The 72089-nt window shown below is 41.6% G+C and overlaps 1 protein-coding gene across 1 annotated transcript; it reads left to right on the top strand.

The window, feature by feature from the left end:
• The first annotated feature begins 27546 nt into the window (after positions 1-27546).
• Positions 27547-53656, top strand: TBX18 (T-box transcription factor 18). The gene is made up of 8 exons (XM_045010964.1): positions 27547-27853; positions 29185-29368; positions 31513-31614; positions 35068-35239; positions 43623-43790; positions 45328-45392; positions 48789-48883; positions 52581-53656. Exons 1-8 carry the CDS (start codon positions 27547-27549, stop codon positions 53303-53305), a joined length of 1818 nt encoding a protein of 605 aa, XP_044866899.1. The 3' UTR covers positions 53306-53656.
• The last annotated feature ends 18433 nt before the right edge of the window (positions 53657-72089 follow it).

Raw genomic sequence — 72089 nt, 5'->3', positions numbered from 1 at the left:
GGAGTGGCATACAAGAAACAGATCTACATCTCTGCAGGATTGTCCTTGCACTGCAAGGATGTCCCCTGGAACAGATAAACTTTTACACCAGCAGTTTGGTGCAAAGTGGCAATACGGCATCCGAGGATCTATGCCTATGTTAATCTGTAATGGAAAGAGGAATTTAAAAAAATTTGCTTTTACTATTGTGCAGACCCATACTTACCTGACGACTCCCTGTTCTAAGAGATTATTCTAAGAAACCACTTTGTAGTATCCTCACAGGCTTTTCAGTAGTAACTTACTTGTATTCAGAGACCAGCTCTCTAACCAACCAGACGTCATGTGAAAGGAGTTCCCTAATATATTTATATTTTCATATCAAGTCAAGAGAAAACATATCCCTAAGTCTATTAAAAAAATCAAGGACCAGATTCTCAGCCAATGTAAACTGGTATAATTCCATTGACTCCAATAGAGCTATACCAGTTTACAGACACTGAGGATCTGGCACTAGGTATTCATCACTCATGCTTGCTTACCCCAACAGCATCTCCCCCATGGGTCTAAAAATTTAAAAAAAAAAAAAAACCTGCTAGACAGCAAGCTCTCTATGGCAGAAACAGTCTCGATATCTGTCTTCCATAGCAGGTAGATCATTGTTGGGGCTTTACAAATAAGTCCTTTTAATAGTGAAATGAATAAAAAGTCAATTTTTAGAAACAAATCAGCTAAAACTGTCTGACAGTTCTGGGAGAAATCTGACTATTTTTAAATATTGATGGGCCACTCAGCTGTAAGGTTGTATGGTTGTAAGTGAGATAAGAGTCTGGTCCAGTGGTCTTTCTATTGGTATATCATAAACTATTGCCTACAGTGAAATACATTTGAGCCACTCTTAGAAGTGAAGGTCTCACGCCTTCATTTTAATTGTTCCATGGAAGACAGCTGATCTTCCCTTTTAATTTTTGAATCCCATGCAAATCAATGGATACACTCTTCCCAACTTTAGGAAGCAGAAGCATTTCTGAAAATGCAGCAGTAAATGTTGATCTTATAATGGAACATGAAGCACAGATATGATTATAGTTAATAAATTTAGATTTCATCTCAAGAGCAACCAATTACTATGGAATAAGAAAACAGTCTCAGCCTGATATATAGTTCTTAAACTAATATACTGTCACACGATACAAACCACATAAGGCCACAAGGTTTATTAACCATTAATTGTGGTTCCACAAGACAACCATCATTATTAAATGAGGGCAGCTTGCTAATAAATTGTAGTCCTACTGTACAAATAGAGTTATGCAAACTGTCAAGATATCATTGGAAGTTACATCAGCAATTTTCATGGCCCAGTCTAGTCAGCAAAGACATATGGTGACACCTGTTACTCTTGTATATCATGAGAAAGGACTAGCAGTCCTGTGATATCTCGCATTATACCTGTCCAATAGCTTCCAGTTACTCTAGATTGCCCCACCTTGGACTGACATGTATAAATTAAAACAGCACTGGGACAAACCCAGAACCTTGAATTTCACAGGGAGGTTCAGATTTGAATTTGCTCCTATTTTTGGTTTCAAATCTGATTAAGAACTTAAAGATGTGTATTTTCTGGAAATCTTGTAAAATGAACTCTCCTTGCAAGATTTCAGGGTGGCAGAAACCTCCTGAGGTCTGCTGCTATTTCAAGATTTCTGACACTTAGGGCCTAAATTCCATGTGATCAGCTTGGTATATTTTGTCATTATCAAATGTGAGCCTGAAGGCTGGCATTGTTTTGACCTCAAACCCTAACCATGGTCTAAACATAGGGCCTGATTCTCCACTGCCTCGCATCCTATGTAGCCTTTACTCCACGACAGAGTGGGTGTAAAAATGCTGCCATGTTAATTTGGTAGTATTTTACACCGACTTGGCACAGGTTTAAGTGACTACACAGCCATTCACCATTGACAGGTAGTAGGACAGATACGGTAATTGTACATTAAATAGATTTTGCAGAAAGCATTGAAAGAGAACCCTTAATAGCAGCGATTACTTTACATTCTTCCTCTTGCCCTCTCCCACAACAATAGTTGGGGGAGCAGGTTGAAATAAACATGGAAAACAGTGGAGACTCGTGTTCCTAATCTGAATCCAAACACTGCTACCTCTGCATGGCAAATGGGAAAATAATTTCTGTTCACTCTGTTTGTCATTGCTGGCTGGTGACCAAGATATGTGTTTTCGGCCTATTCCTGCAATCCACACTCAAGCAATGGGATACTTGTCAAAGTAAGGATCAGGTCTTATATCTGTTACTCTATAATCAGACTGCTCCTCTTGCATGATTTATTCAGTGAGGATAATATTTATGACCTTCACTGGAGTTGGGCAAAACAAATTATTTTTGCTTTGCAAGATTTCATCTTGTATTTAAGGAGAAGGAATAAGATAAGGATCTGGGGACTGGGTTGTCTTGGTTACTCATATCAATGACCTGAGACCATTTTTTAAAATGCTCATTAGAACAATTTCTGTGGCAATTATGAAAATGTAAAAATGATAAACATAAGCAAATAAAAGTAAAATGTGGTAATAACAAATACTGCTATTATGTGATTATTACAACAGAATAATCAGACTCTAGATATGAAATCGGGGGAAATAGTTTAGTGGGAAACTTCCTAAGCATAAAAGTAATTTCATCATTTAAATATCCAAAACAACAAAAAATTAAAACATCACCATTATGATCCACATGTTAATGTTTCATTCAGTTTTATTATATCTCTCAGCTTTGAGTATCAGAACAAAGTTTCTCATGAATGGTCTTTGTAAGAGGGAAATGATTACCTTTCTATTTATCTATCATGTACCTGTTAGTTCATTAGGATCTAGGAAGGTGTAAAGATGAAACCAAGAGGAAAGTAATGAATCAATGACTGATTAAGAGAAAAACAATTACCCATTTTATATTCCTGGTGGCAATCTCATTTTCTGTAGTATTCTAGGTAATGACTCTTCATTTGTTAAAAATGGGAACTAACATATTATAGTTCCTGGAAGCTATTAAAGCCAGATTATACCATTCCACATTCAAAGAGTGCCAGCAAAATTTTGAAAGGATTGCTGCCAAAGACTACATAATATTTAGGCTTTAAAGAACAGAATTTGTTTCCGAAAACCTTCTCCGTGAAAGGGGAGAATATTACTTCTCGTCTCTACTAGTTTTTGAAGACCTATTTAATCCATGATCTAATGGATTTATTTTGGCAGGGTAGCTGTTCTTTTTTTTCTTGGGGGAGAAGGGGGGAGAGAAAGCTAGTTATCGGAACAGTTTTTAAAATGTGAAGATCTATTTGAATACATTCCTTGGAATGTACTCAGGGACACAGATGTTTCTTATAATTGTTATAATTTAAGATAAAACAGTGCTGGCAAATTAGAAGTCTGAGTTTTATATTGGGTACCTATTAAACCTCTCTTCTGCTTGCCCTTTTATCAGCTTTATACAGCATATCTATTATTGGAACACACATAAAAATATAACACACACATATGTAGCTAGATAGTTGGATAACATATAAATAATGTAGATATTTCCACTCTTCCTCCACAGGGAAACTGTTTCTTTGAGAACACAGATCATTCATCTATGTAATATAGTGAAGTTCATCTGATGCAAGAAAGGATGTTCTTGTTGCATGTTAAACATTCCCTGTGGCTCTCCCATAATGCTTAACAGCACAGTTATGTCACTCATCCCTCTGAGGAAAGCTCCTCCCTTCCCCCACAATATGGTGACGAATTGAACTAGTCAGCGTTAGAGTTTGACTTTGGTCACTGATTGTCCCTTTTTCTCTCTTCAGGTAGTGCTTAGAGAGCACAGCTGGGAACCCCAGGGAACTTTACATGCATATAACAAAGACCATTCTTGCCCTGAAGCACTTACGATCTAAACAAAGCCTTTTCTCTTTGGCAAAGGTTATATGTTGCAGTCATGATCTTCTTGATGTTTCAGTCATGCATCAGTGTACAACAGTGAACAGGTGCAACCTCCTCACTGAAAGAAACAGGAAAATCGCATGGTACAAACAGAGTGATAGATTGGGTTACAATAATCTTAACTTCTGTCTGCAAACATGTCTTACTGTGGCCAGAATTGCTGCCTTGGGGCTCTGGCGCTTTTTCTTTTTTGTTCCCTTTCAAATCCGTCACTCCCCTCCCTCCACATGCATGTACACACACACACACACACACACACGACACACCCTTGCTTTGAGCTGTCAGGATTTTTAATATGGTTTCAACAGAGGTGGAAGGCTAAGGCTTGCTTCTGTTCCTACTTCCCCTGGTGTACCTTTGACTTCAGGGAACTTACTTCTCCTTTACACCAGTGTAAGTGGGAGCCAAATTGTGCCCAGTGAGTTTTCTGTACCCTCAAACTACTACCATTTTTAGCTTCCTGCTATCTTTGCCCAGCTTCTTAAAGAAAGCTGCTGTACTGAACATAATTCCGAACACTACATGGCAAAGAGGTCAACTTGGTCACTGTTTTTATGCATCTGGGACCAGATCATCAGCTAGTGTAAATCAGTGCAGCTCAACTGACTTCAGTACAGCTATGCTGATTTACAGTGTCTAAGGGTCTGACCACAATCATGGCAGCATCTACTGAAATCCTGCACAAGACTTCAGCCAGAAACTTCACTTTTCTTTCCACTAGTGGTTGCTTTTTCCAGTGCAGAGAAAAGAGCTCTCATAAAACACGCCCTACTATTATGATATGGTAATACTAATATTGTAGTAGCAGTCAGAGATCCTGATCACAGTCCCATTGAGACTGATACTTATAAACAGTAAACAATACTTAAACACAGTCTTTGTCCAAAGAGCTTGCGTGCTCGTCTCTACTCCCTTGCCACAGACTCTTATTGGTCAACAGATTCAATTGTACATAGAGAAGGCCACTGATAACTTTCAGTGCAAGTTAGGAGCCTAACTGCCATTTGGGTCTCTGAAAATCTACCTTTATAATCTCCTGACAATTCATCCATTTTCATCACAATCTAGGGAAATCTGTTAGCAAAAATTCTATTATACAATCCCATGGCAGTGAGGTAGAACTGGGTAATAGTTTTGGACAAATAGTTTATTCACCAAAAAAATGCAGTTTTTTTGCAAAACTATTTGCGAATATGAGTCATATTTGGGAAATAGTTTAAGCCAAAACAAATGGAAAAACAAAACAACTTAAAAGTAGAAACATTTCATTCTGATGTTTGAAACAAAAATGTTGACTCTTTTATTCAAAATGTAGCTAGGTTTACTTTTAAAAGTTTGCTTGTTTTGTTTCAGTGCTTTTTTTAAAACCAACATTAAAAAAAAACATTTCAGGACAAATGAAACATTTCATTCGACCTGAAATGAAATGTGTTTGTTTGTTTGTTTGTTTCAGAAAGAAAAAACAAAATTATGTTTTGAGTCAATCCAAAACAAATATTCTTTTGGATTTTTCAGTTCAGTCACTGAACCAAAAATATCAATTATTTGTTCAGCTCTATTCTGAGGGCCACCATGAAACTGTCAACGCAGGAGAGAATATTTTATCTATATATTGTCATGGCAGGCCTGGCACCGCACCGCCCCTTCATGGCAGGGATGGGATGGGGTGTCAGAACCTTGCCACTCTCAAGTTCATGTGCCTGTCTCTCTGTGGGTGGCCAGTTACAGCCTAATGGCCTCCTTCCACACAATCACCCCTTGGACAGGGTAGTGGGCCTAGCCGCTAGAGTCCAGGTAACTCAGCCTAAACATCTGGGTGGGGTGGCCCAATGGCCAGGGTCCATATAAATCACCTCCCGCATTGGAGTAGTTCAGCCTAATGGCTAGAGTCCATACAATCCCCATAGTGTGGGTGGGGGGGGGAGTGGTAGGGCGACCCAGGCCTGCCCTCTCCACTGGATCCCAACCCAAGGCCCTGGTAGTGGCATCTGTGCAGCTCTAACACCATTTGCCTCTAAAGTTCCCCTGGGTCACTTCCTACCATAAACGCCGGGTTCTCTGCTTCATGGGGTCCTCCAGTCTGTTCCCCTCCTGTGACATACTCCATCTGGGCATTAGGGTGTGTCTTGGCTTGGCTGGCCTCCAGATCCTGGTATGCAGGCTGTCCCTCCTCAGGAGCTGATGGCGTGTCTTCTTCCCCTCCAGTGGTCAACCCAGACTGAGCAGCTCTGCAGGTTTTTATACCTGTTCTCCAGTTGGAGCATGCCCAGCAGAGCTTCCGGGGCGTGGCTTCCTCTGCTAGGAAGGAAGGGTTAACCCCTGTGGTACCAGTGCGGGTACCAATTGTCAACAACTCTCAGCAGTTTGTTCTCTAAAGGGAATGCTCCCATTGTCATATGATGAACTGGATCCTTTAGAGAGGTTCTTCCTAGATATCCATCAGTATCTATCTCTAGAATAACTGGAAGTTTTGTAATCACTGCAGCCTTATCCTATCTGTGATCACCCAGAATAGATTTAGAAGAAATTATAATTATGCTCCTTCAGTTCTGATCAGTCTGTAGTTCTAGAGATTTTTTTTTAAGTTCCATTGTGCTTTGACTATCAGCACTGAAAGGATGATAACAGTAGAGAACTCGCTAAGCTCACAATATCATGGGGCCTTTTGAGTCTGCTAAAGATCACTTAAGTATATGTTTTATTGCATAATATCCTTTTTGTGCCATTGCACTCCATATGCTTTATGAAAATATGCTTATGAATATGACATAACTGAAATATGCTTTATGGTAAATACCCCTTGTATGGTATCATTAGAAATCTTGTAATCTTCTAAGTGTGCTCTTCCTATTTGTTTGCATGTATTATTTCTATATCTGGAGTTAGAAGAATAAGTTATAAACTTGTGTCACTGATGTAAACATATTAAGTGGAGGCCATTAAGGGTGATCCAGAAACAATCAGTTGTAAATGGCCTTAGTTACTTGAAAGCCTTCCTGTGTATGTGTAGGACAACCCATGGGAAATGGAGATTAGGGGTCTTATAGTGACATGTGACCATGTCACCTGATAATGAAATCCATCTTAAATCTGGTACTTTTCCATTTAGAAGGAGGGGTGGAGACCCAGAGAGACAAAAGATTCCCATCTTGTGCTAAAGCTATAAAAGGGGGTGGAGCAGGACAAAAGGGGCTTCCAGTCATGAGAAAACCTCTGCTTACCACCTCAGACATCTGCTGGAACTATCAAGGACTGTACCAGGGAAAAGGATTGGGCTCAAACTAGGAAGGAGTCTAGTTTGTGAAGGAAGCTTATTGGAATATCTCTGAGGGTGAGATATTACCTGTATTCAGTTTCTTAATGTATTAGGCTTAGATGTGCATGTTTTTGCTTTATTTTGCTTGGTTACTTGCTTTGTTTTGTCTGTTATTACTTGAAATCACTTAAATTGTACTTTTTATACTTAATAAAATCACTTTTGTTTATTAATAAACCCAGAGTAAGTGATTAATACCTGGGGGTGCAAACAGCTGTGCATATCTCTCTATCGGTGTTATAAAGGGGGGACAATTTATGAATTTACCCTGTATAAGCTTTATACAGAGTAAAACAGATTTATTTGGGGTTTGGATCCCATTGGGAACTGGGTGTCTGGGTGCTGGAGGGGTAACCTGCTGAGCTGTTTTTGGTTAAAGTCTGCAGCCTTGGGGGCGTGGTCCAGACCCTGAGTCTGTGTTGCAGCAGGCTAGCATGTCTGGCTCAACAATACAGGGTTCTGGAAGCCCCAAGCTAGCAGGAAAATGGGCTCAGAGGTAATTTCAGCACATCAGGTGACAGTCCCAAGGTAATCTCTGTGACCAAACCTGTCACACTTTTGAACATAGGAACCCCCATTTTTTATGTCAAGAATTAAAAGGAATATCTAACTTCTTTTGTTTAATTTGCTTCCCAGAGCTTTTAATATGTGAACTTTGATAGATTGCTCTTAATCTAGGTCCTGTATGATTTGGCTTCTCAGAGGACTAATTACATGTGAGTGCATTTTCCTTCTTGGTTCTCTGAACAATCCTAAATTCACTAATCTCAATTGATACACCAATTGATGTAACATTTAGTGAGCAAAATCTCAGGATTATACTATTACTATTTATGGTTTATATTGTGGAAGTGCCTAGAGAGCTCAGCTAGGCTCCATCATTGCTAGTCCAAAGAGTTTATAATCTACAAGAAAGCTTATTGTCACTGGACCAGATCCTCAGCTGGTTTAGATCAGCAGAGTTGCATTGACTTCAGTGGAAGTCTGATGATTTATATCAACCGAGGATCTGGATCTATATTTCTTCCTTTTTTATTTTTGAGGATGGATTTTGTTTACCTTAAAACCTGGTTGCTGAGTAGAAATGTTGAAATAACTTTTTTGTTGTATACATATTTTAAAAACAGGATTTTCAAGAATTTTTCAGTGAATTACATACAGTTGGCAAAGCTCCCATACACTTCTTCCTGTGCAAACAGAATTATGTAAGGACGGGGCCTTGTTGAGCATTAAATGGTCAAGCTAAAAGAATATTTAACAACTCTCAGGGAGCTTGCTTCCCCTCCAAGTGGCTTTCCGCCATTGAGGGATTTTACCTAATTTATCCTGACCACCCTTGATTAGGTTCTTTTATCCTGTTGGCTGGATCAGCTGGCCAATTTATTGCTATCTTTTGCCATCATTACAGCAAATAATTAATCTCATGCTGTGGGTCTTGAGGTCTATAAGTCTACTCCAAATTCAGTTAAATTTCCAAGTGTAGGCACAAGGCCATCTGAAAGTTCCTTTTTCCTTCAGATTTAATAGGTTTTGGCTTAGAAGGCTAGTCTTTTTTATTCCTTAATTCACCATTACCTCGAGATCTTCTTAGTTATGTGCACTCACTTAAGGTTTTGATGTGATGAAACTACTGAGTATTTTTAACCAGGGACAAAAAAAAATACTTAAAACTGCAGTTCAAACAGTTACTCCATCCCTTTGAGTGTTTTGAAGTGAAGACACAATCCACAGTACAGTATTTGTAGCCAGTGAATGTCTTTGTTCCACAGCTCATTGCCAAAAAATCAAATTAAAAAAATGAAAATATCTTGAAAGGAGGACCAGGATTTGCCATCTGGTCCTCCCAGGAGAACTGCAAACCTGCTGCGCTTTCCTTTGCCACAAAGTTTTCTCTCCCTTTGAGTTCCTTCCTGCCAAGGTCTCTGCCTCAGTCTCTCACTCAAGTGCCAAGCTCACTCTCTGTCCCCCTTCTTCCACTGAGGCCTTCTCTTCTGATCATCAGCCTGTTGGGCAAGTAATTTCTCTCCCTGAAAAATCCACTCTCTCCCCAAGTTCTCCTCCTCTGCTGTACTATTTCCCCACCTCAGCTCTAACCGGCTCCAACCTCTGTCTCAAGTACTGCCACCTTCAGAAGTTCAGAAATCATGAATCAGGCCCCCCAAAATAATGAAATTGGCACAAAAATCATGATTTTAAATGAGGGTTTTGCTCTGCCTCCTGATTTTTGGACTCCCCCTGCCCACCCTCTGTGTGCATGTGTGTCATTGCCAACTCTCACCTCCATATAGTGAGGTGATATTGGATCCCCACCGCAGGGGCTCTTACTGGTTTCCTGATGGTGTGGTGATTCCAGCTTCTCCCCATCTCCCAGAATACTAATTAATTAATTGTGTTCTCGTCGTCCCACCCTGCAATTAATTATATTCCCACTTAGCCCCACCACAATTCTGTCTCCTTACCCTCCACATTAATTCTACCCCCACATCAGTTCTGCCTTCTGGCAGCTCCTCTGATCCTCCTGCAGTTTTAAGGAAGGTTCACCAGGGCACCCTCTCCCCCTTCCCAGGCCTGGCCTGGCCTGGTGTTGCAGGGAAGGGAGAGGAGCAGAGGGACCCACTGCTCAGGAGACAGGAGGAGGGAACAGAGCTGTCCTCAGCTTCTAGGCCCTTTTAGCACTTTCCTCCCAACTCCCCTCTCATGAGAACAGTGTCTACCCTCCCCTACCCAAAAGCTCTTAAGGGGAGGTAAGGGGAGGGGGCAGAGGAGCTCTGCCTGCCTTGCAGAAGCTCTAATTGGCAGTTCTTCTCCAGAAGGTGGGCAAATGAGACAGGCAGCCAACCAAAGGGGGTACCTCACCCTCCAGGGCTGAAATGTATGAGGGGGCTGGAGCTTCTCTCTGCACAAGGAGACTCTTTAGCTCTGAATGGCCTAGCAATCCCTACCCCTTGCTCTGCCTCTCAAGCCTATCCTGAGTACCACTCCTAACATGGCTGCCTGTAACTTCAGACAGAAGAGCTAAAGGAGCCATGCATCCCCCTCCTGGCTCCTCCTCCTCCATTGCTGTGCATTGTAGAATTGTTTAAACAGAATAAAATCATGAAAAGATGTTTGTTCCATGAGTTTGAAACAGCTCCAGTTTTTATTTTTTCAAAAATTTTGTGAAATGTTTAAAATCAAAAATATTTATCCAACAATATGGGACAACTACCGGATTTATTAGTTTACCTGACATCTTGAAATGAGCAATGTCTGTTTCAACTGAAAATGCTGACCAGTTTGTTTGGTTTATTTTTGCAAAATTTTTCACTTTCAAGATTGGGCTGCTTTTCGATTATAAATTTTATTGGCAAAACATTAAGCTCAACTACTGGTGCTGGCAATTGCATAGTATTTTAGTTGTAGGCACTGTCAGCATTGACCTTGATCAAATAGTGCTGCAGGCCCTTCCTCCTGTGTCTTAAACCCAGCCCCAATTTCGGGAAGCTTCTACAACACCACCTGATGGCGCTACCTGTAAGTGGAGAATTAGGAGCCATGAGGCTTTATAACAGAGTTGGCCAAACTTACTGATCCTCTGAGCCATATACGATAATCTTCAGAAGTTTGAGCGCTGAGCGCACCTGCTCAAGGGTTCTGCCCTGCAGCAGGGTAGTGGAGCTCAGGGCTTCAACCGCTCAGGAGGTGCCTACCAGTGCTTGGGGTTTCAGCAAGAGCGATGCTGAAGCCCCAAGCTCTGCAGGCACCTCCTGCAGGGCTGAAGCTCCTGCATTCCCTCCCCACTGGCCAGAAGCCCCTATCCCCACCACCACATGACAGGGCAGAAGCCCCGAGCTCCCCCCACTCCAGTCTGGTAGGTTGAGAATGGGAGGGTGTGGGACACTACATGAGCCACACTTTAACTGTAAAAGAGCTGCATGTGGCTCACAAGCCGCAGTTTGGCTACCCCTGCTTTGTAACCCACTAAAGGTCCTGTCCACAGGGACCTGATGGGGCTGGGAAGACTGCTTAAGTCAGGAGAAATAGGAAAGGAAAGAAGGTGGGTCCTGTCTTGCTGCAGCTGCTACAGACCTTGCTGACCTTGCTCAGGTCTCCAACTCCAGCTCCTACCCTTGCTTCAACTCCTGACTTCAGCTCTGACCCGTGGCTTGACTTCTGACCCCATAGGTGCTGGAACTAGGGATGCTGGGGATGCTGCCACACCTTCTGGCTTGAAATCATCATAACAACCCAAATACATGGTTTCCGCCTTCCTCACCCCCACTAGTTATTTGAAACTCTGCTTTTAGCTTTGAATGTCTCCTTTCCTCTTCATATACACGTCTGTTTACAACATTTGATGTTATACCCTTGGGGAAAAGCCACTGCATAAATTTTTCAAAGCAGCTAAGTGACTTGGTAGCTCTGGAAAATTAAGTCCCATTGGCTTTCAGTAGGACTTAGGCTCCTGAATCACTTGGGTGCTTTAAAACATTTTACTCTGTGTTTACTTACATAACTGGGAACCAAGAGGTCAGGAGTTCTAATCTTCCCTCTGTCATTAACTTGGGGTATAGCTTTGAGCAAATCACAACTCTACTGTTTCTGTTTTGCCATCTGTAAAATAGGGATAGAAATACTTAATACCCATGTGAAGTAGATGTTTATGAACTGATTAGCTATTTTTGTACAGATAATTATTGATTAGCTAATGTTTGTACAGTGCTTTGAAGATTTAAGGCACTGTGAAAGTTCTAAGTGTTGTTGCTAACTGGAAATAACCCTTTGTCAATTACTGAAAATAAGAATTTGTGATCTTACACAACTGAATATTACAATGAAAAGATTTAGCATCTCCCACAGCCAGTAAATAACTTTTAGTGGTATTTGTCTGAGGCAGAGATGCTGATCATTAATAGATTTCAAATTGGGGTAAAATGGACTGAGTACATAGTGTGGCAATACTGTTGTCTTAAATTTAAACCTTATAAATTATGTTGGGAGCCATGTTTGCTCTCAATAAGAGATTGAAAAATGATTTGTCATCAAGTAAATTGAATAATTGACATATAAACATTTGGACTAACTTTCCAGATTTGCCTTTCATTTGGAGCTAAATGGGCAGATGTCAATACATGAAGAAACCTTTCGTGAGGAGTTATCAAGGGACTTGTTTATCAACTTTCCAAAACAACCTGATGACGCTCTACCCACTACCAACTCTTTGATACTGAAAAGCAGAGAGTATTTGATTAATTGAAATTACCAATGATTTGATCATGATAATTCTTCAGCATCCTATATGATCTTCTTGGTAAAATATTAGATGGTTACCAAAAATGTCTGTAGTGTTTAACATGCATTATCTATCCATTTCTATTTCAAACTTTGTAAAAAGAACATTAAAAGAACTGTAGTTAAGACTTCAGACAACATCACCTCCTCCCCAAAAGCTAAGACATAGGGAAGCTCTACAAGGGAATCCTGTTTCTCCCATCTCATAGCATCATTTCCCAGGACCTATATTATGCCTGAACCATCCAATCTGGCTCTGTGTCTCCAGCATATCCATTACCTTCCACCCCCATCCTGGTTCCAATGGGGTCACACTACCAGGAACTCCCTCTATCTGATGCTTTTGCTGGGAAGCTTTGTTTTATTTAAAGGGAGGGTTTCCCACCATGGAGAAGGCACTACAGAAAAGGAAATCACAGCCTTTTGGCATGTGATCTTCTCAGGGCCAGTGGAGTGCTGATGTGGCCCAGAGCTCTTGCCACCACTCTCCATCCCTTCACCTGGCTAGATTCTAATCTCATAGAACTTCCTCTGAAGGGCCTGGGGAAAGGAGGCATAATGCCACAGATGCAATTCCCCCCCCCTTTCCATATGTGAGGCAGGGGCCCATCTACAAACAGATAATGGAGGCATAGGATGTCTCTTTATTTGCAGAATTCAATAGCTGAGTTACCTTTTACACCAGCACCATTAAGCCTCATAAAAATACCTGGAATTTCTTAATTAGCGGCTTTTTGTAACTGCAACAGCAAATCTTTGTAGATTATTTAAAGCAGATAATAAATCTTCATTCTAATGACAATTTGGGAATCCATAAGAGGGTAATTATGGCTGGTAGTGTGGATCCCAAAGTGTATGTATCATTAATGGAATCTTAACTTCAATGGAGTTAAACCAAGTATGAATTTCTCAACAGAGAGCTGAAAGGAGTTTGAATGTTGGTGTTTTCTGTATGTCTAAGAGACCAGTTATTTTGAAATCTACTACAGATGTATCCTATTAACTGTCAAGATACTTATTAAACCACACAAATTACTGTACACTCACTCAATAAAAAATGCTAGATATATAAAAGGGCAAGGAAGTCCTCATGGTTTTTCTGCTAGTTCCTAACCATGAAAAAAAAATAATGTTCCTTCTTAACAAGGAATACAGCCAGGGAAAGTATTAACAAAACAAATGGCACAAAACTGTGGCTTACGTGTCCAAAACTTGACCTACCACATGTGCATATAAAAATCAGCAAATGGATACAAATGTGAAGTTGCAACCAGAATGAAAGTATTATAAACACACCTAAAACAGGTGAAAGTGGTGTCACTCATAGATGCACGACTATTTTTTTACCAGGCAGAACTGAAGAAAGGGAAGATGGGGCTATGTAGTGCTAGGTCTTCTTTATATAATTTTCATTGGAAAGTATAAGCATGAACAGTTTCTATCATCCTCAGAATAATTTACATAAGCATCAGCCCCAGCTAAGTAATTTTAAGGTAGATTCTGGCTGCATCTATTAAAACAAGGTGGCCTCTCAGTCCAGTTTCAGCTGCTAAATTTCAAAAGCAAGAGAGGCACGTTGTCAAAATTAGAGCTGTAGAGCACATCACTTTTTCATCAAATGGCATTACAAAAATGATCATGCGGTGCCAGGACACGACATCACATTGTTAGGAAATTTCTAGCATGTTTCTTAATTGTCCAGCACAATGCTGTAATGCAAACAATATGTCCCTAACTGCCCCCCACAGACACACCCCTGCAAAAGCTACACTTGGAGATGATGTGGCTGTGTACAGATTCCCCTTCCTCCCCTCACCCACAGAATGGCATTCAGTACCCCTTGTAACATCATTCACTCTTCTACCCTGCAGACTGTATTCCATAGAGTCTGGAGCTACAGTGGAGGAGGCGGCAGAGACTGGGTGATCCCTACTCATCTGGTCCTGCATAGCTAAAGTTAAAAAGGCTGTATTATCTGTACTCCAGACCCCCATCTCCTTTTGCAGGGATCCCAGTGGCAGTTGTAGCCCATAAAGTCAAGGAGCTGAGGAAGAAGGGACTGGAGTTGGTGCAGAGGCAAATGGCCCTGGCCCGCTTTGAATCCTCTGGGATTTGAGAGTTGCTCTGTATACACAACCAGGAAGGTTTGTAACATCCTGTGTCCTTTATGCCAAAATCTCCTGTAAGTGTTCACAGCAAGGATCCAAATCAAAGACTCTACTGCCTTTACAGACTTTCTCCTGTTAGAAGCTTAGATTACACATTTGCCATGAATTGGAAAAGCCCACATATCCCACGGTTTAAAAGCAAAAATATAAAATTCTCTGGGTACAGAGAAACTCGCACTTCCAAAGAGACAAAGGTGAATGACTTCAGAGTCTGGAAGCCCTTCATCCAATGCTTGCCAAAGCTGGCCAAAGCCATGACATACCACCACTACCTAAGGGGAAAATAAGCAAGCCTTTCCTGCTTCTGAAGATGACATGCTTGCTTCTGTGCCCATTAAATGCTACAATAAGTGTCCTCTTCTGCCCAGTTAAAGGACAAATATTCCTTCACATTCTCTTGTACTGTCTTAGAGAGTATAAACAAAACCCATCTGGCCCTTCATTAACTCCAGTAGAGTCCCTTTGATCTCATGTAAACTATGAGAAAAAGATCTAAGGCTTTGTTCTCCTTTCTAGACATGTGCATAATTTGTATCAATGTCAAGGGGAGTTAAATATACCTATGGAGAGGGGGAGATATAGAAGCTGTAATGTATACTGCATTTTGGCATATATCTATGAAAAATGTAAATAAAGCAACCTTCATTTTATTTGTGTAGAATTCCCCATGTGGCTTCCTTCAAAAGACTCAGGCCTGCAGGCCCTTGGTAGATGAAAAGCCACCCCAAAATGGGGCACAGCGATGCAATTCACTCTGCAACTCTTGCTCTAATAATACCGTGGGGCAGGAGCATACAGGACACAGAGTATATGGGATCAGTAGGGAAGGGGACAGGAGCAGGGCACCGAGGAGAAACATTGAACTATTTATTGGGACTGTTTTTTAATCCTTTCATTCATGGAGCTAGGGGTCTAGGTTACCATGAGTGGAAGAATACAGAGCTCAAAGGGAGAGAGAAATAAAATTAAAACACCTGTTTCTCATGTTAAAATTACTTAAAATAGTCCTGTTGCATATAAATAATGGCATGGTGTAAAATCTGTTCCAGGGCCTTCCCAGGCCTGTATGCTCATAGCCTCTGGAAGCAGACACATCTTTACACAAAGTGGAGTATATTTGAAGCTAGGCAGAGGCTCAGCTTCTCTTGTCACTGGTCAAACTGGCAACTTCAAAATAAACCTTCTAGTGTTTTGCATTTGCAAAATGGGTCCAATTAGAGTGGAGGGAGGGCAGTGCACGCGTCCCAAAACTCAGAAATCAATGAAGGCAGGTGCATATCTCGCCGGCTCAAGCTGCGGAAACTGCTCCCCGTAGGCATGTGCGTCTTGGGGTGCACTGAGCATGCTCACAGGAGCAGAGCGTGCACTCCAGCTGGCTGTCGGGCGGGGCCCCCGGAGCGCCAAGTGTCCAGCTCTGAGCGCCTGCCCCGCTGCAGCCACAGCCTCGCAGGTCGCCTCTAGGGGGAGCCCGGCGCGTGGCAGCTTGAATCCCGTCCAACAAAGTGCCCTGGTGCGGTGCCCGCCTGGCCCGGCTCAGCTGGCGCCGGCTGCTGCCCGCTAGCTCGGCAGCTCTGGCTTTAGTTCATGCCGGAAGTCCACTGGGTTGAGCTGACCTGGCTTGAAACTGGGCGTTGACCCTCCCCTGTCGCTGCCCCGGGTGCCCGTGGGATAAGGTGCCCTGTCGCGGCCCGTCTGTTTGCTTCCCCAGAGACTGGGGCCCCTCGCTGTCAGTGCGGGGCTGAATCCCAGCAGCAAGGGGGGCGGGGGGTTGCACAATGAAGGAAACGCTCCGCGGAAGCCCACATTTCCCCCTCTGCCAGGGAGTCTGCTCTGCGATCCCCGCTTTAAAATACACGTATCCCAGTCCCCTGCGGTTATTGGACGCTTGGTTTTAGGGTCCGGACGAGAGCGGAATGTGTCTCCGCTCAGACCCGAGTCACGGAAGGCGGGGGTGTTGTGCTGCTGGGCCAGGCTTTGGTGCTGCCGCTGCCCTAGATGGGTCGCCAATAACAGACACGTGAAATGTCGAACGAAGGAGAGGAAACGATGTACCGCGGCAGAGACCCAGCTCCCGCTCCTTGCGCACCAGGGTCTGCCGCTGCTTCCCTCCCGAGCCGAGGGGAACAGACCGGCCAGAGAAAGCAACATCTGCCGCGGGCTGCCCTGCCTTCCGCTCCCAGCGGGTTCTCCGGCAGCGGCGCTGGGGCCAGCTGTAAACCAGGGGCTCTTTCTCCAGTGAGACGATATTAACAGCACTAAACCCCCTTACCTATAAAATCTCGGGTTATCCTGGATTTACCGCCCCTGCTTTGGCTGGGGTTTGCACTAATTTGTACTTTTTTAAGTCGGCTCCGTTAAAAGACAACAATTAGCTTTTCAGTAACCGACAAGCTCTTCTGTCCCCTCTGATTTTGGTGTGGCCAAATCCTGCTCTCCCTACTCTGGCAAAGTTCACAATGGGAGTTTTGCCTGACAAAAGGCAGCAGTATTTGATCCGAAATGAATATTTCTATGATCAAGAGGCTGAGACAAAATTCCCTAACACCCTTTTCATCATAAATAATATGGAAGCGAAAAGAGAGCTGTGCATAGTCCAGTTGTTTCAAGTTTAAAAGATACTCTGTTTTAATATTAGGTTCAAGCTGGCGTTGCTTGAATGTTTTATGCATAGCATATATTACATTTAAAGTGTGTGTGTGTGTGTGTGTAACATTATACAGTCAGACATTCAGTCTAATCTTCTTACTCCGATGTATTTTCTTTGTGTTAATTCCGTGGAATAAACTCTGAACATGGTATGAGCGCTCCAAAACCTTCCGTTTGTTTTCCTGGCTTTAATTTAGAGTTTGATCTAGTGTACGAATCAATAATCATCCTTCAGTCTTTGAACACCAGGGGGCTGATAGGACTTTTCAAGACAAATTCCTCGGGAGATGATGTATACTTCACACTTACTGTGCACTTTACATTGGGAAAAAGAAAAGTCCTGTGCATTTATCAACGGAAACAAATTAATGAAGGCGCCCTGCAAAATGAACCGAGAGAATGTAGTCGATTTACACATTTATTTATTTTTAAATTGATGAAGGCGCCGAGCGATTTTACACAAACCGTAAAGTGGCTCGATTTAAGGCCATCATTCACGACATGTAACTAGTTTATATCGAGTTATTTGATGCCTCATCCTACTTAATGCTCTCTGTATAAGCAGAATTCTAGCACCGTTTTCAATAACTGTCTGCCTTTCACCACATTGAAAGAGCAATATATTTAAAAGATGTATTATGCATGCAACACCTGATAGCTGGCTTCCACGGAAATGATCTCCTATAAATTTCTATGAAAGTATTTTGGGCCGGCTGATTGTAAAGGAATTTAATTTAGACGAGCCAAATGCCTTCTTTCAGGTGACATGAAAAATCATACTATTGTATGTCCTTGGACCTCAATAGCATTTCTAGACTCCTTTCAGTGGCGAGAGAAAGAGCTGCAGACTTTTATTTGTGTATGTTGAAAAAAAATCTGTTTGATGGGCTGCTTGCAAGATTGCTGACCAGATGGAATTGAGCTTCCGCCTAGATAAATGTGTTTTCCACTCTTAATTCTTACCCTGTTTAATCTTTCTCAGTTCACTCGGCTGAAAACAAACAAACAAACAAACCGAAGAAACAACCGGCGCTTTGACTCTTTGGCTCAATTATGGCAGCTCGGGGAACACACGTTTTAAGACGATTGCAAAAATGTTTCATTTGCGGGGCTTTGAAGAACTTTCCGAGATTCTAATACACGGATAGCTGAAAAACATATTTCTATCAACTTCTCTGCGAGAGATTTGGCAGTTGTATTATACAAATACTCTTTTTTTTCTTTTCAAAGACTAAACAATTGTTATTCCCTCTGTCAGTCTGAAATAATTTATATACAAGAGACTTTAAAAAAAATCACCCTGAACATTTTGAACTCAAGCAGCCATTCATTAAAAACAATTGTGCATCGAAGATAAAGCACTAAAATTTAGAGGCAAATATGGTGAAGTCATGCGAGCTTTTATTAAACAAAACTGTATTCTCAGCCATACTGTAAATTAGTTAGTCCTCGGCTGTGACAAACAGGCAAAGAGGGCTGATCTGAAAATCTCACAGTAAGAGTCCAAAGCGAAGGCAACCAGAGACGTTTGGCTCTAACGTGTGCTTTAAGTGCTAGATTAAAAATCAGTTAGTGAACCTGCGTTAGTCAATGATCGTTTGCAACTCTCCTATTCCTCTTGCATATAAATACCGGGATGGCCTTTCAAGAAATTCAGACAACTTTGTAAAACATCATCTAGTTACACGTTCACAGTGAGAACAGTGATAAAAGGGTCTGTCTGAGTGCACGGTCTGAATTTTATATTTTCCTCTCCTGGGGCGGGGGGAGGGTCTGGTTTTAGATAGAAGAGATTTCTTTCTTTCTTTTTTTTCTCTCTATGGGGAAGGACCAACCTTTCAAGCAAAGGAATACAGGTGCTCATAAGAATTCTTTCCACACGTTTTTCGTACATGGACAAGAAGCCCATTTATAGCCCCATTCTGCGGTACAATTTTTAACAATGTTGAAAAGCAAAAACCAAAGAGATCTCGTATTTCCCACTGGTCTAGCTCTTACAGTGAAAAAGCCAAGTCCTTAGCAAGTCTGAGAAACAGGGAGAAAGCCAGATCAGGGCAGGCGAACGGACAACGGTGCAGCAATGACTTTCCTTCAAAAATTGATCTGCGTTTGTAACAGAAAGCTATACCTTTCCCTTTTCCATAAATACAATTATTCTGTCTTACTTATAGCTGATGTTGAAATATCACCTCTCCTTCTTGGACAAAAAGGAATATTATATATTTATATCTTTCTTTTGATTTATGAGATTCTTACTTTAAAAAATCCGAAGGAATAACAGTATGGTATTAGCTTAAGCCTGCGTTTTATGTAATGCAGCTCTTCTTCACTCCAGAGAAATTCAAATAATTCTCTGGCAACAAACCAAATGATGTGACCTCTGGCTTGCTAGGCTTATGGAATTGCATAGCCCCATCTTTGTCCTATCTGCACTGGAGACTATTATTTTATACAGCATTTCAGAGCAGACTCATGTTTCAGGCGAGCTAGCTGATGCTCACACTATGAACAGGAAAATAGGGGCCCGATCCTGCAGCAAAACCGCCTGCTAAAGTCAGAGGAAGTCTTGTCCGAGTAAAGATTGCAAGGCCGGTACGGGACCACAAATAATCTTCTGAGTTGTTTTGTGCCTTCTTATTCCATAAAGTCCATTTTTAGGTTCTTATCTAACCCTACGTTCATATTTAGGCTTCAGGGGAACAATCCCTTTTACATAGTTTACAATTAAAATGATCGAAAAACTAAACCTTTCCAGTTCAGACGCTCCAAGCAGAGAGTTTGCAACCAGCTGAAAAATTCCCCGGGGAGATAATGACCTAATTTGTTCTGTATAAATTCACAGACACTCTCTCTCCCTCTCTCCGTTAATCTAACTGGATATTGTTTGTAATGTACAAAAAGTATGATTGTACAGAAATCACACACACGGGGTGGGGGGCGGGCGGGAGAGAAAGAGGAAACTATTTTTTTCTGTACCTGTTGCTTTGTAAATAACTCCTTTGCCAATAGATGGCATAGTGTCCTTTCCATTGTAAGGGAGCCTGGACTAAAACCTTCGCCGCTTTATTTACCGTGTTTGTTTGTTTTTCTTGTAGCATTTCTAACGCATAAACGTCTCTTTGCATTTCCTCCCCTGAGGGACAGAAAACACAGGTATCTTAAAAAAGGTATATTGCAAAAATTAAACTTACAGATGTAATACATACTGTGAAACCTATAAAAATGCGTTTACAATGGTTACTTAAAAATAAATTTATAACTTTCATATGTACCTTCCTTATGCAATATGCAACTGCCATATGTTTCCTAGTTCCATAATTCAGTTTTTCCTGGACAGCTAGAGCAGGTAGTGCTTCTTAAAGTACATTGTATGTAATAGGAGAACTAGCCCCGACTAAAGACGGAGGGTCACCATAAAAACACAAGCCTTGCTTTAAAATTCTATTTAACTCCAAATTGTTGCTTACAATTGTACCATAGTGTTCTTGCGGGCCCACGTTAGGCTAAAACTGGGCTATATACACTGTATCTTTTTACTGCTGAAATCCCAAATCCCAAACATAAATACTTCCAATTAGTGTCTCTGCCCCAAATGATGGTGATTTAAGACCACCTAATTTAATTCCCTACATGTTTTGATATTTTTTTCCTGAGACAATAGTGAAAATATTACTTAAATTTATAGTAAAGCAATAAAAAAGTTAAGCCTCAGGTTTCCTCAGCCCTCATTTAATGTTTGCCGTCTCTTATTTTGTGACTAGAATCATGAAAAGGCTGGTTTTTAAATCATTTTTCTGAAATTAACAATAAACGTAAGTGACAAAGTCATATTAAAGACTAGAGATTTCCTTTAAAATGATTCATACTTGTGGCTGCATAATTCCCAATTGATGTCATATTTTTAAATGCTAGAAAATTCAATGAAGATAATATTTATAGTTTTAACACCGGTGGCTTTAAATTGTATCTTGAATTCTTTAATGCAGTTTCTCAGCATTTTCATCGGTCAGGAAAAACTGATTAAAAGGGTTCGCGTGTTTATTTCTGCCTTTATACTCTGCAACAGCCAAGCATGTATTTTCCTGACTTTTTAAACCGAAACTATGGATACGGAGAGAGTGATCATTTTACAGTTAATTAAAAATAGGTCAACTGGCGTGTTGAGATGGCAGGATGCTAAGCAAAACAACGGTCCAAATGCAACAGAAATAGAGAAGACAAGTCAATCTTATAATGTAGGCAAACCTTCCCTGGACCCGAAGCCGGATTCTACAGTCCTCTTTGAAATCAACGGGAGGTTTGCCTGTGTACTGAATAATCGCTGGACACCTGGTTATTTAATAAATCTGACAGGCTGGTTCCTCGCTCTCTTTCCCCAAAGGGATCTAATCTGCCCCTTCCTACCGGTCTCATTGTTTCAGGCTACACTGGAATCTTGGCGTTGAACATCTGAAGCAAGTGTGTTGGGTAGCTAACAATAATAGCTGCATGTTTCATTTATTGGGCTTCATCCTTCTCTTTCTTTCTAACAGTCTAAGATGAGACCTGCTGCTGAGTAGAACCGTGTTATAAATATAACGGTTTAAGTGCATTCACGGGATCCGGATCTCTTGGTAAAAGCATGACAAAATGGATGAGGCCAACCTGCTAAACTTTACACTCAACGTCTCTAGCTCCAGGGCCATTGCTGACTCTTACTGGATGCTAACAAATCGCATCGTATTCACCAGAGCCGTCGCAGATAATGTTGGTTCAAATCCTGAGGTCCTGAGTCAGGGCGAAAGTCTGATCTGTTGCATGGATGGGAATCTGTAGTGGATGGGAGTTACTCTAGGTTTACACGGGTGTAACTGACATCAGAACCCAGCCTTTACTCATGCGTGTAGACAAGTTTCGCCGCAGTGTAGACTCAGTAAGGACAGAAGGGTATGGCGGATTGTGTCAGCAATGGTATGCGCTCTGGTTTTCGGCCATTGGACTGGAAACAATTGACTACGTTTGGGGACAACAATTTGGGAAAATCTAAACGAGCCCTAATAATCTGAACGAAAGCCTTTCCGAAAGCGGGCTTGAGATGTTCCAGACTGAATAGGAGATTTAGCCACACAACTCCCATTCATGTCAGTGAGAGTCGTGCGCCTGACTCCTCGGTTTGGAAAATCAAGTTGGAGGAAGAGCCCCGCCCATTTCCGGGTGCGCGGGAAACAACACCCATTTACTTGGAGACTGTGGAAGCGATCCTGATCATCCTGAAGTCAACGGGGAGGGAGTGGGAATATTGTCCCGATTCACACCGTGTGAAACCCCATTGAACTAAGCGTGTGATTTGTCCCTGGAGGTTTTGCCATTGACTTGACTGGGAGAAGGACAGACCCTGGAACAAACAGGGCCCAGCTCAACCCTCCTTATTCAGCCCAAACTGACTGAGTTCAGTGGGAGGTTTTGGCTGAATAGAAGGTGAGCAACTGAGCCCCACCCCCCTTCAACTGTGCAGGTCCAAATGAGACATCCTGCCAGATTCTGTTTTCACTGAAATCCCTGACAAAATCCTCCTGATCGCCAGTGTGAACGGGATCAGGCCCATTATCAATTGATTGATTGATTGATTGATTGATCATCTAGTCAGTAACTCTCATTCACTAGAGACAGCCTTTGATTTGTTATGCTCACCTCTTTCTTTTTAAGCTAACATTAAACACAGAGAAGGACGCTTAACAAGAGAACTGGTGAAAACAACTTGGTTCTAAACAGCAAGAGCATTTAAACAGAACTGACGCTTGAAATCCAGTCCCTAATTTCCAGACTTGGGCCTAGAGAGCCCCATGTAGCTCACTGCTGAGAAACTGTAATACCCCCGCACAACCAGGAGGGCTAAGGAAGTTTTCCTGTCTGTTTTAAATTTAACTCGTACTTAACCCTATTTTAGCGAGTTTTTGTAGGTGATACAGATCTCTGGGAGATTCAGTCTAGATTTGTTTTGTTTCTGTCCCCCTCCCCCTCCCCACACACATACACACCCCCACCCCGGGCTGAATACTGTACTGGTGGAATAACTGAGGTGTTAACCTGCCTTCCAGCATTTGGCATATTTGCTCTGTATTGCTTAGTACTTTGCTTAGAACAAGCTAGAAACGTTATAACGATGGACACGCGTCTCGTGTACAGTAAGGTTATGGCGTATCATGAGAATTTCTGATCAACTCCTATAAATCCTCTTTAGCTGGTAATATTTAGTTTATTCTATTACAAAGAAGCTGAGCTAAAATAACTGCTGACTTTTTATATAAAACTTTTTTGGGGTGAGAGGGCCCACTTTATTGACAACTTTTGTAAAATGATATAAAAACTGTCTAAGGGCCCGATTCTGGATTCCCTGGCTGAGTAAAAGATATGCGGAATCGGGTCCTTAAAGAGAAAAGAAACTGCAGTTTTTGACATTCATAGGAAATAACTACAAAGTGACACAAAGTGGATGTATGTAGCCGTGGACTACCCTCTTTCATGATAAGCCGAGGTTTAATGTTCAAATATGTTTGCAGAAAGAAAAGGTTTGAATGACGTCAAACTGCGGTGAAACAAACTTCTGTATGCCCTTAAAGATATTCAGTGTAAGAAAATGTCGAGTAGTTTAAATATATGTTTTCAGGTCTAAATTTGTAATAGCCCTGAACACAGAAATACAGTACTCAAATGCTTAAACCCCATCTACATTTAAAATCCAGAAATATAAAGTTTATGCCGAAAGACACCATGAAGGTGTGTTTTTCATCATCCCTTCCAAAAAAAATTGTTTTTTTACAGCCATATGGATCACAGATCGTTCAACACATTTCAATAAATCCAGCTATTAAAAAAATGAAAACAGCAAGTCAAATCGCAGATATGCAACAGAAAACTGAAAAAGTAAACGCCCTGAAATACGGGATGATTTGTATAGACCTGATGTGAACGCACTCAGGGTGAGAGCAATAACCATTTCAGGAGTGTACGTACACTGCAGCCGTTCCGCATCTCTAAATGTTAGACTCCTCTCTGGTAAAGGACAATGATTTAGCCCCAGAAGAACGAAACGGGAATTGGGGTGATCAGGAACCTTTATGTTAATAACTCCCGGTTTTCTAAAATATGCGTATGGCATCTGTAACTGGTTGGTTTTGATTGGTTCGTTTTGAAATATGTCCCGCTTATTCTTCTAAACCCGGTCTCCGTGTAGTGCATACCATACCAGGCTCCTTGAACAGACGTAGTATTATTATTGGGAATACAGAACAGACGTTTTTATTGGGGATTGTTGTAGCCATTTAAACTGGCGACTGTTTGGATTATTTAGCACATTTCTGGAAAGTTATTGTCGTATTAAGCCCTAGCATTCCCCATAGCATGCCCCGTGGCACAGCTTTCTGCAGAAGTTACCTCGGCTCTCGCCTGTTTAAAAAAAAAATCCATAAACATTGAGACCAACAGACAAATTTTAAACCCAACCCCGGTGTTTGTGATGTTTATTGTGTATTGCCCTCGTCTGTCATTCTCACCAGACCCGATATGACATTCTGCAAAGATTGCCAGGAAAAGCCAGCGGGCAGGCTCCCGGTCTCCAAACGATAACGGTTGGTGGGTGGGAAACATGTATATGCGTTGGTAGGTCAGTACCTGATCCCTGAGATGGGGCCTGTCGATAAGGGAGATGATAATTTGGTAAGTACCTCCCGATCAGAGTCCGGTGGACGGCTCGCAGATTCCTCGGTGGATGCCCGGGTGAGTCCTGCCATTTCAGATCCCTGCGAATGGGCAGATACCCTGGTGAGATCTCTGCAGATGGGAAAGGGGCCTTGGTGATCCGCGGGCAGGGTCCTAAATACAGAGAGATCCCCGCAGCCGCCGCATGCACAGATCCATTTCCCTCCTCCGTATATATTGGCCTAATTTCCATCTTGATGGCGTTTAAACTCTTGAAAGATCCTTTAGCTTAGCGCTTTCATCCACTCTGCACATCTGATTTTCTTCAGATTCAATCACACTTGGAACAGGCAGAGCAAACAGATTTTAGACCACGGAACAGTTAATAGATCCCAGATTGAATGTAAAGATAAACTAACTCCACAGCACTGTTCAGTGACTGCCACTCGACGTTTTACATTATCCTATAGATTCAAAATGACATCAAGTGGAGGGGGATTTTCCCATTAATGACTTGCTTTAAGACAAGTTACTATCTTCTCCAAGGGGGGCTGGATAGTGCCTCTGCTTGTTCGATTCTTGGAATGTGTCTCAGACATCTACATTTTCATACCGTCAACGCATTTCTACAGTTTAAACATTGTTAAAATTACTCGAAAGGCTAATTTAGCACTAGGATATTTATTAGGCAGTCCTTCCCCTTTCCCCAAATTCCGGGGGTTCAGCCCTCTCGTTACTGAGGTTACAGATGGATTTACATTTTAGTGGTATGTAAAATCCTGTTATCTGGACCTTTAGAAGCTATGAGATTTGCTACTCAGTAGTTCAAACAATATATTGCTCTAAGAACATACATGACACAGAACGTTAATGTAGTCATACCATTACAGAACATGGATACAATTGTTTAAAACAGTGCCCTAAATACGTGATCGCTCTTATATAAAACCTTAACATTCATTACGTAAGATATGTGTTTTTTTCTATTTAATGATATGAATCACTTTGACATGACAGTGGAAACGCACTGTAACGCTGTGTTCTAAAGGAAAGCAAAGAGCATAATAAAACTGACTTCAGCTCTGTAGCGTTTGATATTTTGTTCATGGGAAAAAAGATAAAACGATCCCTTTCCTCGTCCGCACCTGAATATGATTATTATTAAAGTTACTGCGGCCGGATATGTCAGTGCTCAGACAAGGCTTCGCTGAATTTCCTTTTTTCTTTTTAGTTTCAGTTTACAATCGATTATTGTAACGGGGGCTTCGAGGGTTTGTGCTTAAATTCACGCTGGCCCCCGTTTTAATAACAATTCAGTGAATCTCTAAGTACCATCCTTCCTCGCTGTAGAATAAGACAATCAATTTTCAGAGCAGCAATAATTCATAATCGTTATTTATGTTATTTATTTATTTTTTAAACCCGATTGCTCCCCCGAAGAACTACAGTAGAAAGGGAATGCAACGGGCACTTAAATCCGCGGGACGGCTTTGTACATTTCAAATGAGATTCCTTGAGGGGAGTTTCAAGTCTAACTCAGGTACATCCCCAACCATAGACCTAAAAGCTCCTGACCGGAAAGGTAAAAGAAGAACAAAAAACTCTGCCACGCTAATAAACCTGGATGTAGTTCCATACTCTTATACTGCATGTATGCAAATCTGAGTCCCCTCTGAGGCTTGCCTGTGTTCCCAGGAGGAAACTTTACAAGCTTGGGAAAAGCAACGTTTCCCTGTTTCTAATGAATGCTCTTTACCTAGAGTTAATTTGATGGGAGTGTAACGGGGGAGGGGCACGAGCCTATTTTTATCTGTTGAATTCTGGTCTATGCTGCTGTCACGATCAAGTGAAGAAGCCTTGCACCTTTCACGCGGGAAGGCGGGGCGGGGCCGCGACTGACACGCCCGGAGGGGGAACGAAGGGGGTGAATTCTGGAGTCACAGAGCCACACGTTGGGTTCCCCACACCCTGCACTTTTATAACCTTGTAAGGAAGAAGGACCGGGCTCGAGATAATCCCCAATTTCTGATTGGCCCGCACATGGTTTGATTGACACGATCCCCGTGGCTCCGCCCAGCCCCAGTCACTTTATTGACACTAATGAGCGAGTTCTTTCCCACCGGTCTCCTGCTTGGAAGTGCTGACAGATCAAGGCAACAAATTTCAATTACAAGCCCTAATTTGTGTCCGCAGAGCGTTTGTGCCCCATGTCAGTCCTGCCTGGCCCGTCAGACGAGGCAGAGCTCGGAGGAGGAGGAGGGGGAGGAACAGCGCCTCTGCAAACGGGACTAGTTTAGACAAACTTGGCTGATCCCTGGCATTGCACAAGCAGGGCGAGGAGACCCCCGCGCCCCTCGCCTGGGGGATCGGGAGGGCGGCAGGGAGCAGGACGCCGCTCAGGCCGGGCGCTGCAGCGCGGCCCGGCTTTGGCCAGGGGCCCGTGGCGTGTCTATGAGCCGGGTCTAGGGCGGGGAGGTGTGCGCGCCGGGCATGGCCGAGAAGCGGCGACCCTCGCCCGGCACCGCGATGAGTCTCAAGGCTCACGCCTTCTCGGTGGAGGCGCTCATCGGAGCCGAGAAGCAGCAGCACAAGCAGCCGAAGCGGCGCAAGCTGGGCGGCGAGGAGGAGGTGGCGGCGGCGGCGGCGGCGGCGGCGGAAGAAGCGGGCAGCGGCTGCGAAAAGGGCTCCAGCGAGGGCGCCGAAAGCGCCCCGTTGCAGCCCCACGCTGGGGCAGCGTCGGCGCCTGGCAGGAGCTGCGGCGAGCTGGAGCTGAGCTGCGGCGTCCGGGGACCGGCCGGTGAGTCTCCTCTCCGCTCCTATCCCACCGCGCTGGGCGCTGCAGCGGGGCCGGGACAAACCTGCCCACCCCGCGCAAACTGTCAAAGCAGCCGCTGGCCCCCACGCCGGCCGGGGCCCGTGGAACTTCCCCGGGCACTCCGAGAAGGGGCGGGGGCCGATTCTGTCCCAGAGCCGAACCCCGGCGCGGCTCATCTTTGCTCGGTGTAAACCCTCCTGCGCCGGGTCACTCACTCCTGGCTTCGCCCTCTCACTCTTCTGACAGCTTTTCAACTTTCTTTCCTCTCTCCTCCTCCCCTTTGAACCCGGCTGGGCTCCGGATCCAACACTTTCCTCCCCTCCCCTGATTATTTTTTCTCTTTAACACCGTGGGGCAAAAATCCCTCCCGCCAATGAGCTGGTAGTCAAATATCTGTCAGAGCGGAGATGTGTTAATGAACCTTCTCCAGGCATTTGGGGAAACCAAGGGCCTGGTGCGGGGCGACCGTGTTCACTTAAAAGTTCCTTTCCCTGCTATTTTTGACAACTGCATTTCAGACAACCACCACCCTAGCCCTAATACTAGACGTGAAAGAGCCGAGCCGAGGAGCAACGGGGATTCGTGTCAGTTAAAAAAACCCCGGTGCATTAATATGGGAGAGAAGGGCAAACTCTGCCGAGCTGAAATCAAATGTCCAACGAAATCTGACGCTAATTCATTTCCCGCAAGCAGCAGCGCAGATGGCCTGGCTCGCTCTGCCCCAGCAGCACCAGGAAAACAATCAGCCCGATGTGTTCTCCTCGGTGCCAGGGGTTTGCTGCATGCCGGTGCTTAGGCCCGACGCTGTGCGCTGCCTGTCCGCGGAGAGCCCTGTCTGAGATGGGGGTACGTTGCTATTTAAAAGACCCCACTCCGGCGTCTGTTATCAGCTTTGAACTCCAGGGCCAAACTCCGCACGTGATCGCGGCTGATTTTCACCCCGCGCTGGGACAGCCGCGTTACACACTGGCCCAGGCCGCGTAGCTCTGCGCTGGGCCGGCCACGGGAGGGACAGCGAGCTATGGCCGCGCTGGGCCGGGAGAGTGCGGGCGCGCTGCGGAGGCCCGTGCGATGCTCCAGGCCTCTCGCTGCCTCGCCCCTCGCTGCGGTGGGTGGCGTGGGGAGACTTTTGACTTGCTCTTTCTCGGTTGTTTTGGGGGCAAGGACTGGGCCAGCAGCCCTTCCCCGGGCTCTTCTCCATCCATGGAAGAGCGAGGCGCTCCGAAGTCCCTGGGAGCTGCGGAGATCCCGGGCCCTGCTGCTCTCTGCCTGACACTCCCTTCTGCTTCCCTTCCTCCCGGCTCTCATTCCAGGCAGCTGCGAGGAGAGTTTCCTAGGAGGGTCCCCGCCAGTGTCGCCCGGCGGCTCCCCCAAGGGGTCTAGGGCCGGTTCCCCTTCGCCAACCCCGCAAGCGCCCCGGGTAGATCTGCAGGGAGCCGAGCTGTGGAAGCGCTTCCATGAGATCGGCACCGAGATGATCATCACCAAGGCAGGAAGGTAAAAAAGGCGCGGCGCGCACTTATCCAGTTCCCCCTTCTGGGGCAAATGCACGAGGGCAAAGGTACCCTTCTGCGACGGGCTGTTCTGCTGCACCGCTCAGGAGAGACGCAGAAAGCCAGCACCCAGGTTCCGCACCTCTGGGTGGACGCAGCAGTATCGCGGAGGGAGAAGTTGCTTAGGAGTAATCGAAATCAGACGGCACTACCACATCACAATCAAATCGCGATGGGAAAACTGAAGAGTTGAGGCCCATTTTCCCGCAGGCAGCGCTTTCGTGTAGGGGTCCCCGAAGAAAGCAGTAGTTTGTTAGTCATTTCCATCCCAAACTCATAAATACATCAAATGAATTGTATTAAACTGGCTTGTTAATTTATAGTTTCTGGTCCAATTTACAGTTGCAGGACAGGCACATTTTTCTTTTTCTTGGTACCCCTATTGTTTCTTGGAACTAGGGAAAGCCGGAGTTTACAATATGGCTAAAATTAATTCCGAAGTCTATTGATAAAGGAAGATCAGACTGAGTACAAATGAGACAGGATATCCTAACTGCCCTCTGATTTATGCTATGCTCTCCTTCAGGTGGATAAACATATTGTCTCATAATATCACTTTGTTCATTCATGTTAATCAAATACAAAATCTGATGCTGCAGAAGCCAGTTTTTTATGCTGTTTTGGACAGCTAATTTATAATAACTATACAGATGACATGCACAGTCTAAAATCTACAAATACATCAAAGTGGATAAAGCAAATTGATTTATGTGCTATGTAGATCACAATAATTTTAGATGGGCACAGGAGCATGTGGAGTTTTAGGTTTCCTGTTCATTAGGATGAAGTCTATGAATGTTGTATTCTTCTAAAATAAACTTTCCCCCCTTTCCAATGGATACACATGGCAAAAACCTGGCTAGTATAAAAATATCTGAACTTATTAGAAATTACAAAAACATATTTGATTGAATCCATATGCTACCTTCTCCATTTTCAGCGAGGCTTTATTAATGATTGAAATGCAGTCTTAACTAGCACAAAGCAACATTTGTCTTGAGGGTCCAGTCAGAGATTTTCCTTTTTTATCTTACAGGTGCACTGAAATAACAGTAAGAGCCAGTTAGCCAAGACAGTTTCACCCTGCTGTTTATTTAGAAATTATAGAAATAACATATATTTTTTCCTTCTACAATTTTAATTTCACTAATTGTTTAGAACAACAGAAAACATTTGGATGGCATTTGGATGTATGTAATAAGAAAAAAAATCTTTTATTAATATGCAATCAACTAGTCATTATAAAGTTTCTTATTTTTGCCCTTCAGAATGAACTTTTCATCTAAAAGGCAAATGTTAAACACACACTGAACTGAGACATGATTTTTTTTTATCTAAAATCCCCACATTGGTTAACTATTCCACTTTTGGACACCAAATGATCTAAATTATGAACATATTTATAAACATACATTGTACTTTGGTTTCTGCTTTCAATAAAGATGTTTTACGGTACCTTTCAAACATAGAACAACTCATGGATTTCACCTTTAATATGTGAAACGGTACATACCGTAAGTCCCTTCTGAATAAGGAACATATTGTTTGTTCTAGCATGGTACATTGAGTTTTATAACTGCATCCTTGTTTTATATTTATATCACCATGTCTTTAATGGTATAATTTGTTGATATATAAGTGACACACCCTTTGCTGCTGTCAGTACTCATCTGACAATTTAAATTTCTGCAGGTTGTGATCTTGCTTGATAAGAGCTGTTACTTGCACATCTCATGTAATATATGTCTAGTAACTGTCTAGCAGGTTGTAAATGCATATGTAGTGAAATAAAGTCTCAAAACAAAACGACTTACTATTTAACAATAAAGTTGAAATGAAATGGTGAGATTTGTACTCTCAAAAAGGATCACAAAACATATGAAGCATTGTTCAGCAAAAATGCACTTTAAAAATCTGTTGTGATCTATCAAATGGACCATTTTGTGGCTATGTGGCCATAATGATAAAAAAAGACTCTTACAGACTTCTCTGTATTAGGGAGGGGGGTACTCACAAACTGGTTACTTGCTGTACAACTGTTCCCAAGTCCGTTTCATATTAAAATGACCTCCCTTTTTCTATGTTCAGGCGGATGTTCCCTGCAATGAGAGTGAAGATCTCAGGTTTAGACCCACATCAGCAATATTACATTGCCATGGACATTGTGCCAGTGGATAACAAAAGATACAGGTACAGTAACTGTAAAACACAAAGCTTGTGATGCAAACCATACAGATACGGCTGTTGGCAGAGAATATTAATCAACTATATATTAACAGAAGGTAGAGTTTAATGCTCCTCCAAATTTCTATTTTCATCTCAGTGCATAAAAATAAGTTGTTGTGCCAAGTATGCAAGAACAACTGCAGTTTTTATTGAAGTGCTTTCTACATTGGGCTTATGTTCGATAGCTAAGCAGTCAGTTGTTTTGCTTTTACAGAATGCAATTTAGCCCCAGCAAAGAGCAATTTTTAATGTATTTTGTTCCTAGTCCACGGCTACATACATCCACTTTGTGTCACTTTGTAGTTATTTCCTATGAATGAATAAATATTAAAATTATATATTCTAGTGACACTACATTAAAATGTAAAGCATTTAAATATACTTGAATTATGGTTCAAATGGATTTATGATAAATGCTGCTCCTTGTGTTATGGATTCAGATTAAAAAGGGATAACAGGTAGGTATCTTTAGTGATTTTGATTTGAATGAATTAATGGCATTACTGTCTATGAAACTTCATATTTTAAAGAATATATTAATGAATGACCAGCTATGCTAATTATTTCTTTAATACTTTAAAGAAGGGTCACATTTATATGAACTCTTACCAGGGCAGTCCTGGGCTAAGCAAGTAGTCCTGTGCCTATTGGACTACTGGTCTGATGAAATGTTTGCGGGTTTAGGCCCACAATCGTCACTATTAGCACGTTTAGAAACCTTACGAATCGAGGGCCTGACCTTATTTGCCATTAAAGTCAAGAGAAGATTTTTACCAAGTGGTTCAGTGGGAGCAGGATTGGAGCCTTACATATTATCATTTTGGTTATTTCAACCTATTGTTAGAACAATTCAGTAAATCTATTTGCCATAGGTTTAATTGTAGAACTATGAAACTTTAACATAGGGAAAGAAGGTCAAGCTGAACAGACTTACTCTCAAGGAATACTTTTTTTCTCACCATACCAACACTGAGTCTGAACTACATTTCTTGTGTAACTAAAATCATTAACTGTAATTTCCTCCTTCCACAGGCACATTTATGAGAATTTTAGTTTTGTTTACAGAGAAATTTTCAGCAAGGTGACAATATAAACACTGAGAACAATTCAGATAGTGGTTGTCTGGTGGGTTTTTTTGTTTGTTTGTTTTTGGATTATGTCATAACAAACTGAAACAGGTTTTCTCTGAGCTAGAGCAGTTCAATTAAAATGGAAAATCTTTATGCTGATTTGGATCCAAATTAAGACTTTGTCAACTGGTCATAACAGAAATGTAAATTTACACAGTACTGTGAGCATGTAGTTTCTGATCTTTACAAACAGCGATCTTTATGTCAGGACTTGAATAGAGTTAAAAATTCTGATATTCAAATGAGGAAATTAATATTAAATATTAGTAGTTATAACAATGAATGTCTCTCTTTCATTTTAAATATATATGTATTAGTATACTCCTTGCTGTCTGCACTGCTGACTATTAATTTTCCAAAAAAACCAAAGTCAGCTCATGTTTTCATATATAAAATGCAATATTTTCATGGTTGGCACGCACATATTTTTGTTAAGAATTTAGAACTATGTTTATTTTATCTTCCTGGTAAATGGTGGTGTTACTTTTACCTGATTTCACTTTTCTATAAGCAAGGCTCTTATGCAGTGGATGTATTCTTTTATACTGATTATTATTTTAGTCACATTACTGTGCTTGATACTTTACAAACTGCCTGCCCTGACCATCTGAACAGCAAAGAGATACTATAACAGTTGTACACTGGGCCCAATCCTGCTCCCCTTGAAGTAAATGATTAAACCTTAACTGAAATGGTGTCAGCTGAGGATCATTTATATTTAAGCTTAGCAAAATTAAACCTTATCTGAAAAGTTAGGTATTGTTTTAAAATATTTTAAATAAATTTAATGAAGTACAATTTGTAATGTTCACACCTTAAAATAGGTAAAGAAAATATTAAATCTAATTTATTCACAAATTAAAAAGAATAATAAATCAGATAAAAATACTAAAACAAATAACAAACTGTATGATTTAGGTAGAGGATATTTCTCCACAAGAAGGAATCACAAGAAAGTACATATCATTTCATAATTGATGGCTTGCTATGATTTACATCCATACATATTTGTAATGAATAATTTTGTTTCCACCATTGATAATGTTGCATATTCTTTTTTCTCTTAAAGAGGAGAACCGTACAAAGAGACATACCTGGTGAAAGTGTTGAAAGACATTTCTTAAAATTAAATTGAACTGTTTATTTTTTTTGCTAAGGGCATTGTTCTTTTTTCTGAAGAGTGCATGCCTATCAGACATATTCATTTGCACAGTTTTCAATTAGTGTTTTTTAAAAAAAAAAATGTCCTGCAAAATAGCTGAATTCAGAATAAAATATTTTTACTGAAGGATAAGATACTTTTACTACAGAATGACTTTGTTTATTTTTTTTTAATAAAAAGAAACATAATAGGATGTGGGTTTTTTATTTAAATATTTCTGTGGTACTGTCAAGAAGATCAATATGGTTCTCACAGAAATCCTCTCATTTTAATTTCATTCTCTTTTTCATTGTCGCAAGATGTGTTGTATCTGGAATAGTTTTATTTGTGGACTGTTTCATGTTAGAAACAACATGCTAAGTGAGTCATGTAAAGAGTTGTTTATGTCATTGTATAAATTAAGGGCCAGATTTTGCTCTGTTACACTGGAGCCCATCCAGAGTGATGCCATTGAGATCAGTGGATCAATCACAGCGTAACTGGTGGTCAGTGGAAAGACAGCAATTGGCTCTAATGGGAGTTGGATCAGGCTCTAAATGAGAGCAGAATTTGGTCCTGTCTATTGTTGATACTTTTGCTAATATTTTGTAACTCAGCTGTTTGCAGCAACTGAAAATTGAAAGTTGAAATGAAAGTAAATTAAACATGGTTTCAGAATAGCAGCCGTGTTAGTCTGTATCACAAAAAGAACAGGAGCACTCTAAGATGCCACAAGTACTCCTGTTCTTTTTTTAAAATTAAATATGTTATTTGCAGCAAAGAAGACTACTGTGTTTGTTAGTGCAGCTATTAAGATAATCTTGACAGTGGTGAGAGAGAAGGCTTCCCAAAATGCTGTGACTTTGTTTATATTGATTACTTTCCCTTTATCTCTCAAATCTCAGTTGAATTTCCTAGCTATTTTTATAGATTTCTTTTAAGTGGTTTTTTTCCCTCTTTTTTTTTCTGTTGGAAAAATGATCACTTCTCTCTGGGATATTGTGACTAGATTCATTGTAATTATTGTCCCTCAACATTTGTAGATTGACAGGTGCTGTACATACAAAGTCCTGCTATATCAATATAAATCAGCCTGATGAATTATTTCCAATTTCATTCTGACAGATGTTGGGCTTCTTTTCATAGGTATGTTTACCATAGTTCGAAGTGGATGGTGGCCGGGAATGCTGATTCACCAGTACCTCCTCGTGTTTATATTCACCCTGATTCACCCGCCTCAGGGGAGACTTGGATGAGGCAAGTGATCAGCTTTGACAAGCTGAAACTTACAAACAATGAGCTGGACGATCAAGGGCATGTGAGTATCCCGTGTCTTACAATATGACAAACTAGCACATCGGTCATCACATAAAGATTTTTTGACATGTATCTTCCTGTTGACAAGAATGATCTCAGCCTTGCAAAGCTTCATAAAAATTGACCAGCACACATACAAAATCTGCTCATTCTTTTGCTTTAATAATTGATTGATGCTTTTTAAAAAATGGATGCTAGTTTATTTGCCCCTCAAAAGTATAAGACCCCTGGGTAAGTAGAATTGTGCAAGACTGAATTAACTAAAGTAAAAGTACAGAATTGCTCATATATTTTACCACCATATCTATCGATCTTGCAATTTCAGTTTTTATCAAAAAAGTGTGCTTAAACTCACAAGCAGTGAGAATAAATATTAGTAATATGTAATAAGTTTATGTGAATAAAAAATACATTTAACTGGTTTTTTTTAACTTAAACATTTATGTGAAATCCCATGAGGTGTTAATAATTGCACTCCAAAATGAACAACATGGGAGCTGGGTTCACTCTGATAATGATTTATTACATACCTTATGAAGCAAGACCCTTTCACAGCTGAGGCTCATTACTTCTGAAAAAGCTGGCAGACTGCTGCAGTATGAGTGTTCTGTTTGCAAGCTCTGAATTGTTTAGTTATGACATTATCTAATGTGACAAAATGTGTTTATATTCATATTTCCTTTTCTCTTGAAAACTGTTGAAACATGACAGATGTAAGCCAGCGTCTTTCCAACAATCCCTAAAATAGTTGTACTTGACACCTTAGGAAATAATTAAAAAACAAGAATTGTTTTTAGACAGGATGAAGTCTTTACTTTTGACAAATCCAGTAATAAATGGCAAATGTTGGCTTTCTTTCAAAGGGAACATTGAACTCAAAGTGTCTGGAGTTTTAAGAACTTGAGTGACAAGTCGGAGACCGGATGTGGGTTCCATTGACTCTAAAGTAGCCAGACTTATTAAATAGGATGATTCCTCAGTCACGAAAAGGAATAAAATGGAATACCCCTAGCACTATATGCAAAGATGCTATATATAGCTATCAGCACTTTTCTTGTATGCACATTTCCCATTGAAGTCAATGGGACCGCTGCTTGCAGAACAGTGCGAGAACCTGGTCCCAGTTGTAAATTCTACAAGCACCTCCATTTTCTCTAAAGAAAATATGTGTCTGTAGGGTATGTCTGTTCTGCAGTCGTAGGGTGTGACTGCATCTTGGGTGGGGTTACTGAGCTAGCTGTAATCCAGCCAGGTTGGGTACGGGAGCAGTGAAATCAGAGTTCCAGGTGGGCTAGTACAGCCCATGCTGAATGTCTCTACATGGGATGTGGTTGTAAAGTGATGGGGCCAATTCATAACTCATTAAATAATGGATTTGCGCTAGGGATAAATCTGGTCCAATAACTCTGCTGTGTTAAGCCCTGTTCTTTATCTCTGCACTCTTTTTTCAGTTCTTTGCCTATCCTTTGTTTATGTTACATAAGTATGAGCAACTATTTTTTCCCACTTGGCTGCAAGAAAGATTCATAGTATGTTATCGTCAGATGTGGCAGGAGTTAGATTGCTGTTTCACTGTAGATATGTCCACAAAAGGTTTTGAATAACAATATTTCTATTTAGGATTTAACACCTCCCCCCAATATTTACACTCTTAATCTGTGGAATTATGATTCAGGGGTCTGATTTTGCAATCCTGGCATGAATAAATGTTACTCAGCATGAGAAGTTCCATGGGTTTCAGTGGGATTACTTGTGTATCTGCAATTAATGTGAATGGGTAGCACCAACATTTTATTGAAGTGCTTAAAAAGCGAAGAGAGCTGTAATTCTGGAAGACTCCAATTCTACAACTGATAGGCTATGTCTACACTTGCAGTTAGTAGTGTGATTCCCAGCTCGTGTAGACATACTCGCACTGTGTGCTAAAAATAGTAGTATAGCGTTGGTAGCCTGGGCAGAAATGAGCGGCAGCCTGACCTAGCTGCCCCAAGTACGTACTCATGAGGTCCAGACCGGTTTGTACTCAAGGCAGTTAGCCAATGCCACCCCTCACCGCTGCCCCATGTTACCATTGCTACACTATAGTTTTTAGCATGCTAGTTCCATGAGAGCTATAGAGAGTAGGTGTAGGTGAGCTGGGAATCACACCCCTACCTCCAAGAGTAGACATAGGCAACCGTTAAGGCAGATTGTTGTAACCATTGACTTCAGTGAGGCTACACATGGACACAGCAGTCTGCCCATGTGCTATCAGTTGTACGACTGGGGCTCAAGATTTAATCTTGAAGATGGACAAAGAGCTAAATTACTGTATTGTATGCTATATACTATATTGGCCTTGCACAATATAGTGCAAGTATATACTATACTATATTGTGCAAGGCCACATTTCAGGCTTTCTTCTCCCTGAGCTGAAATTCACAGTGTTTTTAGTGCATTCTTATTCATGGTGCAGAGAAATTTAAAATTACTGGAGCACTCTTTATTTATTAAAGTTTCAGTTTGGAAGCTAGCCAAGTAGTATTCTTCTACAGAGATTCAGGACACATTGAACTGATTCAGAACTACAGCATCCCTCCACTCCCAAAATAAAACAAAAAAATGGAAATTTAATGTGTTTTTTTAAAAGACAATAGAAGGTTGGTTGCAAAATTCATATTTCTAAAATCTGGGAAATTGCAAACACTCACTGTTATCAGAAAAGGCAAAAACAGAAAACAGAGATGTGTCTATCTCAATGGGTCAATTTTTTCTTTTTGAGTAGCATGAAATGCAGAATTGAAATGGCTGTGCAGCCTCTGGGGGCCTCCAGCAATAATGGAAAAGGAATAATTGCACATTTTGTGATGAATATAAGCCACGTGGCTTCTACAGTTCTGGTCCCCACTCACCTCTTGAGGGTCATGTAAGGAGAGACAGAATTTAGCCCTCAGCCTTTGCCTCTGAACATATTTTATGTGTCCAGTTCTCCATTTTGACACCCTGTTGATTTTGCTCTTTTCAAACACCGAAGTATGGCCAGTTTACACACAATTTTTCTCCACTAGTGTTCTGGGGCTTGATTCTGATCCTTCAGCAATGTAACTCCATTGACCTTCATGGAATGACAGTAGTGTAGTACTAACTTACTGGCACTGACAGCAGGGCCAGTCACATTTCACAAGGCTGCTTGCTGTTGCAACTAATCAGTGACACTAAGTAAATAGGTAAAATACTCTAAAGTTAACATTACACATTTTTAAGGGGCATGTTAAAATACTAACCCAGGTGTCCTACTATCCTCACACTGTATGTGCAACTCACATTCATGTGAGTTGGGGCTACATATGTGAACTGAGGACGTTAGTATTATTAGTAAACATTTATGTTGTGGAAGTGAGTAATGGCCAGCGAGGTCAGGGCCCTGTACAGAATGACAGTAAGTGACAGTGCCTACCCCAATTTTAGCCCTTTGTTTAGAACTGAACATGGCTACATTTCTTAATATTTTAGGGCCACTCACTTTCCATTTGAACACTTCCTGTAAACACTCCAGTGTGCTAATGTTGTCATCAGCATTTTGATTGGGAGTTCTTGTCTTCCCATTTTTATAGTAATGTTGTATAAATGGACACATGGACCAGATCTTGAAGTGGTTTTGCACGTAGAATCCCAATATGAATTTTGCATGTGGAACAACTGGAGGGTCAGGTGAAATTTATAAAGATACATTTTCAATGTGATGCTTGCGGACTTAATGGGAGTCACCCAGTTAATTTGTTGCAGACTGCTTTGAAAAGGTAACACATCTTAAATTATACTAGGCACTAATCTCCACTGAGACACTGGGTTATAATGCCGTCCCTTGCAAACACATCAGTATCATCAATTAGAGATTTTATGATGATGAAAAGGAAATCTTCATTTTACGACTGACACAGATAGACAAACACGCTTCACTCATCACACATACATACTTCCTCTTTCTTATACTAGCCCCTCTCCCCTGCAGTCTCTGGAATAGAGGGTCCCAGGTAAGATCGATCCTCTTTGATTAGAACTGGTTGAAATTTTCACACCCTTTTTATCAAGATTTCAATGGAAAACAAATTCAATATTTTTGACATTCTTCCACTAACTACTTTTGAGTAACTTGTTTTAACCCTTAGTTTGAAATAGAGTCTCACCTGTGGTATTTAAATTGAATTAAACTTGTCTATTTTCTCCCCTCTGTAATGCAGGGGTCAGATTGCAGGTGGAGGCAGGCCATTGCTCTGCCCACCTTCACAAGTTCGGAGTAGCTGTAGATTTTTTGTTAAAATGACCTGCAGTGAAAAGTTGAAAAAGTTGACATTTAAATTTGCATTGCTAGGTTTTGTGAAGGTGATAGGGGGCAGTTCACAGGTCATAGCCCCAAATGTTTCTCCCCACCTCCAAAGCCTGAATAAATGAGCTTTGCACAAAGGGTCAAAAAGGATTTTTGCTTGGTTGGTTGGCTTGGTTTTTGAGATATGGGGAAAGGAACCTGGCAGCTAGGAGAAAAGTGTCTGTGTTCCTTGTGCTGCTAGGCTGCAGGGCAAGAGGGGGAGGACCCATGTTGTGCTGGTGTTATTGATTTGTTTTTTGGTTATGCATAAGGCTCCCGTCATTGGGCTCCATTGTGGCAGGCATTCCATAAACGTCTCAAAAAGAAAGTCCCTGCTACAAAAAATGTCATGTGTGGCTGTGCGTCCATCAGCCGTTGCTCGGCACTGTCACTTTGTATGGAAAAGTGGAGTTGCAGCAAGGGCCTTCTGCATGGCGTGCATGCCCATGAAGCAGTAACAGTGGCTTCTCTTGTGTTTAGGGCCTGCTGTAACTATTGATAGGGCCAAGGTTTGTTCTTCTGTGCTGTTGTTTTGTTCTTTGTGTCGTTCCACATTAAGAACAAGATCTTCACCACTACAGGGAAGACACTTAAGTAATTTAAAATGAAAACTTAAATGCTGCAAGAAATGATAGCACCCCCAGAGAAATGATGCCATGGTACACTGATCGCTACCTGCTGTCACAGGCTGCTGTGCCTCATCTCATAGTTCCATTGAAATATTTGTTTACGTAGGGTGGTCAGGAAGCTGAAGACCTTCATGGGTAATCAGTCCAAGAACAATGAGCCTAAGGGGGAACAAAAGGGAAGAGAGTATGAACAAAATATTAACATAGTCGTTATTTAAAAAATCCTAACAATGCAATATTAATATTTAAGATGAGCTATTCTGGAAGTACAATTAAAGTATGTGGAAGGCCAACTTGCTTTCTAAGTGCTGGACTGTCAGTTTGCAATTGCAGTTTGGGTTGTTGCACTGTCCCTGGAGCAGTCTGGGAGGGAGAATGGGACTCTTCAAGTCACAGAAATGGTTTGCCTGCCTTGGTCTTCCTTACTCCCATTCACAGAGTGCACCATGGCCTGGATCTAAAGGAAACCAAATACTGTACTGATCTGCTTGTCAATTTGAGTTTAATTATCTTAAATAAAGAATGGAATCGTCTGAGATGGGTGTCGTTGACTGGGTCATGCTGTGTAATGAATTTTTAAAGGTATGCAGCCAACTTAAAAAAATAAGTTCAAGGTAATGTCAATTCTGTGGCCATTTTTGTGGTTTGCATGTTTCCTGCTTTTTAAAAGACCCACACAAACAGGAGAAACTGACTGATTCTCCAGGGACAATGGCGTAGAGCCAGTCTGCTCAGTGCTATTAAATGCACAGAGGAAGCAAACTGAAAACATAGAGCTTTTTTTCTCTAATCAATCCGGGATGGCATTACTAACAACAATAGAGGGTAACACATTTTCAGGGAGAGGTGTGATTTAGTTGTTTGCTTATTAAATTGGCAATGTCTTAGGCCCACTTCACCATTGCCCTGCACCTTGTGTAGTCATTTAACCCAGTACAAAGGCGGTGTGTGTGTGTGTGTGTGTGTGTAAACTTCTGCCTAATCAGAATAGTAGAAAAGCAATTTATATTCAATTATATTGATGTAAATGACTAGGCACAGTGTAGGGCAATGGGCAACTGGGGCTTTAATACATAGTTTTAGCTTGATCCTGCATTCTTAATGCACCCATTACTCTCTTACATCATCAGGTATTTAGGGTGTGCAAGGAATGCAAGATCAGACTTTTGCTGTTAGTCACCTGCTAATTCTTCTTTTATAGACTTTTTTCCAACAGAAAAACTCTGGAAAGATTGTTGGAAGAGATATTTAAACACTCAGTTCAACAAAGCCAGTATATAGCCTTTTGCTCTGTGTGAGGCTATAGAAGCTGGGGAAGTCACCTTGAATTAGAATAACCATAGGTAGGGCCCTACCAAATTCATGGTCCATTTTGGTCAATTTCATGGTCATAGGATTTTTTAAATCGTAAATTTCATGATTTCAGCTGTTTAAATCTGAAATTTCGCAGTGTTGTAATGGTAGGGATCCTGACCCAAGAAGGAGTTGTGTGTGTGTGTGTGTGGGGGGGGGTGATCACAAAGTTATTGTAGAGTGGGTTGTGGTACAGCCACCCTTAGTTCTGCACTGCGTTTGGTGCCGGTACTGCCTTCAGAGCTGCTGGCCAGGAGCCCAGCTCTGAAAGCAGAGCCGCTGCCAGCCACAGCACAGAAGGAAGGATGGCATGGTATGGTATTGCCACCCTTACTTCTGCGCTGCTGGCTGCAGATCCGGGCCCTCAGACAGCAGCTGCCACTCTCTGACTCTTCAGCTCTGAAAGCAGCAACGCAGAAGTAAGGGTGGCATGGTATGATATTGCCACACTTATTTCTGCGCTGCTGATGGGGGGGCACTGCCTTCAGAGCTGGGTGCCCGGCCGACAGTCACCGCTCTTTAGCTGCCAAGCTCTGAAGGCAGCACAGAAGTAAGGGTGGCAATACTACAACCCTCCTAAAATAACCTTGTGACCCCCTGCAACTTCCTTTTGGGCAGGATTCCCAATTTGAGAAATACTGGTCTCCGCCTGTGAAATCTTTATAGTATAGGGTAAAAGCACATAAAAGACCAGATTTCACAGGGGGAGACCAGATTTCACGGTCTGTGACGCGTTTTTCATGGCCAAGAATTTGGTAGGGCCCTATCCATAGGGGACTGCCTGAAGTCATTTATTGGAACTCTTCTGATGTCATTGTCAAAAAGCCCAGTTGCAATATAAATGAAAACCTTGATTATCCAGAAACTTTGCTTATCCAAAACAGGATCATGTTCCCCAGCCAGGACTAAATGTATTAAAAAGTACTCTGCCTAGTCAACCCATGTTTATCCAAGCTAATGTAATGTCCCCCATTTCATTTGGATAAATGAGGTTTCATGGTATTTGGCATTATTCAGGCTGGGTGAAGTTAAAGGCTCCATGTTGTGATGCCTGATTGCATAAGCACTCTGTGGCTGCTAAAGAAGCAGGAAATTTAAAAAAGGTTGCTCTTGAATCTTGATTAAAGCTTCTGCAAGCCAGTAGCTATGGGACTGGTGATTTATTTATTGATTAGACCTTCCAAAAATTGCCAAGCTTCTGATTTTTTAAAAAAGAAATCTTTATTAAAAGGGTGTTTATCTTTAATGAAATGGAATAAAACATAAGGACAGATCTATGTTTTAAGCCTCCTTCGGAATGTAGAAATACCACTGCAATCCTACAGACGATTATGGATGTCTTTAATTTGAGGCACTGATATTCATAAGATTTTTATCGGATCAGGGCCTAAATCCTTAGTAAAGGGAATTGTTCTTTTTCCTAAATTGACACGTGTATATTGCGGTGGGTGTATTTATTATTCCCGCATAAGTAATGCTCCTTGTATCTGTTTACATACTGTAAATACACAGTTGCTAACGTTTGCAATTGTGACATTTGGTGGTTTTCTTAAAGCCACTGCTCTAGGAGTCATGAGAATCTCAGCTTTCATTTTAAATAAAATCCCAACAAATTATGTTTCTAGCCCTTATGGTCACAAAAACCTACCAACCAAATCCACCACCACCATACTTGAAGCATTTTCAATATTTTCTTAAAGTTTCAAAATCCAGAAAGAAAACTGATATTTTTTAAAAATCTCATATGGTGAAATCCACCCCCACTGAAGTCTATGGCAAAATTCCCATTGACTTCAGTGAGGCCAGCATTTCACCACTCATTATTTTTTAAGTTCCTCACTCATGAATTTTGAATGCTTAGGGATGTCAATGTTGTAAGTATATAGTGATTAGATTACTGTAATGAGACCTATTATAAGTTATAGAAAACTTAATTTCCAGGAGATTGCATGATAAGCAACACATGCCATAATCTTTTTCCAAAATGCTACCAGCATTGAAATAGTGGGTCATCCTTTCTAATAAATGTTACCTTTTCTTTGTTTTCATTTGTATAGATTATCCTTCATTCTATGCACAAATACCAGCCTCGCGTCCATGTCATTCGTAAAGACTGTGGTGATGATCTGTCTCCAGTCAAGCCCATTCCTTCAGGAGAAGGCGTCAAAGCATTCTCCTTTCCTGAAACTGTTTTCACTACTGTAACAGCATACCAGAATCAACAGGTAACTTTGGCTTTCTTGTTAATGTTTTACTAGCTTTATAGAATACATCAGACAAGTACAAGAGAAGAAAAAGATAAACTTTTATTTCACCACTTAGTAATAAGGCATTTGTCTAATACTCTAAATATTTAATAGCTTTTTATATTACTGTAGCATGTAGATGCCATAACTGAGACAGGAGTGCCGGTGTGCAAGGCACTGTACATAGTAAGGGATGGTTCTTGACCTGAAATTCTTGCAGTTTAAATAAACAGGACATAAGAAGTTCTATCCCTGTTTTACAGATAGGGATTGAGATACAGTTCCCATGGGAGTTGGGTGCCTAAATACCTATGAGGATCTGGGCCAAAGAGACTAAGGCCATGTCAACACGTACAGCGCTGCAGTGTAGTGGCGCCACTGCACCGCTGCAGCATGTCTGTTTAAGATGCTCTATGCCAGCAGGAGACACTCTCCCACCAACATAGCACTGTGCACACTAGCGCTTATGTTGGTGGAACTTATGTCAGTCGGGGAGGTGGAATATTCACATCCCTGAGCGACATACATTTTGCTGACATAGGCTGTAGTGTAGACATAGCCTGAATGCCAGTTTTTTAAAGATATTCTGCCTAAAAATGCAGATAGGTACATAGGCACTTCTGAAAATCCCATAGGTGCTTATCACTCACTGATTTCAAAACACTTTCCAATGTTAGTCAAGTATTAATGTCCCCAGGTTGTAAAAGGGGAAATTAGTTTTTAATTTAGTAATTAATAGCTTTCATTAACTTTTAAAGGAGCAGGATTGGCCCATAAACAACCTATTCAAATTCACACAGTGAGCTGCAGAGACAAAATTAAAACCCAGGTTGCCCGACTCCTAGTCTTCTGCACTAGTCACTTTGTCTAAGTATAACACACAATGACATCATATTTAATATAGTAACATTATATTCATTCTAAATAATTTAGCACAATTATGTTTTGGTTTGTATATATGTTTGTATATATAAATATAAAGTTTGTGCTTATTAATGGCCTTCTTTCTTCAGAAAGTAGATAGCAAAAGGATTTAATGATGCAATATAAAAGTATTTTATTTTCGTGTGTTTATAGTATGTACATGTGATCATAGCTGCTTAACAGAAATCTTTCTCATTCAACATCTCCTTCTCTACTTGTATATATCTTATGTAACTTTGTCACAGACAAAGAGGCTATGCACTGTCTTAGTTGAAGAAGCAATGTTTTCCAGACAACTTCTTTCAAGAATCCCAGCAAGCCTGGGTGTAAAATAAACACTCATTGACTTCCTTTGGGGGATGTATGCAGAGAACGATTGTGGGATTAGGTCTTAATTTATTGTGTTAAAAAGAAAAACACATTCAACCTGCAAATGGGAAGAAAGATCCACTTGATTTTTTATAATTCTTAAACAGAATGAAAATGGAAAATTCCAATGACAGCTCAGGTTTGGTGGGTATATTTGCTATGCATATCACTTAAACTGAATTGGTGGAAGTTTTGCTATCACTTTATTTTATTATCTTTACAGATCACTCGATTGAAGATTGATAGGAATCCATTTGCCAAAGGATTTAGAGATTCTGGACGTAACAGGTAAGCTTTGGAATAATGGTTTGTCTGCAGTGACAAAATCAATTTGTTAAAGGCTTTAAAGAATGGTTACCATGCACACAAAAAGGGGTTTCTGTTCTTACAGACCTTTCAAGCTTGTAAGAACTAGGTGTCCCAGTCCTAGCCCTAGAGTTATAGAATTAAACCTAAATTCTGTGCATGTAATGACTAGTATACAACCTTGAAGGTTCACTGTTTAACTTGATTCATGTACTAATATACACTGCAGCTTATCAACGTAGAACATGAAAAGAAAACTTGCACACTGTCTGAATGGTGATTCTTTTATGAATTGCATATTAAACCCTTCCACCTGAAAAAGAAAGCATTTAATTGTATTGCATATGGTGCAGTAATTTCAGTGACCACTTTGCATTTTGTTTCCTACAAGTGCTGTATTTATGACCTGACCTTCCAGAGAAGAGAACAAACTGTGTCAGTAAAAATGTTCAGTGTGTGCCTACCAGTTTATTGAGCTTCTATTTTAGTAGAAGGGTGAAGCATTGGAGATCATTTTGGGCTCACAGCAAATCGCAGAAGAGCTCAGATTTACTTTTGGAGAGCAAATTAGTATTTTTTTAAATGGATGATGTTGGGAGAGGAGGAGATTAACATTGCAGCACCTAGCAGTGTGGGGTCCTGGGCCATGACTAGGGCAGAAGCCCTAGTGCTATGATACTACTACTAATAAATACTAATAATACAAGGAGAGAGATGACTGATAGGAATCTACTACAAAGTATCTTAGACTTTCACACCAAGCACTTGCTGCTGTCAAGGATTAAGGGTGTTCCTGATTAGAAATAATTGGCCAAACTCAGCCCTGGGTCAAAATAGGCACCACTCCATTGGCAGAAGGGAGTTGTGCCTGAATATGTCAGTTGCGATTTTATGTTTGCAGTGTTGTTGTAGCCATGTTGGTCCCTGGATATTAGAGAGACAAGGCGGATGAGGTACTATCTTTTATTGGACCAACTTCTGTGGGTGAGAGAGACAGAGCTCTTCTTCAGGTCTGGAAAAGCTTTGGTGAACTTAGTCCTTTATCTTAGAATTGAGTAAACAACTAACTTCCAGATAGAGTTAGTTAAGGAAGAATCAAATTCAATTTGCTGAATGCCATGCTATATATTTAATAAGAGAGAGAAATTCACCCTATGTGCTTCTGAACTCCTTCAATGACCATCTGATGGTATATTTGATATATCTTTAGCACCTGCACTATTCTTGGGGCTGTCAAATACCCCAAAATAAATAATCCCTGCACAGAAGCCTTTGGAGAAAATCCTCACACCACTGCAGTCAATAGCAAAACTCCTACTGACTTCATTGGGGCCAGATTTCACCCTTTATGTTCCAACAGACTCCCTTGGAAGATGGGATGCGCTTTGAAATCCAAAGGTGGGGATAAGTTAGAGAGCAGTCTTGCAACTGGGATTGCATGGATAGAGCTCCATTGACTTTCCTCAGCTTCTGTGTGATTGCAGGGGCCCAGCCACACAGATCCTGTTTCTGGATTGGGACCTAGTTGTTTTTGTTTTAAACCATAATTAAATTCTCTTTGTGTGGACGTTAAATGAAAAGTGTCATTCAGAACGATGGAATTGTGAGGCTATTCCACTGAAAAGGGCCTCTTTGTAAATGGTTTCATTCTGCCTTTAAATACAAATCTAAACGCCCTTTTGTTGCAATAAGGAAGTTTACTGTAGAAGGGGCACATCCTCAGCTGCTACAAACTGATGTAGCTCCATTGCAATCAATAGTCCTGTGCTGACTTACACACATTAAGGACACGGCCAAAAACATTTGGGATTGTGGTTCATATTTTCGATTCTTTTTGCAGCAAGTTTTTTTCTTTTCTTTGAAGAATCTAAATGTAAAGGCTTTATTTTCTACAGCACTCTATAGTATGTCTTTTACATAGGCATTATAGTCTGTACCGAAAGTTAAAGTACTGTGGTGTCATTGTATTCTCCTTTTGGATTCATTTTAATTGTATATTGTGCTGCAATAACCTTGCCCTGTCACACTACATAAAACAATTCTGTTTAATTAAAAATATTCCCTTTCAGGTCATTTACAGTCTCACAGGCTGCTTTATAAAGATCAGTAGCCTTGCCCTTTAAAAGCACCCTCTGTACTTTTGCAAAGTGAAACACAATTTATGTGCTGAGAGTAGTTTCATTCTTCAGTTAGGCCTTAGGTTTGACCCTATAAAAATCTTTTCCTCAGGAAGGTACCAAAATTTCTTTTCTTTAAATACTTCAGGAAAAACATAACTGTTTTGTTAAATAAACTTGGCCATTTAATAGTATAAATTAGGGTGGTGATAAAATGTGGAAATTGTTCGAAGGCATCTTGTATAAATTATCGCCTTGGCTACACTCCTCCAGGAGGTGGCTTTTATCTCCACTTTAACTAGAAGTGAAAAGTCACCATTACTGCAGAAAATGAAGGCTATGTTTTAGTCCAGGTTGAGCTAATAAATACTTTATAACTGTTTCCTGCAACATATCTGTGATCCTGCTGGAACTGCAGTGTGAAAAAAGCAATATCAGAAGAGAATGTGGATTGCCTCAAATCGGACTGTTTGCATATTTCCAGTTTACAGAGTGTTGCTGTTCAAAGGCAAGCATTTGTTTGTGGTATGTGCTCGATGTCGACACTTAACAAGCCTTATGAGTGTAGCAATCAAAACTAGCAGCAAAATTATACCAGGGTGCTGACATAGTAGCATTGCTTGTGAATTCGTGGCACAAAAAGAATGACCTTTATATAGGTATAAGATCAAATTGGTTTATATAAATGTATGTGGCACATCCAATGTGATGTCTGGTTAGACAATTATTTCTATTTGTCATTCAAAAACTTATAAAGGCTGAGAGAAAACTCTTGAAGCTATTTTATAAAGATATTTTTTACCCAATAGTGCCAAGTAACAGGCTCAAAAAGAGCAGCACATCCATGAGTCACCCATCTTGTACGCACAAGTGTTGAATCACATTTTAACAGAAGTTGTTTTATGGATCACTTTCCTTCTAATGTGAGATGGCAGATCGTCCTTCTGGCAATCAGACTTATGTGGAAAAGTCCTATTAGGAAATTATTAAAGGTACTGCTAGCAGTTTTTAAAAAGTGATTTAGCAGCTGGAAACAAGAAGAGCCAGCACCGTGGGACCAGCCAGCTCTCCGTGACCACCAGCACATTCACTGCAGATCACTGGTGGTCCATGGACCAGAGTCTGAGAAACATTGTTCTAAAAATATTTTTTTTCTTGAAACATACAGTGTGTGTGAGACTGAGTGATGAACTAGCTACAAAAAGTGACAAGCCAAATACAGATCATTCTTTTCACATAGTGGTGGTTTTGTTCTATTTAGAATGGGACTGGAAGCTTTAGTGGAGTCCTATGCATTCTGGAGACCTTCACTGAGGACACTTACATTTGAAGATATACCCGGGATCCCCAAACAAGGTAATAATCTTATTTGTAGTCCTGAAAAAAACCAAAATGTCTAAATATAAAATTGTGCTACCACTCCTTATGAAAAACTAGATTTGTGTATCACTTACAGAAAAACTAAGCTTAACTCTAAATGCAGATGATGGGATTTTTATTTTCAGAGAGAAATAAGCTAATTTAACCAGGTTTGCAATGAACAGGACAAAAGAATTCTATTACTGTAGCTTCTAAAACCCAGTACAGAATGGTTCAGTAAATTCACTGTTCTACAACATTATGTCAGTAATCATAAAAAAGGGAGTCATATACTATTACTGTCACAGCTATGTATTAACTTGAACATTTCTCCAGTACTTAATTTGCTTTTCACCAAGGATTAAGCCTTTAAAACTTGCAAATACATTAATCCAGAGTAATATGTATACTAAGCACAAAAACCCTAACCAACCTCACCCTGCCCCCCAAAAACATCAATAACAACAAACATTCATTAAGCTGGAACTGAAGTTGAGAATATTTTAAGAAGTGTGGGAGCCCTAAGAAAAGCACTGAGGTTCTCTCAAATAAACCCAAAATATTAGCCAGAAATTTCAAAATAAAGACTACACTTAAAATAAATATGGAAGTGCATAGTAAAGATCACCCAAACTACCATAATTTTGCTCCATTCTGCTTCATCTCTTGTACACCTGTTACACCTTACTTGTAAAATGGAGATAGTCTGGTGAAGGACTCTTGCTAAATGAGGTTTTCATAGACTCTAAAGGCTGTATTTTGTGGCTATCTACCTTGTGTCTATGCGATAAGTGTCTATGCTATGCATGTCTTCCCACTTACTCTAACGTTTTGCTGCATGTGTTGTCTGTCTTTTGGTCCAGCCTTTCTGAGGTTTGAGCTGTATATCTTTCAGTATCATGACACTTGCATTTGAAATTCCATATGTCTGGAGGATTGTCCTGAGAGTGGTGCCCTTTGAAGAAAAGAATTAGAAAGCCGACTCTTTCCAATGACTGCATAAGGATGATAATTTAAAAGTCGACAGGAGTAGCTTGTGATAGGGTAGTATAAGTGAGGGTACTTCAGTTTAAATGCTGCTGCAGCGGACGTTTCATTTTTCTACAGGAGTAAGGTTATCAAGTTAAGTCAGTTCCTGATTTTAATGCCACTAATGTGGCTGAAGATGTGAGTTATTAAGGACAGGATGGTCTCTAGGTCTTGGCTGCTCTTGGGCAGAGATGCAGGGGCAGAGTTCTTTTATAGGTGACTTTCACCATGCATTTCCAGACTCTCTCTTGTGTGTGGTTTTAGTTTTCTTTAAAAAAGTGTGGATGGGCTGGGGGAGGGTGCTGAAGTATTTTATAGCTATTGGCAAATTTAACACTAACTTTCCCTTGGAGAAACTCCTTAGATTCTGAAAAACATAAGAACTGCTCAGCAACTGCCTAGAGACTCCAGCAGGCTTTGCAAAGAGCTAGAGACTGCCTCTCTCCATGTGGCTTTCTCTGGCCTGCTGTGTAGGCCACACCCCTTTTTGGGGGAGAGCTATGTGGAGGAGGGGGCACATAAAGTGGAACTTCTTGAGCAGAGGCAGATCACTCTCTGGACCTCAAACCATCTCTCTGTGGGTTCAAGTGTATGTCTCATCCCTCCCCACCCAAACCAGATCTCTTTTGCTGCTTTCAGTGCCTCCCCATACATGCCACGTGCTTGCCTGACTGCAATCATACCCCCTCACCTCAACCTTTGTGACAGTCTCATCCACATCAGGAAGCATTAATAAAGCCTCAGAGCCTCTAGTATACGTAGAAACCACTTTTAATAACTAGCCTCTTTCCTCCTCCACTTTCTAATAAAACAAAAAAATAGTCCTGGGCACCAATCCTTGCCATGGCCAAACACAAAATTGGAGTTTCTGTGCCAAGCCATTTTGAGTTACAAAAAGCCAAAAAAGGCTAGGAGAGTGTTCAAGAAGTGAAATCATCTTCCTTTTTTTTTAAATCATCAGATTTCCAAAACACACAGCTTTATTTGCCTCAAACTTTCCAGAATAGCTCTATGCCAGCATAATATCATACATGTGAAACTTCAGACAGGTTGGCTGACTTCTGGCAAGGCTAGTGTGTGTGTGTGTGTGTGTGTGTGAGAGAGAGAGAGAGAGGGCTTGCCATAGAAAGCTGATTGCATACTATGGACATACTTGAGTACATAAGCCCCCAAAGGAAGTTTATGCTGCTTGCTTACCATGCTCATCTATCCAGGAGGCAGATCAACCCTACCTATTTACTTTTAAGTAACAGTGCTGTTTTGAAAGCTCATATCAATAAATGTCCTGCTTCTCACATATGACTTACTCACAGTTCTGGTTTCTCTCCTCTTCCCTTCTCTGGTGGTCACACAGGCTGTGGAAATTACAATTGCTGTTCACAGATGGTGAGAATGGAAGCTAGGTTTATGGCAGCATTTTAGTTCTAATATACTCTGTCTCCTTGCCTGGTAGCTCCACTACAGAGCTGAGACTTATCCTTTTGCTGAATGGTATCCTGATTGTTAGACCTTGTCTCCACATTGGGGGCACATTGACACAGCCTGAGAGAAAAAATAGGTACATTTTAAGTTGTGATTGCGAGTGTCTCATAGTGCCTGGTGGTGGTCGATGCAGTGGACTGTGGGCAGAACAAGAGGAGGCAGGCAAAGTTCACTGGTAATCTGGTATTTTTACTCATATATCTGTCTTGAAAAACTATTAATGTATTGGGGAAAAAACTGCTTTGTGTTTCTTCACATCACTCCCAAGCTATCCAATTGTCATATATGACTCTTGAGTGGGGAAGAGTTGTAGATTCCTCCCTCTAAGGGCCATTGGTTTAGGTAATTACAGAAAGCCAAAATCAGCTTTATGTGGTCATTTCTGAGGGAGATCTACCCACTAAGAACAGGAAGCTCTCCTGCAGCTAGGGAGACTCTCGGAGTCTTGAGAGCTCTCTTGGGCTGTATTAATTATTGCATTTTTTCCGACTCATTTCCCCACCTGCGTTCTTCAAGTATATGGTTCAGAAATAACACAGGCTTTCGGATTACAACAAATTGTATAGTACAGACATGTCTATACATAGCTGTATGATCAGGATTTAAAAATAAGGCAATGCTTCATAATATTCTGCCATGATTTTCATAGAATCATTTCAACACTTGAGCCTCTACAGCTTGAGCTAAACTTTAAGGGCTAGTTCCCTAGCTGTAGCAGACTCCTATCCTCTGTAGATCAGGCACAGAGGGGAATGTGTAACACATACTGAGCCCGAGGCTATAAATGCACTCCAAAGGGCAGGCCGGTTATAAATAATTCAGGGCAAACTCTTCTAGGGTTCATAATTTTGAATTAAGATACATTCTGAGTTGAAATTTGCAACACCAGAGCCTCGGCCGTGACAATTTGCTTCCAGTGTCTACTGAAATAACTAAACTGTGCGATAGGAGAACAAACCTTGATGTAACCTTGGGTGTATGGAGGGTTGCACAGTCCCAACTTGTATTCCGTATTTAGTTAGTGTATTTTGAAGGGATAATATCTGTAACATTTATAAAAATCTTTGTACCAAAATGATCGTGTTTAGTACCAGGAGAGCGCAGGTTTCAATTGCTGATCAAACGCAGTCTAAGACGTTAACCTTTTCTGGTATGCTATTTATGTTTTAAAATTCTCTTCCAGGAAATGCAGGCACCTCTACTTTACTCCAGGGACCTGGCAATGGAGTTCCATCTACCCACCCTCACCTCTTACCTGGGTCCCCTTGCTCTTCTCCTGCCTTCCATCTGGGTCCCAACACTAGCCAGCTCTGTAGCCTTGCTCCAGCTGACTATACAGCTTGTGCCCGCTCAGGCTTAACCCTTAACAGATACAGCACTTCTCTGGCTGAAACCTACAACAGGCTCACAAACCAAACCAGTGAGACCTTTGCACCCCCAAGGACTCCCTCTTATGTGGGTGTGTCAAGTAGCACAACTGTGAACATGTCCATGACGAGCAATGACGGTGATGCATTCAGCTGCCCACAAACCGGTTTATCTATGCAGATATCAGGGATGTCGCCACAGCTTCAGTACATCATGCCATCCCCATCAAGCAATGCCTTCACCACTAATCAAACCCACCAAGGCTCTTATAATACATTTAGACTACACAGTCCCTGTGCTTTGTATGGATATAACTTCTCCACATCCCCCAAACTGGCTGCCAGTCCTGAGAAAATTGTTTCTTCCCAAGGAAGTTTCTTGGGGTCCTCACCAAGTGGAACCATGACTGATCGGCAGATGTTGCCCCCTGTGGAAGGAGTTCACTTACTTAGCAGCGGGGGGCAGCAGAATTTCTTTGACTCTAGGACCCTAGGAAGCTTAACACTGTCATCATCTCAAGTGTCTGCACATATGGTTTGATGAAGCCTCTTAAGGAAAAGTACAGTATGTTTGGTGTCTACGATGTATTTCTCTTGAAATATGAAAGGACACAATGTAGCTTGTAAAGTGTATATATAATATGAGAGGAAGCTTTGCTGAATCATTTGACTTGCTTGTGGCCAGATTGTTTTCTGGTTTGAGTTCTGCGTTGTGGCACAGTCCATTTAGTTTTCTGGGATGTACACTTAGTTGTATAACACGTTGGAACATATGCAACAAATTAAGCAGGACTTCCTCCCCTTTTGCCCTCCCCCTTTCGTAGCCCTTTAAAGAATGAAATGACACTTGGGTCTGAATTAAACAATAAAAACAAAACATATTTCCTACAGAACTAGCAAATTTCCCTGCAGTGTTCATCGAGTGCTGAGCTGATGCAGCAAACACATAGTACAATTTTCTTCTCTGTTATAAGAGATACAATAGTTAATTGGACTTCAAGTGTTAAGCATGCAGAGTTCAGTATAAAATAGGAGGTTAGCTATGGATTATCTACAAAGTAAATGGAAAGAATAGCTTTCCTTCTCATGCTATGCTGTTTCTAGCCTGTCAGTGACATGGCATTCTTATTAGGATATTTCAATGTTAGGCAAGATTCACCTGATGTTGTCACATCATTTAAAAAACAAATATTGCAAATCCAAATTGTGGTGATAAGAGTAATTTAAAACAAGCAGTGGAAAGATCAGCTTGTCTGATTCCTCTGTGCAGAGTTAATTTTTGGGGAGATTCATTTTTGTCAAGGGCAAAGACTTGATACATTTTTTTCCATACATGTTTTCCACAGATATTTTCTATTTTAAATTGTTTTGCTGGAGAATAGAATATTTTAATGAATCTTTGATTGGTTATAAAGAAAATGCAGGTTTAAGTCTTTTAAAATGTTGCCCATTGAGTTAACAGGCTGAGAAATTCCATTATCAATTTTACTCTTCTTGTGGGCAAATTTACCACCTGCCCTAGAATCCTAACAAAGGAGTTGTCTGTGCTGGTACTTAGGCCCAATTTAGACAGGTGACCAAAATTCTGCCCTCAGATACATGGGTGCTACTAGGAGTAGAATGCAGTTGGAGAAGATGCCCATGTAACCAGGAGGAATTTGGAACAGGGTGGCTATATTCAACTTCCATAGTACTGTGCTTAAGGTTTTTAGCATGGCACCTACAGTCTATTATTTCCATCCCGGTGGGAGTCTTCTTTCTTTCTTGTTCCTTTCTGTTGCTACTGCCTTGTTTCTCACTCTTCTCCATGGAGTTTAAACAGTTCACTTGCTTTTAGCTGGTCTCTAAGTACAGAGATCTGTTCACAGTGAAATGTCTTTTTTTGTCACAAAAGGAAGATTACTGGCAAACTTCTGCCCTTAGTTACACCAGCACAACCTAATTGCGATCAATATGGTTGCTCAGCTGCACGTTTGGAGATGCATTCTGATCTACACACCTGTTAGATTTTAGATCTTATAAACTATGGAACAGATTTTAATCTTTAAAGATTGGAGGCCTCATTCTTTTTACACTAAGCCTCCTATGCTACCACTCGGGTAGTATAAAGACAACTTAAAGCGAGTGCAAATGTTATTTAAATACTTTTTATGGCCAGAGCAGTGTAAAGTGACATAGTGCAAATGAAAACAAAGCCCTTAGTTGTATGGTTTTAGATTTCAACAAAAGTAGCTCATTGCATTTCTCAGGGCCACTGTCTGTTTTCTAGCAAACAATAACTTAGCTGCTTACATTTTAAGAAATACTCATTATAGCTAATATGTTTTCATTGGGGATGTGGGGTAAGGGGAGGAAAAACAATCTCTCCCTCCCCCTGACATAAGGGAGGTGTAGGATGCTTGCCACGGGACTGAAGAGTCCTGAGTTCAAGGTCTTCCTTAGCTACAGACATTCTGTGTAACAGTGGGCAAGTCACTTAGGGCCAGACTTCGAAAGGTATTTAGGTGCCTAGTGGGACTTTCAAAAGCATCTCACACCTAACACGTGCTTTTGAAAATCCCACTAGGCACCTAAATACCTTTCAAAATCCAGCCCTTAGCCTCTCCGTGTCTCAGTTTCCCACATGTACAATAGGATAATAGCACTTCCCTACCTCACAGGAGTGTTGTGAGGAGAAATACGTTAAAGACTGTGAGGCACTCAGATACTACGGTAATGGGGGGCGGGCATGTAAGTATCTTAGATAGATTGTGGGGGTTGGTGTCAGCCCATCCGTATCCTTTCAGACAGATCCCCTAATGAAGAGTACCAGCAGTACAATGTGTTCTTTTTTCTACCTCCCGCCCATGCTTTGTCTTTAAAGTTCATACTAAAATAAGGAAATACAGCTTTATAAAATGCCTTTAAATTACAGTCGGCAAGGGACAGCTCTTCAGCAAGTGCCAAATCAATGGAGCTATGACAATTTAATTTGCAAGATATTTGTGTCTGGCAATCCCTGTCCTAACAAAATATTTGAAATCCTGTCATTATGCAAAGCTTTAAATGGACGTCATACTCTCTGTACTTTTTGTTTGAAAGGGATAAGTGGGAGAATTCTCCATACAGTATGTGCCATCTTAATGGGGTTGTGGGGAGGAGGGGCTGGTGTGTGAAATCCTGCAAGACCTTACTTGGGGAAACTCCTGAATAAGGACTGCAGGATTGTGTGTGTGAGCGGAGATAATATTTGCATTGCATTGTAGCATGTGTGTGTGTGCGCACGTGCGCAAATGTGTGGAGATAGTATTGGCATTGTAATTTGGGAATTTTTCAGTACCACTTACTGGTTGCTTTTTCTTCGTTATTTTTAATCTTATAATCTCACAATATTGCTTGAAACATTTCTTCCTTCAACTTCAGTTCATATTGTAAATAGTTGTTGGTGTGTCATGGCAAAGACTAGCTTTTTATCAATATAGTAAATGCTATATATGCATTATCTCTATAATTATATATCTGTATTTTATGAAAATGTCACAGAAATTATATTAAAGTGTGTATCTAAAACTTTTTGTTACATTTGGAAACTTAAGGGTTTTTGGGGGGTTTTGGACACGACTTCAACAATAACAAAGAAACTTACCATAGGGTGCACCGAGTTATACAACAAGTTTGGGAGCATTCGACCAGCAGACATTTCTTGTGTGTTTAAATTTAACTAGCTGCTGGAGAGCCCCCTTGTCATGTGAAGGTGAAGGCCATGACAAATGTTGAGCACATGAAGATTCTAATAGTGACAGCAGAACAGGGAGGTTTTTATTTTGGAACACAAGAATGAGCAGCTTGCAAGGCTGACTAGCTAGTGACAGACCCCTGTTAACTCAACATACCTGAATGGATTCCAAAAAATGTGGTGATGAGATAACCTCAGCCTCTCTTTATCAACCAAATCTAGGAAATTAACACTTGCCTGCTACCAAGTGCTTCAGTGAGAGCTTTAGTACCCTGCAGAATTTCTCCCCATGCTCTCACTTCAGCCACAGTGTTTGCTTTGCATATTCTAAATGCCAAAATACATTGATTTCAAAGTCTTTAAGAATGAGCATAATTAAATGGTTGTACCATGCTGCTAATTGACAGGCATACAAACAAACACTTCTGAAAATACTTTTGTGTGTGGTGATGCCATTTTATACCACATGGGTAATCAATGCAAAGTGGGTACAAAACGCTACCAGATCAGAATGGTGATGTTTTACAGGCACTTGGGCACTGTTGCAAATGACTATGCAAGATACAAGATGAAACAGAGAATCAGGCCTGAAGAGTTCAGTCATAAGGGGGCCAGATCTGGCGGTACACGGATGGAAAACAAATAATGATTATAGAAAAAATATTTCCCCATAAGAACTGCAGAACCAGTCCCCATGTTTTAGACTTTAACTGCTCATATCAACTAGGGGAGGAAGGAGTAGCTCTAATCTCATAATACTGCAGCAAAAAAACTTCAGGACCAGACTTCAAAGAGAAACTGCTGAGCTCCAGTTCATCTGCAAATTTGACACCATCAGCTCAGGATTAAACAAAGACTGTGAATGGCTTGCCAACTACAGAACCAGTTTCTCCTCCCTTGGTTTTCACTCAACTGCTAGAACAGGGCCTCATCCTCCCTGATTGAACTAACCTCGTTATCTCTAGCTTGCTTCTTGCTTGCATATATAAACCTGCCCCTGGAAATTTCCACTACTTGCATCCGAAGAAGTGGGTATTCACCCACGAAAGCTCATGCTGCAAAACGTCTGTTAGTCTATAAGGTGCCACAGGATTCTTTGCTGCTTCCTCATAATACTGGAGTTAGTTCCAGTAAAGATCTACTTTGAGCTCTTCATCAATGGAAATGTTTTTCATCACTAGAAGGAGCCTTGAGATTTCATAACCATATTAAAGTTTTCATGTAAATATAGTGGACCTAATTGCTCTTTATATTGTAGGAGTGTAGTGGTTTTTTTTAAATGCTGCAGAGTAACTTGCTTTACTAATTTATGTAGCAACTTGGACATTAAAAGAATTTGTCACTCTGCTTGTCTGAATATTCCCTCAAACTTCTATAGATGATTATTCAGATTTAGTTTGGAGTCCAAGTGTGGATTTCAATTAAATAAGTGTAATTGAGAGAGAATTGCTAGTCTTTTTAGACTTCCTTTTAAACTACATTGACAACATGTATTAACTTGCCAGCTGGGCTCTGAATTTATTCACATGAAGGCTCAGGTACAATATTTGTCTGTGTATATGTCACAAAGTTGACTATATGGTACTTTATTTAATCTGCTCAGTGCTAGATCAACATACATGTCCTGCTTTGTTTTCAGACACATTAATCAGTTCATGCAAGTAATTCAAAACATTATCATGCCAAAGAGATGACATACTCTTTTAACAAGTGTTCATTGAGGTTGTCATTGAGTGACTGGTGAATAAAATCTCCGCAGCTTGGTTTAAATACTTTTTACCAGTGTTACTAAACAAATGAGAAGGAAAACCAGCCAGAATAAAATCTTATGTGATCAGCTTTTGTTCACACTTAGGTACAGAAGTGGCTTTAAAAATAGCTAGGAGAGAATGGTCCTGTGGACCCTGGATCCAGTGGAATCTGACAACTGAAAACTTAAATTCTCCTAATGTGCCATTTTCCTTGTAAGAAGATTTAGGTCTAGATGAGGGATGTCTTCAAGCCATGCTGAAAGTGAAGCCAGTGCTCTCTTGAGCTGAGGGACAAGACTCTAGGCCTTAGTATAAAAATAAGTTTCTAGCTCTTTCCTTGTAAAGATAGTGTGGTAACATGTAAACTCAGGTTGAAAGCTTGTCACTGATCAAAGGTTAGTCACAGCTCCCTCCCATCCATCAGTCCTTTGAGATTTGGGAAGACATCAGATCAAGTTCACAGCTGTTGGGGTCAGAACTTCGCAGGCTACTACAGATGATGCTGGAATAAGCTTCCTAACAGCTAATAGCCTGCAGCTGAGCCAGCTACCACTCTGAACAGCTAGCATGACCTTTGGCTACAAAGAGTGGCCGTGTAGTTTAGGTGCCTAAACAAAGGGTAATCTTTTGAAAAGTGCATGAGGCCCAGATCCACAAAAATATTCAGGCTCCTAATTTCCATTGAAATCAATGTATGCTGTTCTGCTCTAGCCATGTTGAGGTCATATCTTTTATTGGACCCACTTCTCTGGGTCAGCGAGACAAGCTTTCAAGCTTGCACAGACTTGAAGAAGAGCTCTGTGTAAGCTTGAATGCTTGTCTCTCTCACTAACAGAAAGAGATCCAAAGATACTACCTCACCCACCTTGCCTCGCTACTGAAATCAATGGAAGTTAGGAGCCTAAATGCTTTTTTTTGGACCTGGACCTGAAGTTCCATTATGTTTAAAAGAAATTTAGCCTCCTAGGTGCCTAAGTCACTAGATAAAATGAGATTTAGGCTCCTAAGGGTAGGATTCACAAAAGTGTTGGATGGACATTATGTTTCTAAATACCTTTGTGACTTCCACCCCTAAGTCATTTACTCACTTTTGAAAATTTTACCCAGGACTAATCCCATCTCTGAGAGAGACTCCCTACTCCTAATCATGTGATGGGTGGAAATTTTCAAAGTTGAGTACCTAAAATGGAGCACTTCAGTGCTTAACTATATACACTCAACACTTGAAAAATGTTGGCCTTAGTGTATTTGTACTTCATTTTGAATTTCTGTGGAGGGGAGGCAATACCTACCACACAAAGGGGTTGCAGCAATTAAGTAGCTAATGTCTGTGAAATGGTTGACATCCTACAGTCCACTAGACTGCATGGCTAGAGCTCCAGTGGCTGCACATCTAGGTGAGTTTTTCCCTCACTGACTTTCTTTAACAGTTAGAAATTATACACCAACTTTAAAGCAAACAGCTGGGTTTCACTTCACTTCTGCAGCAGGAGGCTGCTGGAAGAATGGGGGCAGACAGGCAAACAGGACCTATGGATCCTAGCATACACATTTTTAAAAGAAGTTATTATTTCTTGCATGGTAGTACCCATGGTTTATAGTCACTGTCCAAATATATGTCACAGTTCCTCCCTCTGAGGAGCCCACAAACCAAAATGATAAGCAACAACAGCGGATGGTTGAGGGGAATGAAATATGACTGAAGAGTTCCTACAAGTAACTTAGTTTATCTCCTGGCATTTGGTCATTGACTTCCAATTGTTTTTTAGGGGCACTACAGCTGGTAAACCAAAATCATGCCCCTTTCTTCTGTTAAGTGCTTTTCATTGTGCGATAGTTATGGTTGTATTCAGGGCTGGCTCCAGGGGTTTTGCTGCCCCAAGCAGCCAAAAAAAAAAAAAGCCGTGATCGCGATCTGCAGCAATTCAGCGGGAGGTCCTTCGCTCCGAGCGGGAGCGAGGGACCCTCAGCCGAATTGCTGCCGAATACCTGAACCTGCCGCCCCGCTCCGGAGTGGCCGCCCCAAGCACCTGCTTGCTAAGCTGGTGCCTGGAGCCGGCCCTGGTTGTATTACATTCAGCAGGAGCATTCTTTTGGCCAGAACTGGCGTGCAATGCTTCTTACATGAATAATATGCACAGTTTATACAGCCACATCTTAAAAAAACCTTACATATGTAGTTTTCACACTGAAATAAGGATAGACTATCCACAGAATAGTCAGCGGATGCTGCACTCACAGCTCATTTCAGAGATTTTTTTGGAGATTTTTCACTCCTTTTTTTTGTAAGGAGAAAAGTTTTTTAAAAAAGGCGTTTTTTTTCTGTTCTTAAGGCAATATTTTCCACTAGCCTAATGAAAAAAACCCTATCCCCATTACAGTGCGTAATATATTTCTCATGAAGAAAAATGACTCAGTTGACCTCTCTACATCTAAGGACTAGAAGGAAGGCATTTATTTGAAGGCTCTCTATTGAGGAATTTGCTTCCCTTGGAGGTCTGCCATTAAGAATCTGCTCTTGCCCTAGTGGAGTCAATGAGAACTTCACTACTGACTTCTGTGAGTGCAGGATCAGACTCCTATTGAGCATCAGGAAGCCAGAGAGAGCACACTTGGTTTAACTTCTGTTCAATTTAATATTTGGGGTTCTTTTGTTTGTTTTTAAAGTTGTTATCTTGCTATTCCCTGAAAATAATATGGCTGCTAGTGTGTCTAGAGAGAGCAGCAGCAGTTCTTTAATAAAACTCTTAGCCCTGGTCTACACTACGAGTTTAGGTCAAATTTAGCAGCGTTAGATCGATTTAACCCTGCACCCGTCCACATGACGCCATTTTTGTTGACTTAAAGGTCTCTTAAAATCGATTTCTGTACTCCTCCCCGACGAGGGGATTAGCGCTGAAATCAACCCTGCTGGGTCGAATTTGGGGTAGTGTGGATGCAATTCGATGATATTGGCCTCTGGGAGCTATCCCAGAGTGATCCACTGTGACCGCTCTGGACAGCACTCTCAACTCAGATGCACTGGCCAGGTAGACAGGAAAAGCCCTGTGAACTTTTGAATTTCCTGTTTGGCCAGCATGGCGAGCTGATCAGCACCAGTGACCATGCAGAGCTCATCAGCACAGGTGACCATGGAGTCCCAGAATCGCAAAAGAGCTCCAGCATGGACCGAATGGGAGGCACTTCATCTGATCGCTGTATGGGGAGATGAATCCGTGCTATCTGAACTCTGTTCCAAAAGACGAAATGCCGGAATATTTGAAAAAATCTCCAAGGGCATGAAGGACAGAGGTTATAACAGGGACCCGCAGCAGTGCCGCGTGAAGCCTACCAAAGAACTAGAGAGGCAAAAGGCCACTCTGGGTCAGAGCCCCAGACATACTGCTTCTATGATGAGCTGCATGCCATTCTCAGGGGTGCCCCATACAACTACCCCACCCCTGTGCTTCCCTCCTCCCCCACCCCCCCGGGCTACCTTGGCAGTTATCCCCCCATTTGTGTGATGAATTAATAGAGAATGCATGAATTTGAAACGACAATGACTTTATTGCCTCTGCAAGCGGAGATCAAAGGCGAGAGGGGAGGGTGGTTGGCTTACAGGGAAGTAGAGTGAACCAAGGGGGCGGGCTTTCATCAAGGAGAAACAAACAGAACTTTCACACCGTAGCCTGACCAGTTATGAAACTGGTTTTCAAAGCTTCTCTGATGCCCTGCTGTGCTTTTCTAACCGCCCTGCTGTCTGGCTGTGCATAATCAGTGGCCAGGCAATTTGCCTCAATCTCCCACCCCTCCATAAACATCTCCCCCTTACTCTCACAGATATTGTGGAGCACACAGCAAGCAGTAATACCAATGGGAATATTGGTTTTGCTGAGGTCTAACCAAGTCAGTAAACTGCACCAGCGAACTTTTAAACGTCCTGTAGCAGGGTGCTTATCCTTCCGCTGCCTTGAACAACTTAAAACAGCCCTGAGGGAAGGTTGTGGCTGGGAGCTACTAAGATGAGCTGATTGGGAAGTGGCTGCAGCTGGGCCATGCCCCAGTCAGGCCACAGCTGGCCTGTATAAAGAGGCAGTGAGCCAGAGGCCCAGCCAGTCTCTCTCTGTTTGTAGAGGGAGAAGGTCCTGGCTGCAGGGAGCTAGACACAAGATACTTGAGTGAAGCAGGGCTGGGGAAAGGCAGAGGAGCTGGGGAGCTCCAGCCTGGAAAGCCCCAGGCTGTGGCCTAGCATTGGGCTAATAGGTATTGGGGGTTGCAGAGGGCAGCCCAGGGGTAGGCTAAGGCAGCAGGTCCAAACCCTCCTTGCCAGTGATGAGTAGGCTGATACTGCAGTCTGCCCCAGAGCATGGGGCTAGAAAATGACTGGCAGTAGCCATATACTGAGGCAAGGTGGGGATAGAGGGTGGGGGTTTCCCAGAGAGGGGAGATCCTAAGACTGAGGGGTTTCTGCCAGGGGGCAGCACCCCAGGTAAAAGGGCACTGGGTCCTGGGAGGGACACGGGAGCCAGAGGACAGGCGGATCACTGGCCTGCAGAGGGCCCTCCACAGCTGAATCGAGCTAATTCCCGGAAGTCACCAGCAGGAGGCGCAGCAGGGGTGAGTCCGCTCGTCTACATGTCCAAAGGCACATTCTACCAGCATTATGCACTTGCTCAGCCTATAGTTGAACTGCTCCTTACTACTGTCCAGGATTCATGAGCCATGGGAGCAAGGGCTAGGTTGGGGTAGGTGTGACCACACAGTGCTGCCGACTGGGAGAGCAGCCTGAGGCAGAAGCCTCCAGCTGGCATGATATTCCAGGCAGGACTGAATCTCCATTAGACGAAACTTAAAGAAGAGTATGACCTGGAGTCATTCCCATTTTTCTCCAGGCGCCCCCGACCGATCTCACTGAGGCTGGCCAGGAGCACCCATGTCTGCCCAGGCACCCTTGACCAACCTAACCGAGGTCGGCCAGGAGCACCCATGGGATGACAGTGATGGCTAACAGTTGTATTGCACCATCTGCCGTCCGCAAGGCAAGGCAAGGGGATGCTGCTGTATAGCACTGCAGTACCACGTCTGCCAGCAGCACCCAGGAGACATACGCTGACAGCGAGCTGAGCAGGCTCCATACTTGCCGTGGTATGTCCTCTGCATGGGTAACCCAGGAAAAAAAGGCGAGAAATGTTTTTTTGCCGTTGCTTTCAAGGAGGGAGGGAGGGAGGCCTGACGACATGTACCCAGAACCACCTGTGACAATGTTTTTGCCCCATCAGGCACTGGGAGCTCAACCCAGAATTCCAATGGGTGGTGGAGACTGTGGGAACTGTGGGATAGCTACCACAGTGCAATGCTCTGAAAGTCGACACTAGCCTTGGTATTGTGGACACACACCGCTGACTTAATGTTCTTAGTGGGGACACACAGAATTGACTGTATCAAATCGATTTCTAAAAAATTTACTTCTATTCAATCGATCTAATTTCATAGTGTAGACATACCCTTAGTGGGTAGTTATGTTTGATATTTTTTAAAAACTGTAATAAATACCTCACTGTTAAGGCAGTAGGCACTCTCCCAAATTAAGCAGCCCATGCGCATTAGGGGCTGTGCTAGTGAAGGAGGCTTCTTGTGCTACAAGTGAGTATATGTCAGTATCTGGCCCTAATAAGGTTATGTAGGAGATGATGGTGACTTCATAAATCTTAGCAGATCCCACCCCAGAACAATAGTGCCCAAAGCTTTAGCAAGAGTTTCTTTCTCAGTGAGGACTAGTTATATGCCCAACTTGGAACTTTTCCCCATACAATCCAGCTATTTTTGTGATGGAGATAAAGAAATGTGCACGGAGGGGGTTAATCTAAGAAAACATTTATTTTCACTTTATTATAGGTCAAAAAAGAATGAGTGGAGTCTCTCAAACTTTCTGAAAAATAAAATTGCCTCTGGGTTGAGACCTAATATTGAAAGTTTTTAGCCCCAAAAGACTTTTTCAGAAAGTTAAGAGCATGTGAAAACAATGTTTGTTTAAAGAGTATATATGTAAATGAAAGTCTAGGTATAAATAAAGAGTCAACATAGCTTTAGCTATAGGCTCTACTGTTGTAACCTATAATGTTACATGTAATATTATGTTTATTATTAATATAAGCTATATTATCAGTGCTATAATGTTTTTTATGTTACCTATAATGTTTATACTGTTACCATGAACATTATTAAAAAACATTATTAAAAAAGGAATTGGAGTGTTAGGAAGAGAAGCGGGTCTGTTAACAAGTTCTTATTTATGAAGTGGCCTGCGGAATGAATGGCCATTATTTGGTAAGTTAGTCACCAAAACACTTGCAGTGATTTAGAATTTAGTACACTTTTAAAATCTATTTTATTGATCTATTAAAGATATTGTTAGTAATGGATGGATCTGAATCAAAAGAGTCACATCCAGATGTATCTCCAAACTTCCCCAAAGTTCAAGGGTGTTCAGGTATACAGCTTTGGTTCAGCCCAGTATACAGACAAGCTCCTTTTATAGCTGGCCATAGCTGTGAAGTTTGGACCCAGATCTGAACTCTCCCAATGGTTGATGAGTGTTCCAATCTGCAGTTATGGTTTGGATCTTTAGTTATTTCTTGTAGCACATTGTGTCATTCACATCTACTTTCTACTGATAGCTAAGTAGAAACTCTGTCTTGTTTTAGACTGTTTTGTAGGCTAAACTATGCACAATCACCACTTCTAAAGTGTACTATTCTCATATTCCGTATAAAGCAGCAGCAGTATCAGTTTACAGGTCTCTAGGTTAACAATTCTCAAAGTGTGGTCTAAAGGCCCATGGTGACCCACCACAGGGCACTTGCTGATGGGTCAGAGAGAGCTGGCTGGTCACACGGTTCTGGCTCACCTGGTTGTTTCCTGCTATTAAGTTGCATTAAAAGAAACTACATATATACAAATACATGCAATACTTTCCTAATATTACATTCCTATGTAAGCAACTGCTGTAGCTGCCCACAGAGATATTATATGATTATGAATGTGAGGGAGATGGTCTGCACATTCACAAATGGGAGGGGAGATACCCCACGAGGCGCTCTCTAAGATATGGCCCACATTATGAAAAAGTTTCAGAATCCCTGCCTAGGATGTTATTAGCTATTATTCACTGTTGCATAGACTTTCTGACTCAGTGTAGTGACAGAGGCACCTGCAGTAAATGCTGGACAACTTTCCTGACCTGTTAATGGTTGGCAAAGTATTTGATGACAGTTGCAAGAATCTGATGCACAGCAGTATCCTTTACAGCAGTGTAATCTTTGTCATCAAATCCCCCAGCAGCCATGATTAATAGCAGCACTTGAGCTCATTTTGAAAGTTGTATATTTGGGAGCTATGAACTTTGATCTATGGTTTGCCTTTAAAAAAATCATCATTACACAAATGTCTCCCATAATCCTTTCGTCTAATTAAACCACACACCAATACTATGTGGGGAAATCTGATGCTATTGATATAAGCTGTATGTTTATTACGATATTTTAGGCACTTTATTAAAGTAGATAGTTGTTCCCAGCAAGATAGTAGATAAGCGCCCTAAAAACAATAACATCATCCAGAAAGAATATGTAGAAATATTTCCCAAGGCCAAATTCTATTAGAAACGTACTTTGTTGATTTATGCTATGCCCTTGCTCTAGTAAAGAGCTCAGATGTTTTAAGCTGAGCTAAAATTACTAGCGTTTAATGAATCCAGTCGAGTAGTGTGTATTTTTCCACACAATGTTTGTCTCTATTTCAGCTAGTCAAATGATTTCAGAATCTAAGATATTATATAGTTTCTACTAATAAATTGTTCAATATTTGGATATATCTTAAGGGGAAGATTGTCAAAGACTCAAGAAAATCTGTGTGTGTGTGTGTGTGTGTGTGTGTGTGTGTGTGTGTGTGTGTGTGTGTGTGTGTGTGTGTGTGTGTGTGTGTGTGTGTGTTAAACCATGGAAACTTCCTATTTTACTTTCATCTACACTAAACCGAACTTCCCTTGCTGATCCTGATCCTGCTATATTCCATATTTTCTTTACATGAATAAAGCTTGCCTACTGGTTTGTTCTAGCCTGATGGAGGCATTATAGTGCAGGGTCTGAGTAGTGATTTTCCTGGGGCTAGGGAAAAGGGCTGAAAAGTCTGGGCTGGAGTAGCTTGTGTTAGAATAGAGGCCTCAGGCCCTCTACACCAGTTGTGGAATATGGTTCCGCCCTCTAGCTTCACTCACTAAGCAGGTGGCCAACTGGTATTTGGTCTGTTACAATTCTGAGTGTTCTTCACAGAGAGTCCAAAGTGCAGCTTTGTGCAAATCTAGAGGTAGCAAAGGGTGGGATCCATAAAAGTTTTCAGGCACCTAAACCCAAAACTTAGCTGTGTAAATCCCTGTCTTACGTGCCCAAGTCCCAGTTTTGGTATTACTGGAAACCACAAAACTCCCACTGAATGCTGTAGATCCCTAAACTCATTCCATATCTAAGTTTTTTCAGAGTAAAAGTTCCATCGGGCTTATGTTTCTGCCTCTGGGCACATGCACTGCTGCCTCAACCTACGTGTTCAGGCACTTATTTACCACATAAGAGCTATCCACATACCAGGGGAAATAGGCATTTGTCTGCCTAAGTTTCATGTGGGGTCCAATCCAGTAGGTGTGCCTCGGGATTGGGTCCCATTCAAAACTGAGGAGGAGGGGCCCACCTTATAACTTTTAGCCAGTGGCTAGTACATTCATGTGGGATGTAGGAGACTCAAGTTCAATTCCCCCCACATCCCTACACCTGGGGAGTGGAAGGGATTTGAAGAGGGATCTGCCACTATTAGGTGAGTGTCCTAACCATTGGCTATGGGATATTCTTATGTGGGGACCCCTCAGTCTCTCCTGTTGAGCAGTACCACTGTGGCTAAATAATGAGTGGTTGAAGCAGGGAGAATGGACCCAGGGTCTTTCACCTCCCAAGGGGGTGCCCTAACCAATGGGCCACAAAATCATTTCAACTCTCTCTGTCTCTGGCCCAGTGACTGTTCCACTGTGAATAGTTAAATAGTCAGAAAGCAAGCGAGAATGAATCTGTAGCCCAGTGGTTAGGGCACCACCTGGGAGGTGAGAGACCCTGGGACCAGCCCCCTGCTCCATTCACACTTTCATTAGTTAACTTCAACAGGAGAGACTGAGAGCCCCACAAGTTATAAGATGTGATCCTCCTCCATCCACTTCGTGTGGTGTGAAGCAGGTGCCTGATTCATTTCCTGCAAGAAACCCCTGACTCCAGGCAGCTGGTGCCCATTTGTGGACCACTAAGCACATCTAAGCACCTCCCTGCAGCCTGGATGTAGACACCTATTTCTGGGAGAGGGGAGGCGCTTGGAACCCACCCATCGCCTTGGCATCTCTCCCTACTGGCCAGCTTAGGCCATTCCCTGCCTTGCATACTGGCTTTTGTGGACATCATTCTTAGGCATCTGTCTCTTCCCATTTGAGATAGACGCACCTAACTCAGCTTTGTTGATCACAGTGTTGTTCCTGGGTTTTTTAGCATCATTATGCTCAGCATTGTAATGCCTAAGGTCCCCTCATGGATACCACCCTAAAGGACAAAGTTGAGATGTGAGAGGAATGGGCATACATTCTTTGCTGCCAAAGATGAAAGAAAGTCCTTCTGACTAATGATACAGTCTGAGCAGCAATGACTGTAGTAATATTCAAAGACTGTGGACCATATAGACAGTAGTCAGGCAGATGGTCTCAGCTGATGAAAGAGTTATTGATGTTGCCAGGTCCACACGTATTTATCTTTGCTGATACGCATCATCTCCATCTAGTTTGGGTTGACTTACAGCCAGCTGCCTTTTACTCAAATCACAGTTTCTGTAAATGTTGGGTAAGCCTCGTGACTAGGGGGTCTCACTCAGGTGACAATGGAGCCAAAGAGCTAAGTATATTCAGTTAACTGATGCTAGTGTAGCCCATACTATTTCATGAAATCTCCAGGGACTTCATATAAATGTTGAACTGATGATGAGGCAACATGATTGAGCTGTTTCCTCAGGTGTTTCACAGCTAAGGTGTTTCACAGCTAAGACCTCTCAAGGAGAAGGAATGGCAGCCCATAACCACCCTCTAGAAAGAATGGAGCAGAGCCACTCTAATGCAATTCCAGCTACTTCTGCCAAGTCCTACATTCTTGTAATTTACTGTATCCAAAATGAAGAAAAGACTGAGCAGAATCAGCAGGGGTTTCTGGCCTCTGTCCATTGCCATGAAGGGTCATTGACCACATTTACTAATGACCATAACCCTGTCTGGTCCTGAATGGATGGGTGCAGGGAACCCAAGGATGTCAGATGTTGGAGTTGGCCTGTCACCTACTTTTCAATGATCTTCCTCTGAAAGGTGAAATCTAAGACTGGGCAGTAGTTGGCTGGGATATTAGAGTATATTGGTACCTAGCTACATCTGTACTGAAATAGTATGTTCAGCCACAGCTGGTTAAACTGAGTGACAGCAACTGGGGATGCAGAATGGAGGTCTCTCAGTTCTGCCAGCTGGACGCAGAGTCTCGTCTGTGGGTATAGGGTCAAAATATACTTGAAATGCAAGTGAAATGAAATCTCGTCTAAAGATCTTATGAAAATTCATAAGGATTTTTTACTGGGTTAAGGGCCTCCTCCTCTTATTGAAGTAAATGGAAACTGCGCTACTAACTTCAAAGGGAGCTGAAGCAATCCTTTAAGACTGATTTTCAATATTGTGTGCAAGTGCACAGCTAATCTTCATGTATAATTACTGGGGGCGGGTATTTGGTTTTTGCACACATAAGGTATCTGTACAAGCAAGAGAGCTGCTATGTCTGTAATTGGCCAGTCAGAGGAGCAAATACCCTATCTCCATGTGCATTTACAGTAATTGTGCACACAACTTAGACAAGCAGTTGTATGTGCATTTTTATGGTCACAAAAGTGCACATACATCTTTGAAAATCAGATTCCTTATATCTGAAGGGGCTTGGTCATGGTGCTCAGAGATAGGAATCTTTCTCAACACATTAAGACTGCTAATAAACAGGTTCCATTTTTATTACCTTCAGTTAAATAGCAACAAATCAAACGTAAATGGATCTCCCCAGTTCATACATTGCAAAACAGAATATTTCAGAGTGTGTTTTAAAAACACAGGGGAACAACAATGTTAAACCTTACTTTAATTCAGGAATTGAGACAGTTGACATAGGTAAAAACAAAACCCCCACTTTAATACAAAATAATTTTAGTAAACAGCATAATCATTTTAAATACCAGCTGTATCAAATCTAGTATTAATGTCCTGTCTCTACAGTCATTTGCAGAGGAGAGATATCATGTTCTGCCACTGTGTTAGAAACTGTCTTGACTTCTTAACTGGGAGTTAGCTAACACTCAGAAATGTTGCCAGAACATGTATGAAGTTATTAGAACAGGAGTAACTATTTTAATGAGATTTAGTGAGTATGGGCGTGACTTTGCTAATGCTAGTTAATTCTGAGCAAACATAGCGTGAATTGGATGTATCTAGAAACCTGAGCAGAGTCATACTGAGCTGGGAAGGAGTTAGGGTGCGGGAGAGGGTTCTGACCTGGGGCAGGTTCCATGTGGCACTTACCTCAGGTGGCTACCAGTTGGTGGCACAGTGGGGCGAAGGCAGGCTCCCTGCCTTCCCTGACTCCGCACTGGTCCCGGAAGTGGCTGGCATGTCTGGTCTCTAGGCGCAGGTGTAGCCAGGTGGCTCTTTATGGTGGACACGCCCACGGTTGCTAGCCAATGGGAGCTCGGGGTTGGTGCTGGGGGTAGGGACAGCACACAGGGCTTTGCTGATCACTCTTGTGCCTAGGGGCTGCAGGGACATGCCGGCCGCTTCCAGGAGCTATGCAGAGGCAGGGAGTCTGCCTTAGCCCTACTGAGCCACCGACCAGAACTTTAATGGCGGAGCTGTCAGGGTCCCTTTTAGATCGGGCATTCTGGTTGAAAACCGGACACCTGGCAACCCTAGTTCAGCACTGAACAGCATGTTGAGGGAGACTCTGAATTTAGATTGGGGTGGGGGGGAAGACTCTGTGATTGTCACATTCTCTTAGTATTGCCGCAGGTTCAAAATCCTGAGTCAGGCTCCAATGAATCAAGAGATTTTAAAAAATAATAAGTTTGAATTGCCTTTTGGTTTTGAACCTTTGAGATTCATGTTTTCAGGCTTTTCTCCATAACCATGAGAACTAGAAACACACTTAAAAAAAAAAAGAGTTGTTTCTCACATAATAACCTGATGCCAGGAGCTGAGGCCTTAAAACCACCAAATATCAGATGCTTTATAATAAAATCACAAGAGTTGGTCACAGCATGCTCTGCAGAACCGGAGATGTTTTGGGGATAGGACAGTCCTCTGAGAGATTTAAATACAAATTCTGTTAAGGCCTACGTTTTTGCCTTGCCTTGGGATCTGAACCCTGAAATTGATTGAACCCTGATGATCTTACTGGGACTATCACAATGATATACAATTCATATTGTCCAAATATATTCAAAATCTTCCAATCTTCTGAGATTGTCCTGAATAAAAGATTGGGTGTTTAGACAGTAGACTCAAGAGTAATTTCAGGGATATATCTCCCAAATTCCTATCATGGTGTTAAGGAATTCTCCTGATTTGCTAAAATAAGTACAAAGAGATATGTACTTAGAATCCTTGTGACTGCAGCCAATAGAAGTATTTCAGCATACGACTCTGATCCTGTAAACACTTGTTCACATGAATAGTCCTGTTAAGTTAAGTCAGATGTTTGCAAGAGCAGGGCCTGAGTTTGTGAAACCAAATACCTCCTATAAAATGTGGTTGACAAAAATAAGATAAATGGATGACTGAACTAGATAAACAACTTAAAGAAAATGGGGACAAATGGGACTCTATCTTGCTGTTATGAGTAATATGACATACATATATTATAACTCATACTGCCACAACTCTGCTGTGTTTGCTTAGCGGGAATATCTGATCTCTTCTGGTTTGCTGCTTGGGAAGAACATAGGTTGAACCCTAATCTTGCATCAGGATCTGGATGGGTGGACCCTGTACCAGTGCAGCCTCAGACCCCAGTCAGACTCCATGCAGTACGTTGACAACAATTCTGTTTCTGTAACAAAGGAATTCATAACTAAAGGGCTATGTCTTTATTGGTAGAGAAGAAAATAAAGGCAATTTACTCATATTGGCAAGTGAGACTTTCTGGTTTTTTTTTTTATGATGTTGTCACTTCCCTCTCCAGTTCTGTAGTGCTCAGCACTACATCCACACTTCATCAACTGTAAATGAGAAGGAGGGTTTGTTATGCGACTTTACATGATCATCCGTTACTTAAAAATCCAGAGTACCCTCTGCATATGTAAGAGCAGAATAGGGGCCTCTTCAATCACCAAAACGACAACACATGTATTTAAATATAAGAGCCTGAATGGAGTCTGTTTCTTTTCCTACACCTCTGTAAAATCAAAGTTTGAAACACTGTAGGAGCTCTTTTAAAAATCCTGGCTTCCTTGCTGCAGACCATATGTTGTTCCAGAAAGCGGGACTGCAAACTCCAATAATTGCATGACTTGTACTGTACTGCTGTAGACTGTGCTTCACTGGCTTCAACTAGTACTGTTTGGTAGATGTTACAGATGCCACAAGTCATTTCTTTGAAGTCTATATATTTAAAAAAACCTACCCTTTCAAAAGATTTGGCCTGGACTTTCTGCTATGAATAAGCTGATCTTTTGCAACATCTGTCGCAGTTGCTGCTTCTTCAGTTTCCCTCCTACAGAAAAGATTA

Source organism: Mauremys mutica, chromosome 3 (assembly GCF_020497125.1).
Source record: "Mauremys mutica isolate MM-2020 ecotype Southern chromosome 3, ASM2049712v1, whole genome shotgun sequence".
Lineage (NCBI taxonomy): Eukaryota > Metazoa > Chordata > Testudines > Geoemydidae > Mauremys > Mauremys mutica.
The sequence above is the reverse complement of the archived record's forward strand: the minus strand, read 5'-3'. Positions and strand labels throughout refer to the sequence as shown.

Bases quoted from the DNA above. Each gene is read 5' to 3' on its own strand.
- TBX18 (XM_045010964.1), top strand. From the start codon at position 27,547: ATGGCCGAGAAGCGGCGACCCTCGCCCGGCACCGCGATGAGTCTCAAG. The intron at 27,854-29,184 runs GTGAGTCTCCTC...CTCTCATTCCAG, and splicing joins CGGCGTCCGGGGACCGGCCG to GCAGCTGCGAGGAGAGTTTC. The intron at 35,240-43,622 runs GTGAGTATCCCG...TCATTTGTATAG, and splicing joins AGCTGGACGATCAAGGGCAT to ATTATCCTTCATTCTATGCA.